General features: G+C 40.0%; 2 protein-coding genes across 2 annotated transcripts; both read right to left on the reverse strand.

Moving 5' to 3' along the window:
• Positions 1–19453: 19453 nt before the first annotated feature.
• On the reverse strand, positions 19454–20919 carry LOC148024849 (uncharacterized). Its single transcript, XM_087693782.1, has one exon. It carries the CDS (start codon positions 20847–20849, stop codon positions 20151–20153), a length of 699 nt encoding a protein of 232 aa, XP_087549908.1. The 5' UTR covers positions 20850–20919; the 3' UTR covers positions 19454–20150.
• A 9197-nt stretch (positions 20920–30116) lies between these two features.
• LOC148024850 (DNA polymerase epsilon subunit B-like) lies at positions 30117–34385 on the reverse strand. The gene is made up of 13 exons (XM_087693783.1): positions 34086–34385; positions 33753–33906; positions 33489–33642; positions 33260–33392; positions 33013–33089; positions 32800–32904; positions 32606–32686; positions 32335–32465; positions 32155–32249; positions 31949–32048; positions 31753–31867; positions 31542–31652; positions 30117–31174 (listed from the first exon to the last, which is right to left on the reverse strand). Exons 1-13 carry the CDS (start codon positions 34270–34272, stop codon positions 31034–31036), a joined length of 1584 nt encoding a protein of 527 aa, XP_087549909.1. The 5' UTR covers positions 34273–34385; the 3' UTR covers positions 30117–31033.
• Positions 34386–72089: the final 37704 nt, after the last annotated feature.

Here is a 72089-nt window from a genome sequence, read left to right on the forward strand (position 1 = left end):
ATGCATTAGTATCATCTCGAATCTGAAGTCGAAAAGCGTAATACTGCATTTGAGTGACACAATCTTTATTTGCAAGATTATTGGCATTAATATGAGCTTCCATAAATGCATATGGAACTTTAGTATGCCATCCATCCTCTCCATTTGGAAAAAGAAGAACATATAGCAGTGGCATATATGCCTTGTGTAAGTTAGAAATATAAATCAAATGGCCTTGTCGTGTGCGAACTTGAATGCTACGATGATCAAGTGTATGATCATCACCTTGTCCAGGCATGATCGCAGCAATCTCACTTGCAGTGGGAACTGAATATTGTCTAAAGGTGGATCGATTTTGAAAAATGGACATTCTTATTCCTACTGATGGATTGCATTGCAAGCTTGCACCAACTGCTATAAAGGCTTGTGCATAAGCATTGTGATCATGCATCATTTGTTGAAGCTCTTGTAGTAAGTCTAGCAAAATCCCAGGTAAAATCCCCATGCGATTCAATAACTCATGATCAGTGTCATAAATATAAAGTTGTGCAAACTTTGGTATTTGTTGTCCATCCTCACTTGGCAATAGGGAACCTATTCGGTGATATATTGATCCATGAACTCGAAAAGTATAACCATTTCCATTTTGAGGCAAAAGCTCATCAATTTTTGCACCCATTGAAACAAAAGCCAATGCGCTATTATAAGCACATTTTTTCTTTTTGAACTCTCTACTTTGTGGATGTGTGCCATCAAGAAAATTACATAGAGGTTGTGGTGGCTGCTGTAGAGGTGGTAAAACTACTTTCCCTTCTCTATAGCAATGCTTTCCAATCGAAGTTGTACGCATTGTTTTAGTTTCAACGTGCCACAACTTAGCCATGCAATGGTGACAAACCTTGCAAAGCGTACCAATTGCATGCAAATTTGGTTTTTGGAAGAGCAAAATTGTTACTGATGGATGAATATCCAAATTAGGTGGCATGTCATGGAGAATTGAACAAAATCCACCATTTTGAGGTCGAAATATAGGAGCTTGAATCCTGTACTGGTCATGTACTATCTCAGTACTTGCACCTGCATTATGGATAGCTTCATTCTCTTCTTGAATAATGCAAGGCAATTGAGCATCTAAGGACAGTAATGGTGCACCATGCATTTGAGAACTTATATCAATTGTATTTGTTGTAGTGCAATGCAATTGTTGTAATTGAGTTATTGCTCTTGCCCTGTGTCTATGTTCAGCTCTAGTAGCATCAAGCATTTGCGTACAATTTCTTAATCCACCATCTAGATTATTTGTGTTTCCATTTCTTTGTCGACTTGTGCTACATACCCCCACTCCGAAGGGTAGCAATTCATGGTTATCCAACATCTCAACATCTATATTGTGGATAGTTGCATTGTCTTCTTGACGAATAGGAGGTGGTTGAACTTCCAACAGCAACAATGGTGCAACTGGCATTTGGACACTTGTAGCTTGGATGCCATTGTATCTATCTCTATCTATGGTAGCATGATGCAGTTGTTGTAATTCTGTTCTAACTCTTGCCATGTGCCTATGTTCAACTCTCGTAACATTAAGCATTTGCCTACGCACACTCAAGCCACCATTAGGATTGTATTGTCGAGTTGTGGTAGACATCTGAACGTGAAAGGATACCAAATCATGAGCAGCAGAGCAAGATGCAGCACGAAATTGATTGGTTTGATATAGCTGATTTGGGATTTGAACATCCATATTGTTTCCATTTGCATGATGTTGTTCGTGCATATCTCTTGCATGGTCATGAGCATGTAATTCAATCCTAACTCTTCCAACGTGCCTACGTTTATGTTTAGTAAGTTGTAATTCTGTTCTAACTCTTGCCATGTGCCTACGTTCAGCTCTCGTAACATTAAGCATTTGCCTATGCACACTCAAGCCATCATTAGGATTGTATTGTCGAGTTGTGGTAGACATCTGAACCTGAAAGGATACCAAATCATGAGCAGCAAAGCAAGATGCAGCGCGAAATCGATTGGTTTGATATAGCTGATTTGGGATTTGAACATCCATATTGTTTCCATTTGCATGATGTTGTTCATGCATATCTCTTGCATGGTCACGAACATGTAATTTAGTCCTAACTCTTGCAACGTGCCTACGTTTATGTCTAGTAATTTTGAGCATTTCCCTACGTGCACGTAATACACGATCTCTAGGCACAGAATGTGTTGGAAGTACCATTGTCGAGAAAAACCTGAGATAAAAAGAAAAATGTACTTTGATATTAGTATTTACAAATGCGAAGTTTTTTGAAACGTTATTATAGTCTATACTATGATAAAGATTATAATTTCACATAGGGAACAATGTAATCTCACATAGGCAAGAATATAAATTGAAATAGCATATTACGTCATTGTCGTGAGGGATAAATAAGTCCAAATCACATGAAATTTCTCAAACCTAGCAATAGAATGACATATCTATTGGAGGATTTGTCCAAAAAGTCTTGAAGGAATTAGATATGTTAAGAGAACTATGCATTGGACGATGAACTCGTATGACAATTCACACCAAAGTTCTGGCAGAAGGAGATTGAAGCTCTTTGAAGTTTGATTAAACTCTTCATTTGCTTCTTAATTGTATCCAACCGATGCATGAGCTTTAGGGATACAACACAATTGTTGTGTCATTTTACATTTTTGAGGGCACATCAAACTGTCTTCGTCCTTGGTATGTCTTAGATTTTACGGACATTCATCCATGCGTTGAGAACGCACAAAACGATGTTTGTACAGGAACATTGTTTCTTACATCAGATGTTTCAGCACACTCCATATGGTCATCATTATACAACGTATTTTTAGAGAGAGAGAGAACATTTTTTAAAAGTAATTGCATAATTTTATAACCTAGGCGTACTAAAATTTCTTTGTATCTCTTAGGGAAGACTTTGGCAAAGATATACCTCAAGATAAATTTGTTCTAAACACTATTTCAATATAAAATTTGAAGATTATAACATCAGATAAGCAACAATACAATCTTACATATGCAAGAATATAAATTGAAAGAGCATATTATGTCATTATCATGGGGGCTACAAAAGTCCAAATCACATGAAAATTCTCAAACCCAACAATAGAATGACATATCTATCGGAGGATCTAACAAAAAGTTATTGAAATCCTTAGATATGCTAAGAGAACTATGCATTGAATGATGAACTCATGCAACAATTCAATAGGTTTAACATTGCAGAGAACCTATTGAGGCAAACTTTTAGAGATGTGACATGCACATCGAGGCAAATGCTCTTAGGTGCAATCACGCTTGCATTCTTTTGAGCCAGTAATTCATACACTCCATCCTCTATACAATCATTGCTCTTAGCAAGGTCTCACAGCTTTTCTGCATGGGCTTCCAAAGCACACCGTGGCCAGTGCTTGTGAACCAACTCATAGATTTCTCCTATATAGCCCTTTATTTCATTTATCTCATCTTGCAAAATTATCCCATCAGCCAAGCCTCCTTCATATTTTTCTGCCGGGATTTCTTCGATCCTTTGAAGGCGATCACCAAAGTATTGATAGAAGGAGTTCGAAGCTCTTTGACGTTTGTTTAAACTCTTGATTTGCTTCTCAATTGCATCTAACCGATGCATGAGCTTTAGGGATACGACGGAAGTGTTATGTCCTTTGACATGTTTGAGGGCACGCCGTACTGACTTTCTCCTAGCCATGTCTTTGACTTTACGCACATTCATTCGTGCACTAGGAGTACACAAAACAATGTCTGGTACATGGACATTGTTTCTTGCATCAGATGTTTCAGCATGCTCCATACTGCCATGGTTACACAAAGTATTAAGAGATCACACACACACACACACACACACACACACACACACACACAGAGAAAGAGAGAGAACATTTTTAAAAAGTAATTGAATACTTTCATGACCTAGGCGCACCAAAGTATTACAATATTTATGCATATATGAGAGAGACACAATGACTATGTCGAGAAAATATTTGACACATCTTTTTCTCCACATCAAAGCATGAATATCCATACACACATAAGGGACATCATAAAAGCATTAAACTATTAAAGTATTCAATCATTAATTAAAACTTAAATGAACAAAATATTAAGTTTTTTAAGTTTTAATAAACAATCTAATTACTTTATTCATCAACATTAACACATCTTTAACTCTATATTAAACCATGAATATCCACATGTATTTGAGAAAGACAAAGTGTGTATCGATAAAGAAAAACATTTTACATTAAATAAATTACAATATTTAAATTTCAACTTTGTAACTTTTAGACAACACATAATACACATTAATTAATAGCACACATACACATATCAATACATAACATTAACACAAACATAATAATATTATCACACATCCTCTCCATAACACACTTAACACACATTCATATTAAATGCATAATACACCTTAATTAATAGCACATATATACATATGAATACATACTATTAACACAAACATAATAATGTTATCACACATTTATACTAGAACACATACACACATTAATTAATAACACACTTAAAACACGTAATACACCTTAACAATGTAATGACACACATAACACATTAATTAATAACACGCATAAACACATTAAGAAATAATATTAACACACTTTCATATCAAAAGACATGACATGCATACATTAATAACACGCATAATACACATTATTTAATAACACACATTCATATTTAAATGCATAATACACATTAATTATTAGCACATATATACATATGAATACATACTATTAACACAAACATAATAATGTTATCACACATTTATACTAAAACACATAACACACATTAATTAATAACACACTTAAAACACGTAATACACCTTAACAATGTAATGACACACATAACACATTAATTAATAACATGCATAAACACATTAAGAAATAATATTAACACACTTTCATATCAAAAGACATGACATGCATACATTAAAAAATTAAACATGCAATAAATTAAAATATTTAAATTTTAACTTTTATAACTTTTAGAGAGAGAGAGAGAGATGCCTACATGAATACTTAAATGATCATTGTGCATACATGAGACACATGATCAAAGTGCTACAATTTCAACTTTCTAATTAACTTTATGTGTGTGTAAGAGAGAGAGAGAGAGAGAGAGAGAGAGAGAGAGAGAGAAAGAGAGTCTAGAGAGAGAGAGATGCACCTGAGAAGTATTGATGATGACGAAAGAGTAGAGTTGATGATGAAAGCAAAAGTACAAAAATTGCATGGAAAAATGGAAATGAGAGTAACGTCAAAGATATTTAAGTGCATCATACACATTGGCAATGTAATAATGCACATTAATTATTAACATGTGTACACACATTAATACATAATATTAAAACACACTGATATATTAAAACGCATAGCATACAAACATTAACATGCATACTACACACATTATCTAATAATACACTTAACATACATTCATATTAATATATATAATATACATAAATCAATAACACACATTCATATTAAAAACATAATACACATTAAATAATACCACACATACACATATTAATACATAATATCAACACAAACATAATAATATTATCACATCCTTACTAAGACACATAATACACATTAATAAATAACACACTTAAAACACATTATACACTTTAACAATGTAATAAAACACTTAACACACATTAATTAATCACATAACAGAAGAAGAACGTACCTTCCTCTCCCACTGGCCATGCGTGCAAAGGAGGACCGTCCTTATATAGAGCTTTGACGAGCCAGGGAGTCGGCATGCTGGAGCGGCAATGCGTAGTTCGAAGGTGGGGTGACGAGGTCGAAGGCGAAGGCGAGCTCGTCGAGACACCGGCCGCAAGGCGACGTGCTTGTCGATGCATTTCAAAATGCGGGCGGGGGCGTAAAGATCGCGGTCGCAGGTCGCGGGCGGGTCGTAGGTCGCGGGCAAGTTGCAGGCGTGGGTAGGTCACGGGTAGGTCACAGGGCGCGAGCAGGTCGCAGATCGCGGGCGCGGGCAGGTCACGAGCAAGTCCCGTTTTTTGCGGGCGGCACAGGCACAATCTTCGGGAGCGAGGGCGGGTGCTGGATGCGTGGCACCCACCCCCACGTTCTTCTTTTTATTGTGGGGAGGTGGGGGGCTACCACGTGGCACCTGCCCCCCACCTCCCCTTAACTAATAGTAAAGATGGGTTTTATGGAACTTATCTAATTGTTGTTGGCTCTCTAGCATATCTAGTAAGAAGATAGATGGGTTGTCTTGTATATAGGAAAATTCAAGATGCATATAGAGGAACAAGTAGCTAAGCATAATCTATTATATTAGTTTACTAAGCCAACATTATTACCTAGGATTGAAATATAGAAAACCTAAAGAGATAACACAATTTTACTAGGAATACTTCCCAAACACAGATAAATAATGAACCAGACATGACAAGTGTAGGAGGACAAAAACCTTAGTAAATGATAGTGGGTTATTATGTCATGGGATTTATGAAGCTCAATAAGTAGATCTTGTTCAACCTAGGAGAACCTAGCTTTTGACGTGAAGACATAGGTGAATCAAGTGGATTCATAGTAGAAAAGCTTGGGCATACTAGAGAACAACAAAGAAATCAAAACATGTTATAGTCACTAGCTACTTTTTGAAAAGAAAAGGTTTTCTTCTAGAAAAGTTTAGTAACTTGCTACAAAACCTATTAGGATATTAAGTAAATACTACTTTTAAAATATTGATTGATAGTTGTTTTTAGCAAGAGCTAATTGTGATTTACATTCACAATTAAACTAAGACTAGTCCAAGCCTAGGTGGTGGGTGGAATTGATCAATGTTGCACCTCCCAAAGGGAAATAGTTGGGGCTCTTACACTTGAGCCAAAACTTTTACCTACCTATGCACACTTGAGTTGCGTCGAGGCAAAATGTAGTGTATGGAAGGTTCCCTCTTACAATAGCATGGAAACCAAGGGAATCTAGTTAATTTTTTGTAAATATTCATAGATGATTCTAGTATAGAGAGGAGAAATCCATATGAATATGATGTGTTGAGCATCAAGAACTCAAGACTACAGGCAAGGTGAATGCCCTTCAACAAGCAAATCTTTTGTATCTATAGCTTATGAGCAAATCTAGCAATATAAATATCTCAGTTATAAAAAATGAATGTCATCTTAATTTCATGTATATGCATCTAGCAAAAATGTAAAAGGAACCCAGTGTTAAGGGATACCTAATGAATCTTTTTTAATAAGACAAACAATGTGCATAGTATGCTATGCCTAGAAAGCTAAAGAACTTTAGTTGGGGCTTTTCGATTTTATGGAAACTAGGTCAGGGTTGAACATTGACTTCCTAGGGTATGATCTTAGAGCGCAACTAAGTGCCATTTTATGGGGCCAAAGTTGAGATTTCACCTTATGGGTAGAGGGGTTGAGTTAGAAATCCCTTATCTCTCACTCACTTTGAACCAAGTGCAATGAGTAGTCCACTCCTAGCCATGTTTGATTACAATGTGATCATCTTGGTTAGGCACTAAAATGCTACTAGTGACTATTAGGTCTGTAGAACCCTTCAAATCAATCCTCATGCAACAGGGCAAGGTGCTTCATTGTGAGGCAGACCTAGGGATATCCAGTGAAGTCAAAATTCAGCAATTCCTATGAAGTACTGACAATAACAGCTGGGACAAGACCCCACCCTGTCACATGGATATAGCCTACCATTCTCATATCAATAAATATGTGATTGAAGATCTTCCCAACCTAGTGAATATTTAGGACTGGACACCATGAATGATCTTGTGTCTATATTTACTATCTCAATGTAATTAATCCATGGCTAGTACCATGTGTTAAGCAAGAAACCTCTCTATATCATGGATGTTATGAAGAATCTTTTTGAGTTGTATATAGAAACCCTTACAAAGGCCTTTTGTACAATTTATAGCACAACAACATTATATAGAAAGCTCCTTTGTTTGGGTAAATATTGTGTCAAGAAGAGCAAAGAAATAATGTAACTTTTGAACTTACTATATCTCACATAACAAGCTTAAGCTAGAAAATTATTGGCAACATGTTAAATACTAGGATAATGTGGAAACATTTTGAGTAGATAATCTTAACAATATAATCAATAGATCAATTTTTTTTCTATCTTGGCAACATTTCACTTCAACAGGTATATCAAAAAAAGGCTTTTCAATTATAAATAACCAAGAAATTGTATGAATATTATAAAATATATAAATATCTTTCAGGTACTCTCAATTATTGTACCTTCAACTATTGTTACTATTGATTTGACTAAAGAGAAGGAGAAAAAGTTTCTTCTCAAATAGATAAAACCACATGAATTTAATGGTGAAGGAACAAAGCTAGAAATTAAATACCAAAACTTGGGTTGAGCAAATTGAAGATTACTTCTCTATCACAAAAACTAGCACGACCAAGTAGGCAATGATTGTACACCTCAGGCTTATAGGAGAAGCATGGTTGTGGTGGAAACAATGGCGTCGTGACAAAGTTGATTCTAAAGCCACCATGACTTAGAGTTAACTCAAGGTTACCATCCAAGGCCGATATATATTGCCTCAAACCCTAAAGATGTGTGAGTTCTTCAACCTAAAGTAGTAAGGATTGTCTCGAAAGGATATTATCCCTACTTTGTGATGCTATAAAAGTATTCTCCTCATATATCCATGAATTAGCAAGGGGCACTCTTCCATCAAGGATTAAATTTTCTTCTCAATGGCTAGCTTGAGGCAATGAGGGCCACTAATTTTAAAGATGCTTTGATGAGAGCATAACCATTGATGGATACCTTTCTCAAGTAGAATAACATGTTAAACAATAGATTTCCTATCCTGGGAATGCTCGAGTGAGCTATCAACAAGGCAATGATAATTAAGGCCATGTTAATCTTACCAATACTCCCTTAAATACCAACAACAACAACAATAATAGGAACATGGGCAATGTGCATGCTCCTCATAATCCTCCAAGGGGGAAAAACTTTGATAATTGAGGGTGTGGACATAGGGTAAGGCATGGAGCTAGACAAGGAGTAGGACACACAACTAGAGCCCATGTATGCACTATTACAATGGATAAAATAGATCCTTCTTGAGAAGAAGCAATTGAAAGAAGTGCCATCCATGCAGCCATTAACAACCATGCATTGGGTGGCAATTCTTTGTCATCCGAATACCAATAGAACACCAAGGTATTCCTTTCCAAATCCTCATTGATTATGGAGCTACCCATACATTTATTTTCCTAACTATGCAAGAAAGTTGAAGTTAAATCCGAAGCCTACTAGGAAATTATTGGTAAAACTAGCAAACATATGGGAAACAGTGTCAACTCAAGTAATCAATAATACCCACTTTCAACTAGGCAAGGAAACTACAATGACAAATTGTGAGGTCGTGCCTTTAGAGGTCTGTGGTAGTTTATTCAATATGGATAGGTTAGTACCAGATCATGCAAATATACACTTACAGAAAGGGTAAGTCACATTAAAAGTATTTTTAGAAATATGGTCCAATCATATGGAGAACCAAACAGACCTAGAATTCAATTAGCCAAACACACAAATCCTCAAGAGGGAATGAGAAAAATACTTTCTATTTATCTAATTGAACTTAATAAGGTTGAAAATACTAATGACAAATATGAATCTTCATGATTGAGTAAATACATAGATATTTTCCTTGAGGAATTTTTGGAATCATCTCTTGAGGCATGAGGTAGATCATGAGATCGACTTGATGCTTTGAGCAAAAGTGGTCACAAAAAGACCATATAAAATGTCTATTCCTAAAGTAATTGAGCTGAAGGAGCAATTAAGCCAGTTACTGGATCAAGGATTCATACACCCTAATAAGTCTCCTTGGAGTGCTCCTATTCTATTCCAAAAGAAGAAGGACAATACCCTTAGGCTATGTATCAATTACAAGGGATTGAATTAGGTTACTATTAAAAATAGTATCTGATTCCTTGAATCAATGAGTTGTTGGATAAGATGCAAGGAGTTGTGATCTTTTCAAAGATTAATTTGAGTTCAAGATATTACCAAATCCGGATTAAGGAAGAAGTTATCCTAAAAATAACTTTTAACACTAAATATAGCCACTATGAATTCACTATAATTTTCTTTGGGCTAATCAATGCTCCTACTACTTTGTAATTGCTCTATCAACGAATAAGCCATATGCAACTAGGTGCAATTAACTTCCCTTGATACATGCACTTTCCAAACTCCATCCTTCGAATATTTATGATGAATTTATCCTTTTCAATAACCCATTCTCGTGCGGCATAGTACGGGCCTGATGTGTCTCATGCGAAACTAAAACCAGTAGCTTAACAACTTCAAAATGTATTATTTATACATGGTACTGTAGTTGTATTGGCAGTCAAATGGGAAGTGCATGATTGTGTAGTAGCTAGTCATCTCAACTATGTAAAGATAGCAAGTGCTACAACAAAGAGCTATCATTGGCTAGGAATGAAAGCTGTTGTGCTGAGATATGTAACTCAATGTTTGAGTTGCCAAGGGATCAAAGCTACAAGGATGAATTTTCCATGAGAACTACATCTACTTAACATATCAAATATGAAGTGGGAGTACATCAATATGAATTTCATGGTTGACCTTCCTACAATGTAAGGGAATATGACTCAATTTTAGTGATTGTAGATATGTTAACAAAGACGGCACATGTTATTCATGTAGAAATCACCTTCAAAGCATTTGACATCAGTAGATTGTTTGTCAAAGAGATCTTCCAATTGCACAAGTTACCAAAGAGGATTGTTAGTACAAAGATTCATTGTTCACCTCCAAATATTGAACAAGTCTCTTTCAAGCTATTGGTACTCAACTTTCTTTTAGTACAACTATCATCCTCAAATTGATAGATAGACTAAAAGAGGTAACTAATTCTTAGAGAATATTTTGAGAGCTTATTGCAATAGAGAGTTGAAGAAATGGATTGAGCACATATCACTAGTTGAGTTCACCTACAACACTTCATACTAAAAAACAAAGTATTGGTATGACTTATTTTCTAGTGTTGTATAGGCAAAAATGCCTCTGAATTTCTCCAATCTAACCTTCAGGGTTAAAGCATCCAAGAAAATATTGAAAGAGATAGAAAAGTAGACCAAGGTGATTCATCGGGACATTAAAGCAGCCTAAGATAGACAAAATGCCTATGCAAATCCTAAGTAGACTTATCAGACTTTCAAGGAAGGAGACATGGTTTTCTTGATAGCCCAACCAAAGAAGAGTTCCTTATCCCTAGGTAGATTCAAGAAACTCAGTCCAAGGTACTATGGACCTTATAAGGTTATCAAATATATTGGTAGAAATGCTTACAAGCTAGAACTTCCACCTCATCTCAAAGTACGCAATGTGTTTTATGTAAGCCTTTTGAAGTCATGCATCTCTAACCATGAACATGCCCTAGATGATGGACAATTTGTAATTCCAAGTCAACGAATCCTTGAAGTACAACCTAATAGGATTCTAGAAACTAGGGAGAAACCTCTTAGAAGCCATACTCTTTATGAATACCTTGTTCAATGGATGGACTTCCCCAAAGAAGATGCTACAGGGATCAAGGAGTCCATTCTTAAGAGAGACCATCATGAGTTTCTCTCAACAAGAGTACATCTCAATTTTTCTAAGGAGGAGAGGATGTAATATGTGAGCTTCTTATTATGAAGCACATAGTTTATGTTTTATTTTTTTATTAAATCTCTTACTATATGCACATTAGGATGCGAAGTGAAATATACAAGAGATTGAGAAAAAATTAATGTGAAATCCGTAAGTTTGGAATTCGTACCAAAAATACAAAAAACGCATCACACTTAAACCATGGGTGGTGAGCTAAATGAATAATTTGCTTAAAACTTAGTGGGGAAAGGGGGTATGTAATATTACATTTAAATAAGGGAGAAAAAAGAGGAGGGTAGCCATTTCATGCCACCATGATGACCCTTTCAAAAAAAAAAAGTTAATCATGTTTTAAAAATGTATCCCCTCCTAATCATTGGGAGGGGATCATTTGGCAAATGTGGTCTACTCTCTCTCTCTCTCTCTCTCTCTCTCTCTCTCTCTCTCTCTCTCTCTCTCTCTCTCTCTCTCTCTCTCTCTCTCTCTCTCTCTCTCTCTCTCTCTCTCTCTCTCTCTCTCTCTCTCTCTCTCTCTCTCTCTCTCTCTCTCTCTCTCTCTCTGTGTGTGTGCGTGTGCGTGTGCGTGTGCGCGTGCGCGTGCGCGTGGGCGTGTGCGTGTGCGTGTGCGGGTGCGCGTGCGCGTGTGCGTGTGCGTGTGCGTGTGTGTGTCTTCTTTTCCCTCCCTTTTATGAATTAAAGAAATTGATAAATTCTCTTTTTTCTTAAAGAATAAGAAAAATAAAACCCAAACTCTTCCTATAAAATTACAAGCAGGTCTCCCTCCATGCTAGGCAAGAAGATCTCTCTCCCCCTCATGCCACCACAATTGACACGTTAGATACCAAGTGGCTTTGTGGCATCTCCCCTCTCTTCTTTTCCCACTCCTATCAATACAAATCAATTGGAAAGAAGAGGGCAATTGATTCCAAGCAAAAGGGCTACTTGAAGTAGAATGAAAGCTTGAAAGTAGATAGTATATGAGAGAGAGAGAGAGAGAGAGCAATACTCTTCAAAGGCAAAGAGAAGTCGATTAAAGGTGAATGCTTGATCGACAAATCTCTCTTCTTAAAATTCTAACCCTTCACTTCCCTTCTTGATGCCACCTCACAATGAGTCAATGCAATAGGACCTTCAAGCATGATAGGGTCCTCATCAACCGCAAATAATGCAATCACACATCTAACACTTCTAATAATAATGAAATCTAATTGCTATTCTTCATATAACACAAATGGTTATATTATAATAAATTAACATATATATATTTAATTAACATAGCAAACTTTTCCTTTAATGAATACATATATGAGATCATCTTAAAAGAACTTGGAGTGAGATGAAATTATGTTATAATACGATTCGTTATCTTTGTCAATAAAAGTCATGGTATTCATTAAGTGATGAATGAATTGATTCAATCAATTGTCTATTGCCAAAAAGAGAAAATATTTAAATGAACCTTGTAGACCACATTTTTAATCATCTACAAATTAAATACATTCCTAATAGTCTTTGATGATCTACAGCCTCTTGTAGAATATGGGATGTATAAAACATAACTTATAGCATAAATACTTCTATAAAATATGTATGCCCATAAGCATAAATACTTGTAGCACTACTTTTATACATATATCAACCAACATGATATATGTCAATTGACCATGCACCATTTTCATACAAACTGCAAACCATTACATTAATCTAAGAATCATGATCAAGCAAAGTAATGCATAAAGTCTCATGCTTCCCAACCTTAACCATAGTTTATATTATAGCCCATGTCCAATGGTGCCATATATAATGCCTTCTAAGGATAAATCCCAAAGCTTCATCATCAATATGATGCATTTACCTAGCTCCCATATGAGTTTTGCTATGAATAACTGAATTTTCAATCACTATGTCATCATTTTTACCCCTAACCCATTGATTTACAACATCATCCCTCTCATAGCATATGCATTTTGCTAATAATCAACTTGTATGCCTTGCATTCGAACGCTTCTTCTACTTGCATCAAAGCATTAATTGGATCACCAAGAAACTATCTCTTCCTCATTATGTCAATGATTATGTCGTAAAATTCACACCTAGCAATACCAAGAACCTAACTAAGTGTGAATTCCACCCTATTGTTAAGAATATATTCTTCAAGCACTTTCTCGAGATCCATTGTAGTCTTTATGTCAGGCTATAACTTATAGCATGGCTTCTTACCCTTCTACTTCCTAGCCTATTTTCCATTTTGCTTTCTTTTTTACACACTACAAATCTTGCTTTATAAGAGAAGTTAGATGATCTATTGTGAGATCAATCTACTAAAATAAGGCTTAAAATAGAATGATGACATGTTAAAGATGATGTAAATGCAATGTTCAAGAAGCACAAAAGAAGGGAAAGATTGCATGTTGGGGCCGTGTGTACTACTTTTAGTAAGACTATTGAAACTATAGTTAAGCCATATGTATCTATGGTTGAACCCACAGTTCCGATAGTAAAAGAGGATGCTATAGATGAGTTGGTGAAGGGAATGCATGATCTACAGGTGAAGGTTGTGCAATTGGATGAGAAAGGACAACCATCAGGCCCTAAGCCTTCACATGAGGGCTTTGTGTGTAGATGTATGTAGTGTGGCTGCCCTTAGCACGAGAGGTGTGACTGTATTGTATCATGATGCATTAGAAAGGTAGATTGACTTTTGGAAGGATTGTAAAATCCATGGACAACATATAGGTTTAGCTCTTACTTTAAACTTTGGGAAAAGGAGCATGCAAAAATTGTTGGAAGAATGCTGCCTAGAATGCATATGCAATAGTGCATGCTGCTACCTTTGGTTGTAGATAGAAAAAGTACCTAAAAAGGTTATTGTTGTCTCGAAAGCTAAAATGTAGTCTCATGTGATGCATGCAACTGAGAAGATAAAAGTTCTAAAGAATGAATTGAATCACACAAGGAGAAGCATCCATGACATGACTAGTTGGGACTCACTGGTTGACTCATTTAGTGTATGTGTATGTGTCTAAGGTGCATAATACATATGTGATTGTGGAAGATAAGGGAAAGAGGGATGAAGACACTGTAGAGGGATCAAAGAGGGTGACATGAAGAAGTTCTGATGTAGCTAAAGGCTTTAGAGTAGCCTATTCCTGAGCATGTAATGGAGGATGTAGCATAGATGGACTTCATGATGATACCACTTGTACGCACCAATTCAATGAAATAAGAATCCTGAAAATTCAATCTTCTCTCTCCTTGCAAAAATTTAATCTCTCTCTCTCATCCTCCTGTTGAGGTAAAACATGCTTTTCAACTGACTAGCATTCTTAAACAACCCCAAAACACACTTAATTAATGAAAAACCCTGAAAAAGGGAACGGGTGGTCCAAGAGAGTTTCAATGGTCTCCCAAACCCTAATTTTTGGGGCACCCTTCTACATCTATAAATAGGCAGGCTATCCCCATTCAGCCTAATTCCGTATGTGCAAATTTCACACTCTCTAGTGTAGATTGCAGCCATCAGTCTACCTCCACATGGTTGTCCAGCCTCCTTCACGACTACTGCCACCTCTCCCTCCAGCCTCGCAGTGCCCTGGCGCCTTCTTCCAACTGTCGCCCACTGTCTGGCATCATCTCCAAGGCTGTGTTTCGCCTCTAGCTGCCATCGCCAACACCTCCAACATCACACGACATCCTATGGCTTGCGTTTACACCCTTCTAGAGCCACTGGCATCATCTCTCCCTTCTGCAACAGTCGCCTCTATCTCTATGGCAGCCCCTCGTATCAACGTTTTGTAGTTTCCTCTCTCTTCACACTCTGATTGGTGATTACAACCTTGGGATCCATCGCTGATGGACGTCACACTCCGACATCGCTCTGCCCTTAAGCACACTATACACTCTTACATTCATTTACAACATTCATTCTCTTTAGAGTTGTGTTCTCTCTCTCCCTTCTTCTATTTGTGTTTGAATTTTGAATTTTTCGTTTAGGATTTGAGTTTTGCTCTTTGTGTCTGTGTCTGTCTCTTTGTGTTTCTATCATGGTCGTACACTCTGTGTTTCCTCAATGAAAGCCCTAGCATTTTTCTTCACATGGTATCAGAGTTGGTGCTCTTGTAAAGAGTATCCTGTGGATATTGTGGAGAGCTAGTTTTTTTGTGTGAGGCATACAATACGACTCGTAATCAAATCATAATGTCCCAAACACACCTTCTCCAATTCCTATGATGTCCTATCAGGCTTATCCATCACTAAAGGCCCTGAGACGGCATTATGGACTCAATGAGGAGGATGACACTCCACTTTCACCTTCACCATCTTTTTCTACTCCTATTCCAAATTTCACTCACATGATAGAGGAGAACTTTAAGGAGTACTATCGCAACAAGTACAATAATGTTTACACCTCTCCTACAAGCTTTGCTACCACATTTGGACCGGTTGTTGAGGCTGGCCACCTCTCCGATCGTGGAGGACATACGACATTCGGAACGTCTAGCAATCCATCTTCATCATCTCAACCTGGTCCAATGTTAGGTTTGTACAATCCTTTTGAGTTGCATAAATCAAAACCCTCGCATGTTTCTTCTTTTGAGGTACAAGATCTAGATAACTTTGCATATATGAACTTTAATAGAGGGGGCTCATGAAGCAGATGAAATTCAGGTACATCTACAACTTATGTTTCATTTGAGCATGTCACACACACTTCTCACTTTCCTCCCATCCCACCCTCTTCTATATCACACCTTGATCACCTCTCATCATATTTCCAAAACCTTGGATTACACTCCACATCTGCATCACACACCCTAGGGGTTGGATCTTCCATCTTCGCTCCTAGCACCTTCTCCTTCTCTACCCCATTCTCTACCTCTTTGCACCATGATACTTCGTTTGGGGGAATGCTACCCTTTAACACAGTGCTTCTCACCTTTCAGCAAATGAGCACACCCATAGCACCTAGGACGACTGTGATGGGCATCCCCCTCACTATCCCCAGCTTCACATCTCACATGACCACTCAAACATAGGGGTTTCCATCCTCAACTTATGGTGTGTCTTCACACTCTCCTTGGGTTACACCTATGCAGGGATTCTCATCTGCTGCCCATGTTCCCATCCCACCTCCTTGGGTTACTCATGTGGCTACCATGCCCATACCTAGTCAGCCCATCCCTACCTATGGATCCACCTTTTGCACACTACCTGTGGGCACTCTGGGGCCCATTCCCAAGTGTACTCCATTCCCCCATCCTACCTACACTACACTTTTTCACACTATTCATCTCTGAGCACTACCACTCCTGTTGCAACGGCCAAGAATGCCTTCACGGATAAGACACGTTTTAATGGTTCAAATTTCATCATTTGGTCGAATTTCATGCAACAAGTGCTTGAGTCTCAAGGTCTTTGGGGCCTCTTCATTGGTCTAAAGCCTATCCCCCCTCGACTAACTCACCCTGACTACATCCGTCAATGGAGAGCCCACAATGCCACAGCCAATGTTGAGTTGATGCAGGGATTGCTTCTTGAGTTTCACTCTCAATTACAGCACTTCTCACTCGTGTCAAAGCGTTGGAGTCACCTTCTTGACCGCTATGTGGCTCGAGATCGTACTCCGCGCATAAATCTCGACTTTGAGCTTCAAGAGTTCTCTATTAAGGAAGGGGATGATCTGAGAGTCAAGCTGGCTAAATATCGGCGGTCTATCACCAAGTTCGCCACTACTAGCTCTCCAAAGTCAAATGACAATCAAGCTACATTCTTCTTGAATAAGTTGCCTAAAAAGTACTTCAATTTCATTCAACACATCATCTCACAACCTCAATTTCCAACCTTCTACGAGTTTGAGTGCCAATTCTTGCGTTATGTGAGGCTAGATGATCAAGTCCGCAAGAAATCCTCATTGCAGCATTATTCAGAGCAGAGGGAGTTGGTTGCCTCTTCTTCAGGGGGGGGGGGGGAACGGAAACCAACAGTGGCAAGAACTCGCAAGATACGAAAGCAGGCCAATCAAAGGGTGACTCCTCTTTCTCAAATGGAACCAAAGAATCTAGACCTATCTGGTAGCAACTCCCTAAGAAAAACCAGTTTTGCACGCACTGCCAGAGAGCGGGACATGTGGACGAGGAGTGTCGCTCCAAGGCCCAAGGTCTTCCACCTAAAAAGCCTCAACAGACTGATGCAACTCTACAGCAGGGCTCAAAGTCACTACTACTTCCTATATATGTGTTTCTTAGCAACGTCATGGTATAGCTACAAAGCCCTTACAGTGGGGGGAGGGGAAGGGTATCCCTAGCTAGTGGGTATTCTCAAAACAAAGGGCGATGATGATGCATGCAAAGGCTATGCTAAATAGTGTCCTAATGATCCTCATTAACACTGAACCAAAGCTAAGAACTTTCAAGGTTTCCATAATGAAAGATCCACCAACCATGTCACATGCCTTATCTAAGTCCATGTTGACGAATACAAAATTAGATTGCATGCTTAATGAATAACCCATGGAGAAGATCAGATTGAAAATGGCATCATTTATTCCCACCCAAACATAACTTCATATTGATGTGGATGGATTATTTTTGCAAAGAGGTGCTTAATCCTTAAGCCAAGAGCCTTGGCTAACACTCTTATATAAGAAGTAGAGTATTGTTAATGGTTTTCAATGAGAGGGTTTGCTTTAAGCCAATGTCTTAGAGATTGGCTTGATTGATTATCTATTATATTCCTTAAGTAAGTACCCAACTTCTTTACCAAGTCAAGCATCTCGATAAGGTTCTATGGGCAAATATCTCCAAGGTACGATAACACTTTCATAGGCAAGCCATCCAATCTTAGATACTTTCCATACTTATGTCCACTACCATCTTATTCATAGGAGCATTGCCCTTTTCTTATTAGCATTCTTTCCTAAAAGTAAGCTACTTAAGCTAGCTAGGGATGATTTTTCAAAGATGAATTACCTTATCATGTTACCATTTCTTTATTAGCATACTTTCCTAGAAGTTAAGTGCTTAACTAAAGTTGACTAGCGACAATTTTTCGAAGAATAATAATATTATCATGATGCTATTGTAATAGTATATGCCCTAATAGGCAATACTAACAAAGGGTCTATGACTTGCATCACAATTGTCCCTTTATTCTCTAGTAAGGTTGTGAAATAGTCCCATGTCCTTGGGAGGGCAAGGTCAAAAACACAATAGCCTAACCCTAGGGCAAATCCTCAAGCCCCTTCTTTAGGCATCATCATCCAACACCACCTCCAAATGCCAAAGGACAACCTTTGCAACCATTGATGGTCTAAACATCTCCAACAACAATATTGATAGTCTAAGTATCTCCAACAATATTGATAGTCTATACCTTTGCAATCATTGATAGTCTAAACAATATTGATAGTCTAAACAACAACAGTATCTCCAACAATATTGATAGTCTAAACAACAACAATATTGATTGCCATGTATATTACATGCAAACTATCAAAGCTTTCTACATGTGAAACTTTTAGTTCATGAAGTGTTCTCCCCAATGTTTGGTCCTCACATTATGATCAAATCCCCTCAAATCAATTCAAAACTAGCATGGTCACCATGATATCTTCTTGTTAATTGCATATGGTTTTGATCTATATGGGTTATAGATTAATCTTCATTGGACTTGACATCTTGAACGTGTAAAAGCTACAACAATAAAAACGGTATGTAATAAACAAAAACAAGGAACGTTAGGGCCAAAAATAACTCTTTAAAGGGCAATGCTCACGAGCAATGGTGCATGCTTGTTATGTAGTTGTTCCAATATGTAAAGGAGAAATGAACATATAATCTTTGTACCAGTTTACATTATGCAAGACTCTTCCTTCAAACGTGGCTCACTACGACTGGTTTCACTCCTGCGAAATCGTCACACACTTCCAAGCTCCTCTCCTTTGATAGACGTGCGGCAGGTTCTCTGAGCTACTGGCTTTGTCCTCCATGCAAGCCGAGATGCTTTTCGGAGCATTGGCTTGTCACAAAGAGCCATCACACGAGTAGACACAAGGATGATGCTACACTTGAGAGCAAGCATACCTACATTGCTTGATGCGAAATTCTTGTATGGACACATTATGAATGCAAATTACGGGTTTGACTTCTGGCACTTGCCGTCAATGATCACATGGACAAAATCTGCCACCATGGATCATGGCAGGAGCTCCCACCAGCCATGCCAGAGTTGCAATGCCACTCTGAAATTGTCAGAAGAGAAAGAGGTTCGGGTATCACCATCAGGATACTGATGTAGTGTTTGGTGAGAGATCCAGAAATCCACATTATAATTGTGTTTGTATCAATCTATGCAGCCTGTTGGAGGTTGCATCAATTGCTTGTAGGCCTGCAAGCCGTTTTAATGGTGACTCGCTGGGCAAGTACATCTCATCAGAGTTTCTCATGGGTATGCACCAAAGCCTACAGAGCCTGCATCAAAGTGCTCCCAAAGGCTGGGGCTGTCGAATAGCACCGGTCGCGGCACGGCTTCTGCTGTATCTGGAGAGCCGCAGCGGGACCACGGCGCCGCACAGCTATGTCTTGGAGAGGTCTGTTTCCATTTGCCATCATCATCCTTACCATCGCATGGGCAAGTACTTCTCCTGCGCAGGCATTTCTTCAGCCTGAGTAATGTCCTCCAAGCCAGCACACATGGGAGCTTGATGAAGGCCAATCCTGCCAGATGAAGCAAAGCAACAGGGCAGCAGCACACAGCGGCGCAGTCGGCGACGAGCCCCGCGGCGCATTCGGAGCATGTAGCAGGGGCATTGCGGCCATTGAGGGAGCCTTCATTGTCCTCATGGCATGTAATCGGTCTCTGGGGGGAGGGAAATGCGCCCCCAAGCTTTGGCTGCGCATGATCACCGTCTCGTCTGTCACAGGTGGGAGGCTCCACATGAGGCCTAGAAGTCCTCTTGTGTCTCTTGCGCTTCCATGATCTCTTGGAGGGACCTGCTTCTGGGTGGGCATCAGAGGAGGAAATGGTGGACGACGATGATGATGATGATGATGATGATGGAAGAGAGGAGGAGGATGTGAGGATGCGAGAGGAAGAGTCAGGGGAGTGTGATGTGAGAGGTAGGGGGCGTCCCATAGGCATGAAGACCCTTGTCTGCGCTCTCCCCCTCTCTCTCTCTGTCTGTCTGTGTGTCTCACTCTCTCAAAAATAACCCAAGTATAAGGCCCTCCAGTTAAGAATGGAGTACTGTGACACGTCGGCCTACACACACAGGCACACGCAGAGCTAGCTGTTACACGTCGGCCGCCAGGTCGCATCCAAGGAAAAACAGACGAGATTTTATTATTAATTAATCTAATCACGTAAAGCCTGCTCAAGAGCGATTGTTAGTCACGGCTTGTCGTCCTTAATTTTTAATCAACCTCAACCGCCGGCCGTCACGCGCCTCTTTAGTCTTGCTTTAGCTTTACAGAGACAGCACATGACCTTGATTTTTGGGCACATGGTGGTACCTGTACCTTCCTGTTGATTGAGGCTCACATGTATGTACCCCATCATTGTAGCCTTAAAAATGCCTTTATCTTTGCTTGCGGTGTTTGACATCTTTCACCTTAAGTAAGATACCGGCCTTAACCCTTTTGCTTGAAATGTGTGGCACATCTTCCACCTCAAGTAAGATAAGGGCCTTGGCCTTCCAATTCTTTACCTAGCTTGCAGGAAAAGTAAAAATATTTCTCCAACCTCGTTTCTACGGAGCGAGTTCGCAGTAGCGGTAAGCCGCTTCAAGAGGACTACTCATTCCTTTAAGGACTTAGTGCTCTTACAACCTTTTTCCTATGGAAGATGTAAATCTTTTGATTAACATATGCATTTCTAATCTCGCTTTCTTTCTTTTTTTAAGTTACAAGGCAAAGCATCATAAATTAAATGAAGAGGAGAAGGCATGAACCAAATCCTTTTTGGCCTAACTTGCCAACTAGGGCAAGCTAATCCAAGTGCCAAACATTTTGATTAGTCATCTCTACACCTCTAAGAACTACCTAATAAGCATCCCAAAAACCCTTAAATGACAATTGAGCTTGAAACATTGTATTTCCAACTTAAGAAGACTAAGAATCTAGCTAATGTGTTCACCTCTAGCATCAAAACTAATATCAATGGGCTTCTCACACCTCAAGTAATTGCATGCTTTCTAAAAAGATTGGATGCATGTGTTTGAATTCTCCACGATTGCAAGCCCAATTAGTCTTATTGTGCAAACAATCTTTGCCCAAGTCAAAAGCTTGAGTCCCATCCCTACTAAACACGACACCATTTTCATCTAGGCCTAAATTTGATCAATTTCCTCAACCACTTCCCAATGATGAAGAAGCTTGTTATAGAACCTATTCCCACCAAGCCTTGGGTGCTCAACCTGGTTCAACACCCCAAAAAGCATTTAGTGTATTGATGTGACAGGGTGGCCCAATTTAAAATTCAAAATTTTTACAACATGAAAAGGTTGATGAGATTGGTTGGTTTGCTTAGTGGAAGCCAAGTGTCCAAAAAGTGGCACTTTTTGACATTTAATATGTTAATTTGATTGGAAATCACTTCGGGCCATGCCTCCCCCATTACCCATTGTGGTTGCAAACCCAAAAGCCATGGGAACCTATGAGTTTCACAATAAGTTCCCAACCTAGTTGCACACCTGGGCTTGGTGGAAACACATCCATAAAAGATAACATATCAGACCTATAAGAACATTGATATTCTTTAGCATCCACTACTTCAGCCTTTAGTTATTAACAAATTTGATTTTCATATGTTTGAAAATGTCTACATCTACAATTTATATCCAAGCCACTTAAGAATACAAAAGGCATTCATTAAACTCCTTCATAATCTCATCTTAAATATGAGTGTACCATATCTACACCTATTTTAATGTCAAAACTTCTCTACTTAGAATGTATATCAAACATCTCGGAGTCATTATAGACCATAAAATGTTTTCCTTACAAGTAGGGTAACAACCTTAACATTTTCACTTAAGACATAAGCTAAGCTATAGGGCTAAGAAGGGCATGAAAGAAAACAAGTTTCTAACAAAGACATGATAAGACTCTAAGTGTTGAATCACAGCATGAAAAAGAGGAGATCAACCCCTAAGCTAACTTTGTTTTCTCCACATGTACACTACTTTCAATCAATGTTAGTCCTAAGTCCATATGCCATGGCCACCACTTCATCTAGAACTTTACACATTTCTTAAAAGCTAATATACAATATACTTGATACCATCCTTTAGTTTCTGAACAAACTTGTCTCCTAGTGCCCTCCTAGCCTAGGTCTTAGAATTTTATATTTATGACACCTTATCCAATTAGAATCTTCTAATTGATCTCATAATATGCCAAAGCCTTAGTAATATTGTCCCCACTTGATCTAGGCATCATTAGTAACTTCTCATCAGGCCCTATTCAACCAACTAATTATTCATATGTAATTTTCAAAATGCTCCCCCATATGAATGAAGCCCTGCAACATGCAAAAGATAGGATGGGTGCCAATAACAAATAAAAGAGATCAATGCACACCCTTGCCTCAAAGAATGGTAGATTTGACTAGGATGTAACAAGTGGTTCATTATAGATCATGTATCCTTGTTTAACTAATCGAAGAACGACATATTGAATTAAACACATGAAAAAACTAACAATGTCAAATTAATAGGGAAATAGCATCGTGTCACACATGCATTACATTGTTGAATCCTTACCAAGGTTAAATGGTGCAAGGGTTCAAAACCAAAACCTTAGCCCCAAACTAGATATCTAGTCAACCATAGAAGATTTTCTTGAAATTATCCAACTTAATTCAAAGTCTCCACTCGAAAGAAGAAAGAGAAGTTGGGTTATTATGAGTGTTGAAGAAGCTAACAAGAATCTCCATCAATAATAAATTACCATCTAATGTATCAACTCTCTTTCTCAATGGAGGCTTGTTCACCACCATTCTTTGATATTCATGCTTGTAATCACCCATTGAGTCCAATATCCTTAAGGAGGATAACATTTATTGGAGCTATCAAGGTAAGGGATTGAACATGTGATCTCGAGCTACTAATACACCCACCTACCTAATAGCTCATTGATGAAAAGGATAAAAAAGCTAGAAAGGTCTCTTGATTTATTGACAAGTGAGTAAGTGTTTTAGCTTCTCAAATACAATGCGTTAAGATTATTTGAAAAGATTGAGTGACATTTTCATATTTTCTCACATAGAAGTGATTATTAATTAGACTTGGTGAACTTAGGGCTCCTTACTTGGATCAATGTCTCTCTTCCTCTCTCACAAAAAGAATAAAGTCTAATCATGTTCTAAAGTGTGACCAATGGATGTTCTCCTTTTTGAAACATCATTTTCAAAGATTTTAGGTAGTGAAAGCACAACTAATTCTGCAGACTAAAGACTTTGGCTACATCCTAAAGCACTGGTGCTTACCCTTGAAGGCTTTAAATAACCCTTGTGGCCTCATTTACGCACTTAACAAGCAAGTCATCTATGCCATTTCTACAAAACCTTTTGGTCCCTTTTGGTCTTCAAGACTGATCCATCTCGATGCTATAACTACGCTTTTTTACTTCAATTAACACGTATTTATTTGTCCGCATTTTTTTTTAAGTATTAAAGGGTCTAGTCTTGAAATGCATTGCATACCTTATAGTTGGTCATGGGGATTAAAGCATCTTCATTCAAATGCCTATATGGTATAAACCCTAAATGAGTATAGGACCTTGGGCAAGTGTTTGGTTTACTACTTGATTTAAAAAATATTAAGCTAGTTCTAAGTAGTAAGATACCAAAATTTTCTATCATATTCTATTGGTGTTAATATGAATGCATTCTATCTATGATCATGTGGGTGAATAAGTATATAAAGACTTAGACATAGACATGTTGGCTAAAGAACTTGTTGAAGGAATCATGAAAATATAAAAAAAGGTAAAACCATGCATTACACACACACACACACATGTAAATAATCGTATGTCAAATAAATAAACACAAACACCCCCCATCACCATTTACATGATGTGCTTTACCTCCATATTATAGTATTCAAACAAACATGTACAAGTTGCTCTCCTTATATATTCCAAAAGAACAATATTCTCTTATTTCCTTATTTTCATCAAAGAGCATATATCACCTCATTTTAGTAAGGGTTTCCTTGAGTTTGTCTTGTTTTTTAAAATCAAGACTTTCCTAATTTTCTAAGGTTATAAATATTTTAAGATCCAAAATCAAATGAGTAAAAGAGGATGCACTAGTGGGATGCATATGCAATGGAGAGAGAGAGAGAGAGAGAGAGAGAGAGAGAGAGAGAGAGAGAGAGAGAGAGAGAGAGAGAGAGAGAGAGCAAGAAGATTTTTGGTGGATACATAACATCATCAATGAACATAGCAATATAAGATGCTCCTCCCAATGAGGTTGTAAGCATATGCCCACATACATCATTGTACCAATTTTGATTGTTCCATTTCCTCATGCCAAGACCCTTCTTATGTGACATTTTAGTTTGTTTTCCACACATGCAGTGCTCACACATTTCAAATTCAAAGAAACTAAAAGATGGAAGATACTACAAATGAGAAAGAGCTTTCATTCTATTCATTAATATATGGCCCAAACACTAATGCCAAAGAGATACATATGGCTATTCAATGACAACTACAATGTGATGCCTCACACTAAATACATGCCAAGGGTACAAAGTGTCAAATTTTGGCCCTCTGGCAATGAGTGGCCCTTTACATATCTTTCAAGAGTGACTATGAAATATAATACGATAACCATAATCATCTAGTTATCCAATGCTAGTCGAGCTCTTCTTTAAGTCTAGTACATGGTGGACATTCTTAAGCACAAAAAGGGGACCGTTGACAAGTGATAAATATACATCTTACACTACATAATGCTACATGAAATGAAAAGTCGTTTCCCAATCAAGCATATCCTTTCTACATGCATCATATGTAGCAAACCACTCCCTATGAGGAGTAACATGAAATGTCACCCCTTAATCAAGGATCTAGTATTGAGACTTGTCAATATTTATAGCAACAAGAAATGCATCCCCAATATTGGAGGCATACAATATATCACCATCATCACTATTACTACATCTAGTGTTTAGCTCTTCAATTTTAACCTTCAATATTTCCTTTTTCTTGCCATTGTCATCACTCTTTTACTTACCTCTATTCTTGTTCTTCCACTTTTAGTCATTCTTAATATGACCCTTCTTGTTGCAATAAAAGTATTCCCCATCTTTCCTAGTGCATGACTTATTTCTTGAGTTCTCTCTATCACAAGATTTTCCCCTTGCATTTGGGCTCCCTCTAATTGTGTGTACTAGAGCCCTTAATACCTACATTATTCTTTTTGTTCACCTATCATGTAAAAGCAAGCTATTTTTTACATTAGCACTAGTCAATCCACCAACAAGTACTGAGTTACCTACATTATTCTTTTTGTTCACCTATCATGTAAAAGCAAGCTATTTTTTACATTAGCACTAGTCAATCCACCAACAAGTATTGAGTTACTCATTGTAGTCCTAAAATATTCAACTTTCAAGTAAGGTCACAAGTAAAAACATGACCCCAACTAAATCTTCAAAAGCTAGATTTTGAGCAAACAATTGACTAAAGATCATGATGGTTAGAGGTGGATATCCTCTCTTCCATGTGAAGATCAATGAGTTTTTTAAACTAATAATAAGGCAGCAATTTACTTCTTATAGAGGTTGCATAGTTTCTTCAATTCCAAATGTGCCACCATTTGTATCGTTTACATTAAGGTAAACTAATTTTGAGAGAGAGTCAACATAATTGTAAAGGATACAAGCTCATCCATCTCATCCCATACATCTCTTATCATGTCTCCAAGCTTTGCACCTTTGCATTTGATCGATTTAATCTGTCTTTTTTGTACCAACACAATGTAAGTTTATTCTTTCCAATATAAAAAGTTTGTGCCATCCAACTTCTCAATATTAAAAGCGCATTTTTTGAAGCAAAAGGCGAAGCCATAATCACTACAATATATGCAAACTAACAAGCAACAAAGACGGTATCAACTATGTAACCAAGAAGACCAAACAAACTACAAAACTGACTACTCACCATGATGGCCAACCAATGGCAAAAGAAATACCAAAACAACCCAAGCACTCTTCAATGCATACAAAAGTTAGTTCCAACTTGTCTGACCTTAATTCAAAGGTTAAAAAAGAGGGTTCTTAATCACATTAATAGCATGTAGCTTTCTTAAACAGCAAAAACATGGATAAAAATTGTGTCGAACAACCCATCTCTTGGAAATGCATCAAATTAGGTTGTTTTTATCAAGAATAGTCTCCTGCAATACTCAAATGAGAAATAAAGCCCATAAGCAATCCCAATCTTTACAAAACATCAACTGTATCTCTCTTTCTTCTTCTCTGATACACAAACACACATGTATGAGCTTGAAAACAATAAGAAAGCCCCCTACTTTTCCAATTTAGCTAACCCATTGCTTCTAAAAACAAGTCATCTCTTTGTTTAAGCAACCCCATATTTACATACATCATACATTTACCTAAATCTCTTGCCGAACAATCCCAAAGACCAATCAAACTGCCTTGAATCTATCCATTATAGGCTATGTAAACACTTCAAAATCGAGCTATAGAAGCCCCTAAACTAAGCCTCGATGGCTCCCTAAATTGAAGCATCTATTTACTTAAATCAAAGAGCCCAATGATAGGATTTGCATCTCTTTCTCCTTTCAAAATTTAATATAATCATCATACTCACCCCGCCTATTGCTCCCTCAAACATGAGCAAAAAAGAAAAACCAATAAATGTATGGAGTCATTACATGTGTGATCTTATGAAGACATTTTGCATCTTTGGATTTTTGGAATCATAAAACAAAAATCTATGGCATGATAATTTCATTTAATTGTTTGATGTTCTAGGTTCGAAATTTTCCATTCAAGAGAGAGTGGTTTTGATTGCATTAAGAATGAGAGCTACAGTTTGAGATGCCCTATAACAAATGTCACAACGAAGCTTAACTCTTGAACATGCAACAAAGCTTGCCTCCTTATGCTTCTTACTCAAACCACAAGCTCCCATAGATATTGCTCTAATGCTAGTTGAGAGGAAGTATTGGTGGGATACAGAGTCAACAAAATGGAGCAAAGAGAGAGTTAGAAAGAAAGAAAGAAAGAAAGAAAGAAAGTGATATGAACATCCTTTAAGATGCCTAAAAGGCGCAGAGGACAGAATGACAAACTCAAGATCCATGTACAATTCACCTTGGGGTTACTAATGGCATGAAAAAACAAGCAATACTAAGGCTACAAGAGTTACTATATAATATAAGGTAATGACCCTAAAGTAGCCTAACACTTAGGCTTTTTTAACTCTTCTATGATGGCTTTACCACCTCAATAAATTGGCCATTTGCCCTATTTTCTAGATGCTTTCATCTCGGCAATCTCACCTAGTCATGCTTTTAGTTGTGCTAGTTTGAGCTGATCTGTGATATCCACTGCTTGGTTCCCTTGAGAGAGGAAACACATGAGAAGTTTTTTAGTGGATACTCAATTCTACCCTTATTCCTTATTTTCATTTATGTATGACCATACAAGTGTACAAGGGTACTCGCCATACCTTTGGTCATTAGCCTTTACCCCAACATTTATATTTTGTTGCAAAAAAGAAAATCAAAGCAATTCGCTAAAGCTATTTCCCTCAAAGAGCATGTATCAACCCTTTTACTAAGAGTTTCCTTCTTGAGTTTACCTTTGAATTTGTTTCACCCTTTTTTATTTTTCTAAGGTGATAAACCCCATCATCCTCAAACAAGATAATGCTTAGCTCAAGTGTGAAATAAAGTAAGCCACCACTTAGTGGTTGTTGAGCAAACCCTTAACCATGACATAGCCCAAGTGAATGTGCTTGAAGCATCCATGGAAGAATTAGTTGTTAAGAATACAATTAACATGGTGCCCAAGCACATTGTAAAATATGCATCCACTCCAATGGCATCAAATTCCATGGCATAGTTTAGGAAATAAGCTATGAAACAAAATATTCAAGCTAGTAAGCTTCCTAAAGAATGAGATTAAGATTTGTTAAGAGAAGCTCACAAATATTAAGCATCACAAGGAATACATGAAAATTGGTTGCCTCAAGGTTGAGATCGAGGAGGTCTTCAAAAAGTATCCTCTTCAAAAAGTATAACTTCTCATGCATCTTAAAGCCATGAGATCCATATTTGAGGGGAACATAAAGCTAGCTTTAGTTTTGGTGGGCTCTAAAGTAAAATTAATCTTTTGAAATTAGGTAAGTAAACACATTGTGGGTTGCATATAAGCTTGTACCAAATGAGCTCAAGGAGAAGCCATAAGAGACCACCAAGTAAGTGGCCTTAAAGGAAGGTAATTGGGCTATATCTCATGTAGGCAAGACTCTCATCTAAAAGTTTCAAGGATACCCTCAAACAAGGATCTCTTTTATTGAGGTCTATCTATTTTGATTTAAGTTTGGGGTTATTTTTGTGCATTTAGCCCCAAGAGTGTATTATGTCTAAGTATCTAGCTACACATGGTATTGGTCCTTACACATATGAGGCATCTTAAAAGACAGATAAAATTCTCTCTCAACCTATGGTGGTTTATGCTTGAGGAAAAGGAAGTGAAAATGTCAAAGAACCTCACTATAAACTAGCATACTCCAATAAGTTTAGATCTCAAAGTAGACAACAACACAACAATATGAAGTTAATGGAATTACCTTGGAGCATATGATGTGTGCATCACAAACAATGTGAAATCCTAATCTAGTAGATATTTAGATCAATCTATCAAGGGAGAGCCTTTGAGTAATTGAATTGACAAATACCATCTCCACCCAATTAAATTTTCAAACATAAACCATTCAAGGCATACCTCTAATCAATCAAGGAGAGTACTCTACCACACCAAGGTAAACTCACGAAAGCCTTGCAAAATACTTTGTGAACAATAAATATGAAATACCCAATAATGTTTAGAGCAACCATTAAGGTGTGTTTGGGTTGCATAAGAAGCTAAGTTCAATTCCCTAAACAAACTAGTGGATTCAACTATTTTGGCAAATAAAATTGTGTAATGGCATCTTATGATTAGGCCAAAAGAAAGTGGTTAAAACATGGTTGGAAAGTCCTTAGCATGGAGATGTAACAAACAAATTTCACAAAATGACGAGGAAACAAGTACATTTTCATAAGACTAGTTATTAAAAGTATGTTTAATTGATCATAAATTGGAGGATACATTCTTTCACTAGAAAGGCATCAGAAGATCTTTTCAAAGTTCAATGCATGAATCACAAACGCCTTGTATTAGGGGCTAAAATTGAGTTACCTTATTCTCAATTTTACAATCTGAAAAATAATTTGGAACTTTGCGACTTTACTTTTCCCACTAATGTAGGTGAGTACTAAAAAATAAGATCTAGGAGAAATATTAGGTTTACAAGATTGATCATATGTAAAACAGTTTTTTATTGCTCTTAGCACAGTAATCGCTTAAGCTCCTGATGAGATTAGTCACATAGGCCATCGTTACGAGAGATTGCATGCTTACGTTAGCAGTCCAACCTTGTACTTTCATCACTCGAAGAGAGATTGCTGATAGCATAGTTCCCCTCTGCCTTATGCATTGCAACCTTCTGTCCTTGGACACAGTGTACATTTACGATAGCTTTCAGCACTCCTGAGTTTTCTGACAGTTTTGTGCTTGCTACTTGCTGCCAGAGGTACTTACATATGCATTCATCTTACGCCTTCAAAAGACATTATGACTGATACATTCAAAAGGGCATGTTAAAGTTTATCAGATTGACACAACATTCCATTTTTCATTTGGGGATTCATGAAGGGCAGTAGGTACTGACTATGCAGCTAACTAGCCAGTCTTTCAGCCTCGCATAATCCATACATTATATATACATCCTGGCCGTTTTCCCCCAGATAACTTTATGACAAAGGTCAAGCATACAACCACCAGATATATTACACTATGATGATTTGGAGTGTAATGTGAGCATCTTACAATGGAGGCTGATCAGCTCAGTCTTCACAGACATACAAGCACAAAATGCACCAGTTATGCATGCATGCTGCATTGCACTGTGAACATTTCACGAGCTGGCAGCGGCGAAATGCAGTATGAATGTCTAGACGTATTCGGTGTCAGCAAAAAGAATTTCACCGCATTAGACTCTATGCCTTGACCCTGATCATATGGCTGAAAGCTCTGCTTCACATGTGGAAGGGCGATAGGCTATGAAAGTGCTGTCATTGGCAAATGAACCAGGGTTAATGCACGTTAGTCCAGTGTATTTGAAAACCTTTTGTTCTGCACAATCTGCTAGCACCACCTGTTACAAAGAAAACAAGTTAGAAGAGCATAGGTTTTGAACATTGAAGTTGTGAACAAAATTTGACATTTAACTGAGAGCCTACTAAGCAATGGTCTACATTCTACAAATGAAGATTGTAATATTCATGTGACATAAACCATACATTAAATTCTACCAGTAATCCAGGGAGAAAAGGCAGTGAGCAACTGATGTGGCACTACAATCACATGCAGTAAAATATCTGACGATTGGTAGTCATTCCTAGCCATCCAGTCAAGTGAATGAAAACTCGATAATCCATCTTTCAAAAGTCTATTGACAAGTAATGTTTAAACAGTCTATTGATAAGTAGGTTTGCCAATGGCTGAACAGAAAGCCAACTTACTGTGTGTGGTGTTGGGTACAAACGAAGAGCATGATCATGATTCCAGCTGATCGGCTGTGTTGTCAGAGGCAATGGACACAAATGACTTTGATGGGCAACTGTAGCCACGAGCTGATGGTAGGCCAAAAACCACTACCAAGTTAGATTTGTTGCCAAAACTAGATAATGTAATATCAACTTTCCAAGATGCTTACAGCAAAGAAAAACATACATGTTCAAAAGGGTCACTAGTTTCCTCTTCAGATGGTGGCAGCAGGCATAAGCGACGCATCTTATAGAGCAAATCTTGGCGAAGGAGTACTATCTCCTGTGTATAAAACCTTATTCTGGAAAGTTTGACCACCAAATTTTTGTTAATGGCTTCTATCAGCAGTCAAACTTAAGTGAGCAACTAAAAAATTAGTTACCTGCAAGGATTAGAGGAAAAAACTGCACTTGGGAGGTGCTTCACCACTTCTTTGGAGTAGTATTTAGGAAGAGCAGGCCTAGGCAAGACATTTGCAGGACCTTCATACATGTGGGCAAAATAAGTCAAATGACTGCTGAAAAACAAAGAAGGGGTTTACCCCAGCATCAGCAGTGTCGGAGTGAGTTGATGTCAAAGGGAGATTACCCATGTCCTCAGGACCAGGAATGAAAAGGAATTTGCTTTGCTCCTTGATTCGGGGATGGGAAGCAATCATCATCCCCAGCTTATCAAATTGCATGCTACATCATATATAAATGTCAGAGTGAAAAGTTTGCAGAAAAAAGACATTTATATCCAAGATGCAAATGCTCTTATTCACCTTACCGAAGACTGTTGAAGTCATGAAAAGCCAGATTGCAGGGATGAGAGCAAAAATTCCCCATTAGAATGAAGAGAGAGGGAACCACATCCACTGTCTCATAGCCATCAAATATGGTTGTGAGCTTGTCAAAGGTCTGCTCCAACAGAAGCATCCAATTCACAAAACAGCACGAGAAAGCTCCCAGTTAATTCTCCATTGCATACAGCATTGGGAAGCTAGCAACATTCACTTAAAATTTCTGCTTGAATGTATTCACTAATCTAGTCAGCAGACCTCAGCATGATCAAGCCACACATCAGATAGAATCACAAACATGTCATTCACAGCTTTCTTCTCCATACGCTCCAGTCGAACCTATATTCAAGTCAAGGGGCTATTGTTGCAGGTAAAAATTGATATTAAAACACTAGCAGCTATTGCCACTTTTCTGCATCAAACATTGCCTTACAGTTCATAAAGAAGGATACAAGCTCCTCAGCTGTCACAATACCACCTCCAAAAAAATCCAAGCCTGCTGTGACAGAGAGTGAAACGTTCCTACTTTCCATTGGAGGAAAACCACAGGTGTGCACCTGATAGAGAAAATAAGAATGAAGAAAAGATGATGTAGCTTATCAACAAATTTTCACTAGCTTGAAGGGCCAATCCTTGTCAAGAATAGACTTGAAAATTCTCCTGACCTGAAAGGTACCATTTGGCTGTAGCTCTCCTTCCGCAACAATGATAGTGTTTTCAACAAAAAGACCTGTGGTTATCTTGTATGGGATCACATTAAGGCAACCATGTATGACAGCTTCTGTATGACTACTACCGAACACAAAAATGACGCGATGATGACTCACTGAGGAGCAAAATCTAGTAAAAGGACAGCAAAAGGTAGAGCAGTAACAGCCTTCAGACATTAAACGAATGACCAGCTGAAGGATATTGCTTGTGACAAATCAATGGGAATAGAAGCAGTAAGATCTTCCAAGAAAAACCTCCCATCCTCCAACTGTGAAATTACACCCATGACCCATCTTCTTCCAGTACATCCTATCAAGGATTGCAATTGAGTCATCTGCATTGTAGCAGAAGCGAGAACATCAGAAGAATTTCAGATCCATAGGCAATTGAACATACACACCAACATGTTCATGAATAGACAAATTTTAACCTCACAGCTTCCCGATTTTGTGCCCTCAAAATTGAAGGCAGGCTTCGCAAAGTGTTTATCCCGAACAAGCCTCTGCTGAAGGACCTGGAGACGATCACGATACAGTAGCGCTTTTGACTGAGCATCCCCATGGATTGGCAGATTCCCTGGACACCTGCTGGAGGATTGCAATTAGGTTCCTGCACACAGACTACGGTGATGCAAGAGAATTAACTAGTAGCAAAAGAGCACTCAGCTCTCTATTTCCAGAAAGAAATGACTTACCGATAGAAAAGCTTGCGGATAGGGTCGTAGCGCAGTCTGGGGATGTCGAAAGCATCAATGATCTTTAATGCATGCTGATGAGTGTGGCAAGGGCTTCCTGCGAGCGAGGCAAGGACCTCTTGTATGGCATCCCTGTTCAAGACAGTGCTCTTGACTGGGCAACAAAAACGAAGGCCGAGTGAGGACATGATACACACATACTTGTACCGATGCAGCAAATTTCAGCACGAGGGAGAGAAATTAAGCTTTGAAACTCTGAGAGGAGACACAAAGAGAGAGAGAGAACTCTGAGAGGAGACACAAAGAGAGAGAGAGAGAGAGATTGTTAAGTACGCGGCAACTTATCGAGCTCCAGGGCGATCTGCTCTAAGGCGTCGTCATCATCGGAGGCTGCCGCGATTTGGTGGAGGGAAGAAGTGAGGGCCTTGAGGGCGTCGAGGGTAAGGGTGACGCCACGGAGTCGGAATTTCTGCTGTGCTTTGCGCATCAGCTGCTGCTGCTGCTGCTGTGGCGGCCCCATGGAAGCGACAGGATCGGATGGATCGCACCTACAGACACAGACACAGAGAGAGAGAGAGAGAGAGAGAGAGAGAAGGCGACTCAGACTCGCGGGATGGCGATGGCGGGCACCAGGATCACCGGTTTCCCGCCATTTTCTTTGTGTGTGTCCGGTTTTGTGTAAGGTAAGCCTACGAGCCCCACGCTGACCTCATTTTCTTATGAGACTTATGCTACTTTGCATTTGTCTCTATAACCAAAACACTATAGAGTTTTTGCAAATGGGGTTGTGGTCGTAGTGGATCATGAGTAGGTTGAGTTGATCATGAGTAGGTTGAGTTCCTGGCATTGGTCGTAGTGGATCATGAGTAGGTTGAGTTGATCATGAGTAGGTTGAGTTCCTGGCATGAGTGAGTTTGATCACTATGGCACTACCAATCTGGCACGCTTTTTCCACCACTTGTGTTGCTTGATCCAAAGGGGAAGGGATGTTTTGGGGATCAAGGGGGAAGGGATGTTTTGGAATCCCATGCTACTAGGGCTAAAAGGCTAATAGTCTCATTAATTGAGATAAATCATTCTTCCATTGTCAAATAATACATCTTACACCAACATGTGTGACACATACACTTGCAAATCTCTCACTTGCTCCATCAATTTGTTTATTGTTAAAGATACTATGGCTGTGAGCACTGCACATTTGCAATTCATGCACATTTTAGTATATATGTTTGATGCACAATGGACTCATCATACCTACTCAAAAGAGCTTCAAGGGTCAATGTGTGTTCTTGCAATATTGAAAGTTGAAGTCTTCCCAAGTAATCCTCAGCTCCTAAGGTTGTTGAACAAGGATTTCAAACTCTATGGTAACTTGTGCATAAATTGAAATTTTGTTATTTACATAACCTTCTTCTATTTCTAAGGTGAATCAATGTAGAGAGTCACCTATGAGCATTAAATCTACTTAGTTTCATGGTGGATGATATTGTGTTCAGCATATATTCTAAGAATTATAAACGTAATACAATAATTCTAAATCTTTGAGTCAAGGAGGCATGCATCATGTGCATGTGTAAGTGTGTTTTAAGGGGTGGCATGTCCTATCAGATTGGCATTATATACAAAAGGGCCCAAATAATGACCCTTTACATAATGTTGCATATATTATGCATGAAACCATACTTGTAGCTCCCCATGCAACCATACATTTCTTTTACCCATTACCACCTTGATTCTTTAGCTTAGCTTAGATATTGCAAAAATGATTCTGAAATCTTGTTTAGGAACACCTTAATTGTTGTTTTCCGCTTTATTGAGCCCAATGTAAAAAAATATAAGTGCTATGCAAACTTTCTATAAATAGCCAACATATTTGAAATAGAATCCTTGTTAGCATGCACTAGCACCACACTAAATAGCATAGTTAATGTTACCAATATCAAAGAGATACATGAGGATAATTGGTCACATCCAATACATGATTAACAGATCTAGATACAAGCAAATGATAGAGGCTACCAAACTTGGCACCTTGAGCGAAAATAAGACTACTACAAGTAATTTTCCATGAGAATCATGAAAAGAGACATGGAACGTATCATCATCCAATTGTCTAGCAGCAAAGATAAGGGTTTTAGTCAAAACTTGGATATGATGTACATCATGAAGTAAAAATAGAACACCAATACCAAACTGCAATCTCACATTACCTATGACAATAATATCCAATGTAGTGTCATATTTAAATGTAATAGAACCTGTGATAGTATGATTGGTATAAAACAAATGATAATGTGGGGGTAACATGGAATGAAGCTCTTGAATCAAAAGGCCAACAATAAGAGTAAGAAGATGGAGCATCGGTCTCAACTAAGTAGCATCAACTAATGAAGTAGCAAGTATGTAATCATATGAGCTATACTTCTAGGCATGTATCTCTTCTATCTTAACGTTGGACTTAGGAACAATTTTATTGCGGTCTCATGTGCAGACCCTACTACCCCATAATAATGACAAGTACGAGAGGACTTAAGACCACAGGAATTACTGTGTGATTGCCTACGAGACTTAGACTTGCCCCTATTGGGTTGTGAGTCTCTACCATGGTTATTATTTCCATTTCCATCATTTTTGCCTCTCGCCATAAGTGTATGATAAGTACGGGATGTATCAATATGCTTCACGTTCACTTCTTCTAAAAGTAAAGTGCTCTTTACATCACTGCATTCAAAGCATCTTTAGGGGGATTAGTACTCATAGCAATACGGAATGTATACCATGACTTTGATATTGTGACAAACAAGAACAAATAATTTATATCATCCTCAAATGAATGCCCTACAAGATAAACTGATTGAAAATAGAGTAGAACTCATTCAAATAGGCATACATAAGGGTGCTCTCCTTCATGCAAAGATCAACAAGATTCTTCAACTAAATACAATTGAGATGCAAGACTTTGCTTGCCATAAAGATCACATATCTTCTTCCATAATCATATACACCATCATTAGTCAAAATAGCATTGAACCACACTTGCTTAGACAAAGATAATATGATAGAAGACTTATATAACTCATCAAGCTCAACCTAATTATCTTTATAAAAAATTTTGGCTTTATATCCTCAGCTTTCAATGGCCTAATCTACTTCTTTTGCACCAATATCTACCATATTTATGTCTTCCAATGTTGGAAGTTGCAACCATCTAACTTCTTGATGTTGAAAATATCACTATCATTTGATGCATTGACAATACTTGCCATTATGTCTACAAATGACTATAATACAAGAGTATGGGCTGTTGTAATCACAATAGAATAAATCTAAAATTGAGCTAGAAGTGAGAGCAAGAAGTAGGAAACTAAAGAATATATAACTATCCACACAAGCAATAGGCACTAGAGTGCTATAAAAAAGGCATATGCTCTCAAGGAAATTGCTCATAAATAATTTTCAGTATTGATATCCATAAAATTACAATAAATCATCATATATGTATAGACAAATGATTAAATGATTAAGCTCCCATTGCTAGGAATATCCATGTAGCAACTGGAATATATAAAATGTAACTAACATTGTAGCAATCAAGTACCAAGAATTGTCAAAATATACGAGGTGTCAAATACATAGATACATACAACAATACATATTAAGCATGTATCTACCATTGACAACCCATTAAGAATGATAGGTATAAGGCATTTAAGCCCTCAAAAGCAAATCAGCCCACGAGGGTCAGTACCTGCAAGAACAATGTATGCATATATAAATGAGTATATACATAAGCAAGAGATTCCCATTGTCTCTAGTGAACTAAGCTCTACATTATAAATATAAATGGCTCCCATTGGAAGTGAATCTAGAATTCCCAAGAGCACAATAAAGCTCAATACATCAAGCACATAACATCTTGGAAGCCCAAGTGCATCAATGATACATCCGAAAAAAGCATATATACCTAATATGTATTTAACCCGCAAGTGAAGAATTACTGAAGTAAATGGCTAGCACCCAAATGCATCCAACGAACCTCAAATCCATGCTTCAAAGGTCTGTAAACATATCTGAGCATAAAAATCAATGCTGAGCATTAACATAAATATATGAAAGACCCAAATAGCATGCAAAGAACCAAAAAATACATAGAATGCTTAGATTTGTAGTTCTCGTTGCACTCTTTGTTTTAGCTATAGAACACCTCAATCCGATATCATATGCATGTCAAAATCTAAAAGTGCTATCAAGCTACTATAGCTATCCATGACTTCTATAACATGCTCTGTATCCACTCAAAATGGATAAAATGGCTGCTTCTAAACTAAATAAGTACTCAACAAGGCTTAGCTAAGATGTGGGAGGCTCCTTAACTAACCTCAAATGTGTACTAAAGGTAAGGAAGCCAATGCATACCTTAAATGGACTGAAATGGGGTTGCCATGAAATATGTAAGTCAATCTCTTTTCCTAGGCTAAATGCAATGTTAATGAAGCTCCTTAAATACCTACTCTAACACCGATTGAAAGGTGGAGCAAGAGTGGAAACATAAGTGGAAGAAAGAAAGAAGAAAGAGGTATGGAGGTTTAAGCAAGAGAGAGCGAGATGGTATGTGAGAATTCCAACAGTCACAATGTGTGACTTGCCTTTCCTTATTCTATTGTTATAGTAAGACTAAAGAATAAAGTGACAATAACAGGTAGCCACTGCCTACAATGTATAGGTGTGTGGACGATAAGTACAAGTAAATGTAGGTAGCTAGGCATAGACAACATTTAACCCCTAATAGCTTCAGTGGTATGTACATGGGTCAATGGAAGATGGGTTTTACAAGATGAAGAGTTAGTACTTGTCCAAGGCATAGTTTTAAGAAGATTTGGAGTGACATATAAGCATTTTATTGATGTTATAATACACAAAAAAAATAGAATTGAAGTATAAAAATTAGGTCAATACAAGGTTTTCTCCACTGTCAACCAATTCTATCGATTGGTATCGCTTCCAAATGAATAGGGGATGCTTTGTACTTGTCAAAAAATTAATCTTGAGAGGATTTGGAGCAACATATAAGCATTTAAGTGATGTTGTAATACACAATAAAAATAGGGTTGAAGTATGAAATTAAGGCCCATACATGGTTTTCTTTATTTTTATCTATTTTTATCAAAGTGATATTGCTTTTGGGTGATGAGATTGACCTTTACCCATCAAAATTTATGCACTTGTATAATGATTTAATATTTTGCCCATCACATAGACCTATGTATAGTAGGGTTCTAATCTCTTCTTATTTAGGGTCAAGGTTATGTTAAAGGACCATTGATTTTGAGTTAATCAATTGTCTCAACGAGGGTTGAATTGATCATGCACTATAGTATTAAATAGTAATACAAAGGCTCGGCTTCAAATTCATTTGATATATGATTTGTTTCTACTTTCTTTCTTCTTCTTCAACCTTTCTAAATAGATGTGCATTAGTTAGGTCATCCACAATGCCTTGTCCAGCTGCTTTTCCTTTGGTTATGTGAGACATATGGTCTGCCATGTAATGATATTTGTCCTTGCATACTACCACAAAGAAATCAAATTCTAATAGAAGAAGTAACCATTGAGCAATGCATCCTATTACACAGGGTTTGTTCATAAGATAAAGCAATGCTCGATGATCAACAAAGAAAGTAAAGGGTGTAGCTAGAAGTTAATGCCAAAATTTCTTAACTACAAACACCATAGCTAGCACTTCCCTCTCTGTTGTGGAGTAGTTTATTTTTGTGTCAGTGAGTTGTCTAATTTCAAAGCTCATTGGGTAATTCGAGTTATGCTCTCTAGGTTGGTACAAAAACTACTCCCACAGTAAACTTTGATGCATCACATTAGGGCCGAAAAATGTTTAAAACGGTATGGCACTTTTGTTAATCTGCAGATTAAGGAAAAGGCCAAAGAGATTTTTCCACGTGGATAAAAACATGGTATTCTTGTCTCCTCTGCTTTTGAGATAGTAGAGTTCATTTTGTGGTTTTCCCCTCCTATTTAGCTAAAATCTTCAAACCCTGACAATTTTTGGCAGTCCCAACAGTCCCTATTAGCTAATAAAAGCTAACAAAACCTTTGACAAAGACATGACAAAGTTAAGTTAATTAAGACCATTTTGAAAATCGGGAGAATTTTCAAAGTTCTTGGTGCTCATAGTATTTTTAATTTGTCTCCTTCACCTCTCTCTTTAGGTTTCTTTCTCTGCACATTGTCTGCATACTCGTTGTCTTTTACATGGCGTCGTTCTCATTCCATAAACTCTTGCACCATGTATAGCAAGAGCGCAAATGGAGAATGGGAGCCCAAAACATTTACTATAAATGATTGGGTTACAATGCTACCATCTTGCAGGGGATCTCACAAAGTGAAAAAAACAAAACAAGGGGATATCAAATATCATTGGAAGGAATGTATCTTTGCCTTCAAAACAACGCCTCAAGGCTAGTTTGCTTTGGTGTAACATGTTTACATGGCTAGAGATATGCACTTGGCTCCACGGGAATGTTTTTCCCAGTAAGCACACTCTAAGTTTGAGTCGTAAAATATACGTGAGTATATGGTTTTGTTTGAAGCATATGCTAAATAATGGATTGTTGGTTGTAGATATATTTCCATCGACAAGTTTTGAGTGGCAACCTGCAGAGAGCCTCAGCAGAACATTCCATGCCATACATAAAGAATTTGCATGCATTATTTATGCTGATTAGACCACGAGTTTTTTTCATGAAAGTGGATTTTTTGTGTATTATCCACAATGTATGGTTCCTTCAAGAGCAATGTGTATGGATACCTTGAAGATCTGCAGTTACTAAGCCTCTCATCTTTGGATTGGGAAATGCCTAATGAAGCAACAATGGAGAGTTTTAAACTCAAATTTGCTTAAGATATTCAAAAGGCTATGACTCCTTGAAGGATGTCGAGAAGAGTATGCTTATCATGGTTTTTACCCTTGCATGTTTTGGTAGCTTGCTTTAAAACAACATGTTTACAATGGACGAAGGTTTCATGGCTAAACAGAATATTTTCAGATGAAGATTTTGACAAAATTTTAGGCCTATGTTGGAAAGTCAAGGAATCTGACCACAAATGTGACTTTACAAGGTGCAATGTGTGCCCTCAATCATTGGGTTTATCCTATCATATATCTCAACAATCTCTTATCATAGGTTTTGATTTATAGAAGATACAAACTTAGATTAGGTGCTTAGGTTCCTTTTAAGGATTCAAATATTGATTGTAAGACATTGAAACTTACAGTGCAAGTTACTGCACAAGAAGTAAAGGAGGTGAATATTACTTCAAAGTGGAGACTTAAGGATGTAAGAGATACCTTGGAGTTTCTAGACAATGTTACTCCTATATATAAGTTCAAGGTAAATGGTGATGTAATTGGAAAAAGAGCTGAGAGCTCTGTATCATGTATGAGTTGTTTGCCTCCTAGTGTTGTGAGTTTCGGACCATAAATATGCATGTATAAATAATTTTGAATCTTTCTTTTGCTCACAAATATTGTTGCCAAAAACATGGAATTATACACATTGATAAGTACTATTTAAAAAATCTTGGTATAAGCTTTGCAGTGATTCTGTAAATAACAAATTGTCGTTTGTGGACCAAAATGATTTCATTATATCATGAGTTACAAAATTGCAGTACAATTTAATAGGAAAGACTTGGTACAAGCTTTATAATTCTCTATGATTCTATGAACAAAAAATCGTTTCTCTATGGGTAAGATCAAAATGACATATCATTACATTTTGGGTTAAAATTCTCCATCTTTAAGACTTCTCTCCTTCTTTGGAAAAGTTGCTTCATCTTCCATGCTTTCATCCGTCGTCACTAGTTTCCTCTCAATAGGTGTTTTCTTTAGTTGCTTGAAGAACTTAATTACCTTAAGCAATCTTTTCTCATTGGGCTTTAGAGGAGATGGACTAAATTTCAATGGAGAAAGCTTATGCATGCCCTTCATTTTAGGCCCCTTTTGTTTGGACCTTGGAGATTTCTTTTTCTTGGTGGTTGCCATTTTCTTGCCTTTGCCCTTCGTTGTTGCCTGTCCTTTGGAATTTTTAGCTGGGGGAATTTGGGTCCTCCTATGTAATTACCCTATCTAAAACTAGTTCAATACACCTCTCTCGTATATCCACCACATGTATGACTCAGGATAGTCTCTGCACTGTAACAAAGCACACAAGTTATTTGAAGTAGCAAGGGACTTTCACTATAAAAATTATAAAGCATAGAAGACTTACATTCACCCCCTCTACATTCAGTAACTTTGAATCTATTATCCTCGAAGCATTTGAAACCACTCTCCAGCCACAACTATGTATGTCTTTTTGCAATGGGACCTCTTGAAGCAGAAACTTGAAAGGTCTTTGAGGATCAGCAATGCTTTTAAAACTGGTGTCCAAGTGGGTAATAACAAGTCTAGCATCACTGCACATATTAACTTATTAGCGAATATTATAAACTTTATCCAATAAAAGATAAAATAAAGAGTGTTTATTGACAAGACATCTTTGATTGGCCATGGATTCCTAAAAGAGAATTCATAAAAATGACCTCTCTTGCAGGAATGTCGATATAGATTAGGCTACAGTGTCCTCTGCAAACCAAAACACAAGTGAGCAATAACCCTAAAGACAAATCATTAAGAGATAGAATGTTGAAGAAAGTACCTTTCAATATATGGAAAAAAATATGATGGTTTGTGACACTATTAAAGTGCTTAAAAAACCTTGCAATATTTGAATCGGATTTTGAAAACAAATCCATATAGAGAAGTGGATCAATATTAATGCTAAGAGAAGCAACATATGCCATGTATACAAAGTAAATAATGAATAAGAGAATGAGTGCAATATAAGGGCCTTGGAAAAATTCATTATAAATAAAGAGAAGCAAAAGACCTTACCTCAAACAACAATAAACTATTGAATCTATTAGTTGAGTATCATTTTTCTCAAATAGGATCTTATCACCTGAAGAAATGTTGAGGTAGTCTTCTTTCTCAGGACTAACAGAAACATTCGTGACCATTTGGCTGTACACTTTGCCCATCCTCTTGTAGTTCACTGGGCCAAGAGACAAAATCTTTCTCTACCAGATCAGATCCTCATTTTCTATTACCTCTTTCCTTTTCTCTTCCAAGACAACCTCCCGCTCACTTTCAACCCTTGTAGGATACAAATGGGTAACCTCTTTAATCTTGGGTACTGGTGGCTCTTTTTGCTTTCTCCTAGGTGGAACATTGAGGATTTCAAATGCCTTTTGATCAGTCGATGGAAGAGGCTTAAAAAACTTTGTCAAACTTATATCTAAATCTGCTAACCATACTAAAGTCTTTATTCATTAATGTAATTCGATGTGCATGGGAAGCTGCAATATAAGCATCATTCATAAAATCTATTGCAAAATCCTGTGCTCCCTCTTGCAAGCATAATAGAGCAGACAACTGCCATCTCTTATTGAGGCCATCCACAGAAGCAATAGAGGACAACCTATCAGATATCTCCTTGACATGTCTAAAAAATGCAACCTTAGGAATGAGGTGACTAGTTGACTTTTGAGCTTTCCTGATCTCTGCAAAACACCTCTGCATGTAAAACCATCTTGACTTTCTCTTTTTCCTCACAGGGGCTTCCTTGGCAAGCTAAAGTTGAGGGCTCGACCTTACCAGATGACTTGTTCTCTAAGGATTCACCTTCACATACTTTACCAGCTGGTGTAACAGGGACAACAATTTCTTCAATTATCTCCTCAATAGTTTGCTCAGCACCTTATTTAGAAGATTTATTTACCAAGACCTTCCTTGCAGTTTGTTTTGTCCTGGCCATTGAAACTAACACGGCATGATAGCGAAGCTAAATACGAAGACAACTGACTCCCATCGTGCCAAAAGAGAGACTATATGGAAGCTGAAACAATGCCTAGGCCTTGAACTCCTGCTCCTCGCTTTGCACTAAAGGTTGGCCCAATACAACGAGATAGCGCGAATTGGAGGTTCTTCTTTGCCCTTATCACTTCATATTGGGGGATTCCAACACAATGCGAATGCATGAGTTCCTTGTTTCTATTTGCATGCCCTCACTTGCTATTTGCCCCACTCACAGCGCAGCGCGAGAAGACAAGAAGAAGCTCCCTCCTCGCTCTACTTCGCTTCATATTCTTAACAACTCCAATACAACGTGATGAAGGCTGTTGCTAAAATTGGTGAAGTATGCTTTTGCGCTGTGTCAAATAACTCAGTAGCCTTCGACGTCGCCAACGTCGGATGTATGGCACCTCTATCAATTGAATACGTCAATACTAGCGAACGAACGACAATTGTGACATAAGGTGTGAACTCGTGTTTGCACCAATTGAGAAGTTATTATATACTCGCAAGTGCTGATGTCCATGTGACACGTTCTCATTGGCCGTTATATTAGGGTTTTAGGAACGTTCCTTCTTCCCCCCTTGCACCTATTTAAGGCCACCCAAATTTATTTGCGTACTTTGCTTTACCATTGCCTCGTGAGTGGAATGTCTCCCTCTCCACCCTGCGTCCATACAAACCCGTCTCCAAATTGTCGATCTCCATCTCCGTCTTCGTCTCCTTCTCCCCTCAGCTCTGACGAACCTGTCTCCTTCTTAATCATCAACACCCCCTCTGTCCATAATCCCGTTCCCAACCTCCACATTACCCCTTGTGTCCATACTCCATCACCCCCTCCATCCATACTCTGCCTCCAAATTGTCCATCTCCGTCTCTATCTCCTTCTCCCCTCGACGAACCCATCTCCTTCTTAATACCCGACACCCCCTCCATCCATAATCCCATTCCCAACCTCCACATCACCCCCTGCGTCCATACTTCGTCACCCCCTTTGTCCATACTTTGCGTTCCCAACCTGCACGTCAATATGGCCGCTATGCCATAGAAGTCAACATGGACCTACTGGCACTAAACCTAGCATCTCGGACCCCACAGCCTTTAAGTCAACTTCCACATCCTCCTCGTCAAAGTCGTCCTCCACTGCATGCCTCAACACATTCCCAAAGTCTAGCCGCAATGCAAAATACACCAAAACAACATGACAAGGTAAATAAAATGGTTTCGATTTTCTTCTTATCACGTCATATTCGCCAATCTTTCCACAGGGAGAAATAAAGGTATTTTCTCACATATATTTTCCTACCATCTCATCATATACTCCCAACTGACTTCCAAAGCCAAAACGGTGTGATGCTAGCATTTGGAGATTCCTAAATTTTTCTATTCACGTTGTATTACTTAGTCGTCCAACATGGGGCAAGGGCTGCACTTCAAGAGGCTTCAATGTTGATACTCGCATTGTATAAGCAAGCAGTCTAAAGCAGAGCTATTGCATTTCAAGATGTCTAGTACAAAGATGTCACACATGTCTACCTCCACATCTATGAAGAGGAGAAGAGTCCTTGAGCCCACAATGACAAAGGAGTCAGTTGCCTCAAATGTTTCAATAGCATCTCATATGTCAATGACAACTGAAGGTTCAAGCAAGGCTTCAAAGAAGGGAAAGGCTTCAAAGTATCCTGTGAGGATCCCAAGGCTATCTCAAATTACAAATGTCACAGGCTCTAAGAAGCTTTTGGATTTTCTCATAGAAAACAATATTGACATTGCTTTCTATCCAACAACTAGGGAGATTTTCAATCCAAAGTGGGATCTTGATCAAGTTCCTAATTTCTCAAAGGACTTTTGCAAGGAAGATTTGGCAGAGTTTGAAGAGTTGGCATATCCTATTGCTCAGTTGGATTCCAAGGAGTATGTTCACGCCCCTGCTGGAAGGTTAGGCATCGAGAAGTCGTTGTTTACCAAGAAATGTGGTTATCATTCTCTTGATAGATTTTATGCATTTGAGTTATGCTCTTTACACCCAAAAAAATGTAGGCTTATTCTTAAGTCTACTGCATTCATTGTATTTGCCATTGTGAAATACACTCCAAAATCTGATGAAAAGCATTAAGAAATCTCAAAATTATCTAGTTGTTGCCTTCTTAGAGATAGTAGATGAAGTTGATGTTGAGGAGCAACTAGACACCCATATGGAAACATTAGTTGCAAAGGACCTGGAGGTTGCTGAATTCAAAGCAGAGATAGTAATTGAAGAGACCACTATAGAAGTTGATGAGCCATCTGACACTCCTTCAAGCCTTATCGTTCCATCTTTCCCTACTTTTCTAATTAAAGACAAGGAGTACATATTATTGTCTGATCTCCAAATTCTTTTCAATTTGAGAGCAGATTATTGCTTGGTAGTTATTGCAGAGGCATAGATGCAAAAGGCATAGTGGATGTTGAAAATGAGTCCAAGGAGGACTTACTTAAATTAGATACTCAAATGTCTGATGATAAGTTTATAGATGCATCAAATGCTTTTTCCCTATGTTTAAGTAAGGTTAAAGATGCTGAGAGAGAGTTATAGGCTATTGATAAAGAGTTTGACCAATTTCAAGAGAAGCCTGAAATCTCCAATTTGGGAAGGGAGGAATCATAATATGTAAAGGAGCTCAAGGATATCAAGGAGACATCAATTAGCTTATGGAATCCAAGTAAACTTGAGAGTGATGAAAATCAAATGGTAATGCATTCTTTTATTTTTATGGAACTACACACATTTTTTCATTTTTTTCATTCTGACTGTTGCTTTTACAGTTGGAGATTGCAGATGAGGATAAATTCTTGGGAAGAGCCAAAGGATCGAGAGTTGGTGGTAGTTTCCTAAAGGATGTTACTCTTGGGCATTACATATCGAGGATTGATCCCAATATTCTGTTGGTTTTGCATGGCACTTTCTCAAAGGAGATCTCATCTATGTTAAAGCACTTACAAGGGTTCTTGGATACTCAAGTTTGCAGTACAATGCACACAAAGTTATGTTTTTGGAAAAGATAGTAGCCATTCGAATACTTGGTTATAGTCTCGGCTTCTTTGTCTCCAGGGTTGGATACTTCCTTTCATACTCATCTTATTTTAGCAACAAACAAAATAGATATCAAATCCATAGCTAGATACAAGAGAAGAACGTTTTTACATTGTAGAGGAAAAATGCCTAAGGAGGACGAGGATGTAAAGGCTCTTAAAAGGTAGCCATGTATATAATATTTCGAAAATAGTATCGGTATTTTAGATTCCACCGCATTTATTGTGTTCTCCATCTTTGAAGTTATCTTCGAAAAAACCAATTGAATAACTCCTGAAGGGCATTGGTTTTTGTTGTTCCTCCTCCGTGTCTAGTGCTCCAAAAGAAACACATACGTGCTTGGTAGTGAGATTTCTTCATACCTTGGCTATTGTAAATTGCTAGGGGTCCTTGCTCTTCCAGAAAATAAGGCCCATGAATAAGAAGAATATGCTATGACAACCCAACAAGCAATAATCAGTTTAAATCATTAAACCTTGTTTTTAAAGCAGAAAGGTTCTTTATGTCTATCTTACCAAGTAGAAAGTAATATCCTTTTCTCCCCAAGCTTCCTTAATTGCTTGAACAAGATTCACAATTGAACGTTTATACTCTTCCCAATAGTTAAATGTTATCTTTTGTTCCTTGAGCATTTTTAAAAATATTTCAAGGTGTCTCCAAACCTCCATTCGTATGAATGCAATTCGTGGTGTGCTAGCCACATTTGTTGTGATTGCACACAACTCTCTCCAGCACTCCCACAATGCATTCATTTGTTTACCAGTATGATTTCTTAGAAATCGTCTAGCTTTTGCACCCCCCATAGAGATATCTGCTAAGACCTCTCTTGTTTTCCCTGAGGCTATTGGATCCTTTCTCAAGTGGACTTGACCTCCTTAAAAACCCATTTTTGACAGTAAAGCCTCACATTTATCAATGTAGCCATCTGACAAAGATACTGGTTTTATTGAATATGCATAGTCGAGATGCAATCTAAGCAACTTATCAATTATTCTAATCTCTACATGTAATGTACAAATATGAACGTTCCTTAGAGAGATTGAGAAAATAGGATCCCATAAGCCATCCACGTTTTTGAACTTACTCAAATCTATAGAGTTCTGAGTCGGAGCTCTTTTGGCTGGCCACAAAGTACTCCATTCTTTGGATCCCAAACTCTCCATGCAATAAATACAAGGATATTTTGCATTGGCCGGATTACTTACTCCAAGCATACATTTGATAGTTTTTATGTCAGCACTCATATGCCATTCAATATTAAAACTACCAATGCCATTGTGTTGAGAATAGCAAATGATACTTAACATGAATGCCCGTAGAGGTTGGATGTGTGCCCAAAAGAGGCTTTCCCAAAATTGGCTTTGCATGAGAGAGAGACAATTATGAATGCTCTAGGAAGAGATGCCCAAAATCCCATAAGCATGGTGAGGAATAGTGGTACTATCCAAAAAGCTATATAAGCATGTACTTGATACTCATTTCAATGCAATGGAACTATCAGTTTGAGTTACTCAAGATTGTATTTATGAGTCCAAGCTAATCTATCTTGGAACCTAATTCACTCGAGTTACAATCTCTCATTCTAATAATGTATTGTGTGTTTGATTTGCATCCACCATAGCTAACTAGCTCTAGATCCGTTTTTTCTCAACATGGTATTAGAGCCATGGCCGAGCTAGTTGGTGTAAAAATTACACGGTGCAGTGAACAGAATCTGAGAAAGAGATAGAGATAGACAGTACACAACATATAAAAGGAGAATTAGAAAATTTCTTTTGCTCCAAACAACTAATACAGAGATGGCTCTGTCCACCCATGTGCTTCCACAATGAAGCTTAGATGGCGAAATAGACAAAAGATAGGTGAAGAGCTTAAGGCTAGCTGGAACAACTCTGATTGGGTGAAATATAGGGGATAGATGGCTGTGAAGGGGTTTAGCTTTTATAGCCCGTGAAGGCGGTTAGGTCGGCATGACTAACCCATACGAGCCTCCATAGTCGGCTAGGGAATATTCCCTTTACCGTTGAGCCGGGGGCACTACCCTCAGACCCCCGCCAAGGGGGCCACTGGCTCCCCTGGGACCCCCTACCAAGGGGCCGCTTCCGCGGCCCCCGGACCCCAAAATAGGAACCCCTTTTAACTCCCTTGCCCCGCAACTCTATGCAATGTGCCTCGAGTTGCTACCAGGTTAACTACTCAGTCAAACCCAAAGATTAGACCCACAATGGTCACCTTTTTGCCATCCGGTCACATAGACCTCATCTGATATACAAGTCAGGACTCAACCAATGTCCAGGCTCACATTTGGCTTCTCCTCATAATGGGTTCCTTACAACTTTGAGCACCATGGATCATTGGTGGCACCTTATGAGGGTGGGGCATTGAGCATATCTAACAGTTGGCTAGTGTGTGTGCACTTTCTCAATCTTCCTCTCTTCCATTCTCTCATTCTCTCCATCTCTCAAAGTCATCCAATGCATGTTCTTCATTTCAAGATTAGGAGGTTCAAGTATTGAGGCTTTGCCAAGTTTTTGGAAGTGCTGCAATTCAAGAAATGGTGGAGAAGAGATCAAAGTTTTTGGAAGCATAGCCCTTCAGTGTGATTGTTACCATTTTCAATCTCATTTCATTGAGCTCCTTGAGAATGTGTATTATCTGTAAATTGATTCAACAAACAACAAGAGAAAACTATTTGTCTTTAGAGGTGGACTATTAAGGATTGCAAGCCATTTCACAGTAAGGCAAGGCAGTAATTGACTAGTAGCTCAAAAGATTATTTCTAAGGAAGAAGGTTTAGACCACGTTTCAAGTGTATTCTTGTCTATTGGGGTCGTGAGCTGTTGCAAACACCATAGAAGTGCATTAGATGTATGCAGAAATGGAGGAACGTTACAACACACAGATCATGTACAATGTCAAGCCACAAGTCATGCCACTGTAGGGCTCTAGCAGATCACAGCAGGCTTCTTGATCTTGTTTAATGAGAAGCTTTGTGTCAAAGATCCGCCTTTGTGACAGCGCATTTTTCTTCTCATTGTCTATGTCCAAGCTCAGACATTGAAAATGCACTCAAGCTGGTCACAACATTGGGCTTTCTTAGAATTAAAGAGACAGAGAAGAAGTGATAGAACTTGAAGCTCTAAAGCTTGGCGATCCTGCCAAGGGTTGCTATTGCAAAAGTCGACTCAAGCAAATTAGTGCCGTTCTCTATACTGCTACCGAAATCAATGCTGAATGACCATTCGTGTTGTGATAAGCTTATTCATTAACCTTATCACTAAGGTTAAAAGCTAAGCTTAGTCAATAGAGTCTATTCACACACTCTACCTCTCCATTAAAATCCTTAACATTAAGTGATCTACCTTTTTTTTTCCCATCAAGTGCCTTTTGACACTAGCATTGTGTGCTTTCTCAATTTCTCTGAAGCATTTTGTAATCGGGATTAGACACTGCCATTAAGCAAAAAGCCAATTGGTAAGACCTTCCCACACTTTAAAATGATTTTTTTGCACCATGTGCAAATTATCAATGCCATGTATGTCATAGAAATCCTAAGACAAGACCATGTACCCATCAGTGTATCCATTGGTAAAAGCATGAAGCAGAAAGAATGTGTCAAGAAGACAGGAGTAAAAAGCATGTACCACACATCGACAAAAGGGATAAGGAGCACAACAAAAGCCAAGGAGCATGAAGATAAATAAGTCCAAGAAGACAAATAAGAAATTTGAAGAATGCCAAAGAAGCATGAAGAAGAAGATACTTTTTGCTGCTACAAACTAAATGTTTTGCAAAAATTTTCCATCATGGATCTTGTTTTCCCTTAGTGGATCTATTTCCCATAGTGGATGTAAAAGCCCTTACCAAAGATGTAAAGTTTGAAGCCTTAACTTGACTAGGCCGCCAAAGAGCTAGTCTCCCGAGCCATGTCATCATGTAGGGGGGCCAAAAGCCAGCAAGGGTAGAGACTCATCATTTGAGGGGGGGGGTGTTCAGAATAGCAAATGATACTTAACATGAATGTCCATATAGGTTGGGTGTGTGTCCAAAAAAGGCTTGCCCAAAAGTGGCTTTGTATGAGAGAGAGACAATGATGAATGCTCTAGGAAGAGATGTCCAAAATCCCATAAGCACGGTGAGGAACAGTGGTACTATCCAAAAATCTATATAAGCATGTACTTGACACTCATTTCAATGCAATGGAACAATCAGTTTGAGTTACTCAAGACTATCTTTATGGGTCCAAGCTAATTTGTCTTGGAACCTAATTCACTTGAGTTATGATATCTCATTTTGATAATGTATCATGTGTTTGATTTGCATCCATCATAACTAACTATCTCTAGATCCGTGTTTCTCAACACATCAACTATCAACATTTCACCATCACTTTGAGACTCTATAATATCAGGAATACCTATATGAGAGAATAACCATTTTAAGATTCCATGACTTTCAGTTTGTACTTGGGCCGCACCAATCTACCAAAGCTCCATCTCGGATTGTATCTTAAATTATTGTTCTTGCCCCCTATCAATACTATAATCCAATGCCCTATTCATGATACATATGCTGACTCTTTCTATCTTTTGTCCCTTTTGAATTTGTGCTTCATCCAATTTCAGTGCAAACTTCAAAATACCACCACATTCTTGGACAGTAAATTTATACATATGGACCATTGCAATTTGGACTCTTTTAAGATCAATCCAAATATTATTAAATATGTTGTATTAAAAAAAGGGCTTTGTTTTATGTTTTTCATAGGGCATAGATCCTTCTATATGAATATACTCCCCAAAAACATATGGAATCCTACGATTCATAACTATCCTAGCAATTGAAACTACAAGAGACCAAGGCAAACAAAATGTACTTATTCTATGACATTTAAGATTTGTAAACCACAATTTAGAGAGAGTACAATAACCTCTATGACTGATACCTATACTGTCACATGTCTCCACTATTTCATTTGGTTTAATTGTTCCTTGTAAATCTTTCACTAACTCTTTCGGAGTTTGGCTTCTCAAGTCTACATTTTTAGGTGATTTAAGAATCCTTATAGTGTCCTTCTTTGTCATGGTTTCTTCAATAAGCTTAATGCTCTCATTATTCTCTTGAATATTAATACCTGAAACATTAGAGACACATCTCTTTGCAAGATTTAGTCTCATTTTCTTCACCCGACTACACAAGTCCATTATATTTTTAAGTGGTCTTTTTCTCTGTCTAAATCCTATTGGAGTTTCTTTCAAGCACATTAATTTTTTTTGCAATGGTTGATTAGAGTTTTCTAGATTATCAACCTTATCTGTTAGCTCAAAAATAGTTTTTGTGCCAATGTTAATGCTTCCTTCATTTCACGCATTTGTTCTCTAAATGTAAAAGATGCAGAATATAACCTCATGCAATAGCCAAGCATTCCATCACACCCATCTCTAACATACCTTATGAAGTTGTGAGTATTGTAAAAAGGAGGATGTTTACATGTAGAAGGGTCCGAAGGATAAATATTTCCATCCATCCATAAGTTTACATGCTTCTTTCCTTGTAATCGCAACTTGTTAGCTTCATCCTTGTCCAACAATGCTCGATGGTGTATACTCCTCCAAGATGAATAGATAGGATCTAACTGAATAGTAAGTTTATACTTGTGTGGTGGGGTTGCGCTTGTATTGCTAGAAGAGGTATTGGTAAACATTTTGGTAGGAAACCTTAAACGGGGCAACAATATCACAGAGAAGGAAATAGAACCACAAGAAAGAGAGGTGTAGAAAATGAACATTGAGGAACAAACGAGCAGCGTCTTTTGGTGCGAAAATTCAAAAAATACAAGATTTTTCAAATTCTAAGAGAATAAGACTAAAAAGATGCCACTTAACGTCCATTAAAGATTGAATATATTTAATACCCAACCTCTTAAATGAATCATATATTCTCTCATTAATCACGTCCAGGCAACCAAATTTGGAGGTTTTTTTCTTCTAAACCTCTTCTAATTAGCAACTTAATCATTTTCTTACAAGTGCCATTTTAAAACATTTTTGGCCCTAATGATATACACATGGAAGGTAATTGACCAATGTGGAGCTCGTATAATAGGTGCAGTCATTAGAGCCTTTTTCAATTATTTGTAAGTGCATTGGCACTCCTCAATCCACTCAAATACAATCAATAGCTTGTAAAGTGGTTGTGCAATGAGTGTGTAATTCAACACAATCTGTTGATATAGTACCCTGCATGGTTGATGAACTCCCTTGTAGTTGGTTGATGGTGGTAAGTTGACAATCACTTTAACTTTAGAAAAGTCAATAGTAATGCCATTTTTTGAGACCACATATCCTAGGATACATCCATGCTTTACCCAAAACTTGCATTTTAAGGGGTTTAGTGAAAGACCATATTTTAAGGGGCTTAGTGAAAGACCATATTGTTTATACCATTTAAAGACTATACATAGTTTGTCTAGGTGCTTCTCCCAACTGGAACGAACACAAAGATCATCAACGAATACTTTCAGTCACTTTCTAAGCATGTCCTTGAAAATTGTGTACATAAGACACTGAAAGATAGCATGTATATTAGTCAGCCCAAATGGCATGACTTAGGCAAACACTCCCCATTCTATTGTGAATGCTGTTTTATATCTATCATTTGGGTGTACTTGCACTTGGTTATAATCAGAGAAGCCATCCAAAAAACTATAGGCCTCCTTTCCTACCTCTCTCTCAAGCACGTGCTTGATGTATGGTAATGGATAATTGTCTCTCTTTGTCACTACATTGACATTTTTGTAATTCATGCATACCCAAATCTTCCCATTCTTCTTGAGGACAATTACTATGGGTGATACCTTGCCCGAGTGTTTAATCCCATAAATGAATCCCAACATTCAACAACTTGTCTATTTCCTCCTTCATAGCATGAGCATGCTTTGGATTCATTGCATACGGTCTTTGTTTGACTAGTATTGCGTTGGGGGTCATAGGAATGTTGTGAGTCACAATACTTAGATCGATTTCTTTCAGCTCTTCTAAGAGCCAAGTGAATACATCTACATACTCTCATAAGAGATTAATGAGATTGGGGTCCTCTTGCTTAGTTAAGTCGTCGGCTATGTACGCGGGTCGAGGCTTGTCCCTTGCCTTGCCAAGTTGACCTTCTTAACTTTAGCGGGTATTTCAATGGGTTCACTAACTTGTCCTACTCATTTAGCACCTACCAACACCACTATGTGGTTGCCTTTCTTATACCTAGTGAAGTATTTGGGTAAGTCATGAGGTAACTTTTATCATTCAGCTTCAGAAGACTTGGATTGTTTCCTTCTCTTTTCCTTGAGCCTCTTGCGCCTCAAATGGACCGGAGGTCTCCTTTGGTGCATTTAGTCGTAAGTGGTCGTGGGTTTTCTAGATCACTCTTAGAGTAGACTTTTGACTCAAAGTTAAAGTCATAACCTTCAATGGAAGAAGGAGTTTCCCTGGGTGGTCATAACTCCAAGACTGATTTCATTCTAAGCAATAGTGTGGCACCTGATTAAACTAATCTAGCTCGCTCATAGTCCATAACATCTAGGTGCTCTAACGAGGTACGATCACAATTTACCTTGATGATTCCTCTTTCCATTCTAAAAGCATTGGCCTCTTGGGGTTTAGAGTCTGCTCTTATCTACTCAAACACTTGTCCATCCATGTCATACTCTATGGTCTTGGCTTCTTTCTCACTTTCCTCACCATTGGAACAATAATCTTCATACTCATCATCTGAATCCTTATACTTAGATTGTTCATTGTTTCCATGGCTCCATTTGTAGGACTTTTCTCATTCGCAACGAGGGCCCAATTGTATAGTAGATTTAGGCCATGCACTTTAGTCCATTGCCACTCTAGATTCTCTATGAGATCCTTAAGAGGCTTGTTTACCGCAGCACAGAAGATCACCACAACACAGAGGATCGGAAAATGGAGCAGAAATGCTGGAAAAATGGAAGAAGGAGATAACCAAAAAGGCATAGGACAAAGGAAGGAAAAGGCACCTCAGATGGAAGTCGACCCAAAAAATTTGAATGACGACATCTCTAGAAGGCTTCAATATAGCCTTGAGAAAAGAAAAGAGTAAAAGCGTGCCATTAAATATGAAGGCGCTCCCGAAGCCTTGTAAAAAGAGCACCGAGCTCACTCCTATGCAAATTGTATGCATTAGTGGGAATGGGATAAGTAGAACAGTGGAAAATAGGAAAAGAGGGCCTAGGCTAATGGCCGGCCATGTAAAAAGTGGGGATGACTGCCCAAAAAGTAGGGCATGCATATAAAGTTTAAAAGTGAATGAGAAGCCCATTCTTGTGTATGGCCAAAGCTTCTTCTTCTTCTTCTCTTGTTTCTTTCCTTCTTGCTTGTGCTTGAGTGAGGGATTGAGGGAGCGTGAGAGAGTAAGGGAGTGAGTGTGTGAGAGTGAGGGATCGTGGAGAAGAAGCTCCCTATCTTCTCTCTTCATCTTCTCTTCTTCTCTTCTCTTCTCTTCTCTTGCGCGGCTGTGGAGGATGGAGCTTGACAGAGGGGGCTTGAGGTTGCTTGAGCTTGCTACAAGGATCATGGAGCTACCGGAGTGTAAGAGAGAGGAGGGAACTAGATCAAGTATCGAGGTAAGCTCACTACACCCGTAAGGTAGGCATTGCACGTCGGCTATGTGAGAGGTAGCCATGGCCGCTCGGCTTGAAACGCTTGATCAATAAGCGGTCCATAGGTCTCGGGATAGAGCTCCGTAGCTCCCCTCCATTTTGGTTCCATTGCCAGGACCGACGGAATTGAGCCTTGAGCGCCACGCGCATCGAATCAAGCATAGAAGTAGGGTTTGCAGCATGAACCGGTGCTTGAGATAGTTAGGAGATTTAGGAGGTTTCGATCTTTGGAGCAAGTAAGTATTTTGATTTGTTATTGAATGTTAGAGTAGGACCATCCAGCTCCATCTCTATTTTTTATTTATGTTACATTAGGTTAAGTTTAGGATAGGAAAAAGAAGGAAAATAGAAGGGTTTTGCTGTTGTTGGGGATAGGGAAATAGGGGCACAGATTCACACTTCTGGCTAGAAGAGTGTGCGGGATTAATTTCTCTGAGTTTACAACAGGCTGGGATAGGGCAATAAGAGGCCCAAGGAACCAGGGAACACCACAATTGACATTCTGCCTTCTGAGAAGAGAGTGAGCTTGAGGGCCAAGGAGAGAGCAAGAGAGAGAGAGAGCTGCGGGGAGATTGCGAAGTGCTGATCGATTCGAGTGCCACATCGCTTCTAGGTATGCCAGGCAGTTCCCTCTATTACTTTGCATCTATTTGGAACACACGACACGATTCCGTGGAGCAGACCTTGAGGCATCGCGCGCAACCCGCGGGCCGTCGTCCGCGCCGTCAAACCAGTTAGAGTCCGAGTGCTAGAATATGACTGCCTGATTTTTAGAGTCGGACTGTCCGACTCCGAAAATCAGGCCACTTTTCCGATCCGATTCCCAGAATTGGACCAGCTCAAAAATCGGACCAGTTTTTCGATCTGATTCCCAGAATCGGACCAACCATCTGACTGTTATAATCGGACCCGGTGTCAAGGTCGGGGACCACGTATCCTAGTCCCGGACTTGGACCACTCGACCCATTGCAGTAGTTGGACCTCGCTCATCTAACTAGGGAAATCGGACCAAAGTAGAATTTGACCACCGTTCCTAGTGTGAAACTCGGACTAACCCCCGTCCAATTCCCAGGATCGGACCAGCCCGTTCAATTCCCAGAATCGGACCAATTCACCAGAACTTTAATAGAGGGTCTTTGAACCTGTCCCACAGTCCTGGCCACCTTGGTCACATCTCTGATCCCCTAGGGAACCCAGTTTAGTCTTAGAAGCCAGAGGCCAAACAGGATAATCGAGGATTCACCCCGAATGGCTAGACATTGATGAGCAGACCAAATTTAGAAATTGACCTGACGTTCGGCGGCCAGTCAACCAACCAACCTTGTAGCAGAATAGAGAATGCAACAGGGTTTTTCAGTAAAACTTTAGATCAGCCAGAACCTGCACTTAGAGCCACATCAGGCTACGAACGTGAGGGGTAGAGTGGAGTCTGTATTGAGCATTTCGTGCATCCGCACCTCACTTCTTGATTTCATCACCTAAGGTGCACTACAAGAAAAGGAAAAGCCTATTTTCGCACTGAGCACTAGAAAGCATGAAGAACAAGTTGTGAATAAGATTGACGATGACTGCTTCCAATAACAAGGAGCTCATCAGGAGACATAATAACATCAAGGAACCTATTACTAGGAGAAGATCCCAAAACACAGTTGGCTACCTGAGAGCCCCATCAATAGGACCCTAAGAGGACACAAAGATCCGGAAGGCAACAACATAGAGGATCGGACGCTACCGGAGTTACTCAAATTGATCGACAACCTTGTGGAGCTGGAAGTGGGAGCAATGTCAGGATCACAAAGTGGACAAGGAGAGGATTGACTGGACTTGGGAGAATTCCCAGGCCTAGTGCAGGAGTTAGTCAATGAGTATGACTTGTTGACTAGGATGGTAGTTCAGGGTAGGCCAGTAGAGGAAGCGGTAGCAAACCTAGAAGAGGAAAGAAAGGCGATCAGAAAGGCACTTGAGAGTGTAATTGCCTATAACCATGAGCAAAAGGCTAGGAAGCTTCAACAAGATGTAGATATGTACGAGGCCTGGCATGTGCTAGCCCTAGCTGGTGTAGCCAAAGTAGGACCAAATGCAGAGAGAGAGAGCGAGCAATAGAGGCTGACTTATCACTGAGTGAACTTGTAGCCAGGCTGCTCGTGGACAACACGTCCATGGAGCAGAGTGCAACAGCCTTAGCCACAACATTACTCTCGGGATTAGGGGTCACACAAGGGGCAATCTAGGATCCTTGTTGTAGCAAAGCAACTAGACAAGTATGAGCCTAGCAATGACCCATATAGCTTTGTGGAGCAGTTCGAACAAGTTTGCGAAGCAAACAATCTCACGGACCTTGTACAACACTCTCAAGCCTTCGAGCTGTGTTTAGGTGATAAGGGAAGAATTTGGTACATTAGTCTAGATGCAGTCGAGCGCACAAACTTTGCCCATCTTAAAGACCATTTTATCAAGAGATTCTTTGAGGCAGGATACTCTGACAACCTCATCGTCCAGTTGATGAATGTCGATCAAAGGGAAAAGGAAGATGTAAGAGACTACGTCACTCATATGCGTAGCCTCTTCAGGAGAATCCCGGCCAATGAGCAATGTAACGAGAAGGCTGTGTCTACTGTGTTTATAAATGGAATCCGAAGTGAGGAGCTCTACAAGGCCTTGGCTAGTAACTCCACCCTACACAGAGACGTGTTTGCTAGAGTTTTTGAAGAGGCAATAAGGGTGGATGATCAGCTTAGGGAGCAAAGCATGAGAAACTCCAGTTGGGACAGTATAAGCTAGAGAGCTCCAGAGTGGACAACGGCATTGGGAGAGAGAGAGAACTCTAGCGTACGGAATAAGGAAAAAGGTGTTAACCAAGGCCAGGAGCTGGCTGAGGTAAGAATGGAGCTTGCATGATTGCAAGAACAGATGAGGAAGCCTGTGCGGTCTCATGTGCAGTGCATACACTGTGGTAGAAACCACCTCCCAGCCGAGTGTCAAGATGTCAAGATCCTAGATCTAGGCCGTGCTCAAACTGTGGTAGGTTCGATCATGATGCGTTGCACTGCAGATTGCCCAGGAGATTCCCATATGTGCAGCAATACAACCCTCCATACTTAGGCAATAGGCCACCTAACCTCTTTGGTTGGGGAGCCCAGCTAGCACTTCCAGCACCAAATGATGCAAGACTAGCCATTCCTAGGCTAGAGATGAACCCAACAGGTATACCCAGACCACCAGGGCCCTATGTTACCCAACCACCGAGTGACACTTCTGTTCACAATGTGGAAGAACCTAGTGAAGAGGAAAGCTATGTGAACCCATACATCTCCTATGACAAGGAAGGCAATCCAGTCTTGATGGACTATCGACCAGTACCGGTAATGGCGCTGGGTAGAGGAAGAGGTAGAGGCTTTGGAGGACCAAGTCAAGATCCAATCTCATGCTGGACTTGCAGTTATCCAGGCCATATTTCATCATACTGCCCGAAAAGGGAACATGCAAACAAGGACAAAGCTGACCTTCGATGCACCGAGTGTGGGATCACACACCTATTTCCTAACTGTCCTAGACAGAAGCCATCAGCTAGTTCTGCCAACGTGCCCTCCGTACCCTTGGGACTATTCAGTGTAGAAACCGTTGGCAGTGAGGATACGCACTGCATGTCATGACGCGAGCATAGACAAAACGAATAGGCATCTCATTGCATGGGCCAAGTAACCTAGATGCACTCTCGTTGGGAAAGAAAAGCCAGAGGAGAAGGAGAAAGAGAAGAGATGCAAAGATTACCCTTAAGACTGAGGAAGGTACAACCTTAGTAGCGGGAAAGGGGGTCATTGACGTCGAGGCAGAGACCTCAGCTCCTAAGACATCAGAACTAGGGAGTGCCAAGGTAAGGGAGTACCCCCATCCCAGACGGGAACTTGAGGCTATAGCCAAAGTTAAGGAGTGGGTCAAGGACGCCCAGGAACACCTTAAAGATGTAGAACCCATACTAGAAGACCGAATGGAAGACCTCTCTACCGTGAGTACACCCGTTTTTCCGTCATGACCTCAATCGAGAAACACACCCACACCACGAGAGATGCCATAGAGGCAAGACCAATGAGAAGCTTGTCAACAGGCTAACCAAGACATATGGCCAAAGAATGGTGACCAAGGAGGAAGCCAACCACCCAGTAACCTCCTCACCACTTTAATAACCACCCCAGTAATCGTGAGCCTGGAAGATTTGCTTCAGCAGCACCCTCCCTTATGGCAAGAATTAAGGCACTGGGTGGAGGGAAAAGGGGAGCATGCTGCCGCTGACTTGCAAGAGCAGGACGCGATCACACAGATTCCAAGCCTAACGCTACACTCGGCTCCAAGGTCACTGCACATCAATGCTTTCTGGGAAGGCACAAAGATGCATGTAGTCCTACCTATCTTAGCCTTGGGGGCGCACACGAAAAGGAATCGTAGACACGGGTGCTGGGGTCAGTGTCTTGAGCCACACAGTTCTACAGGCCTGGGGAAACCCACCTGTGGAAGCAGCTAGGTTCAATGTCACATTGGCCAATGGAATGAAGGTTAGAACATTTGGGGTCCTAAAGAACTGGCCAGTGAAGGTTGCAGGAGTGCAGTTTTCTATAAACTTCATTGTCATGAAGGGAGTGGACTGCGACATACTGCTAGGCCGACCCTGGATGAGGAATGTGCGAGTTATTGGGAACAATCTCATCTTCTTGGGGAATAGGACAGAAGCGGTAAGGGTTGAGACGGACACCTGGAAGACTACCCCAGCCGACCTCAATGCTATCTCAACCATGCTAAAAGGTGATGCCCAGGCAAGCAAACCCTATGGGTCATTGACCAAGTACATCCCTTGCCCTAAGGACGAGCAGGATTGGATGCATGTCTTGGCAACCGTTGACCTACTATTCTCGGATGAAGAAGAGCTATATAGGCAAGCTGCTAAATCACCAGGCATGCCAGTAAAGGAGCCCACTGTGCCACTCTGCATGATGATAGGAAGCTCACATGACCCAGGGAAACTAGCCTTGTTTCATATCCCCACCAACAAGCTCGAGCTTTAGGAAATCATAGAGTGCCTGACTAGTAAACTGAAGGGCAACATGGCTGCTAATCTAAAACCCCTAAGTGATCTCTTAGCTGGGCCTGAGTGGAAATGGACCAAAATGCACGATCTTAACCTATTGTACAATTGGGCCTTAGTCACTGATGAAGAGGAGATTGGAGAGGAAAACCTAGGGGATGACGAGTAGTCAGAGGGGCAAGATTCGGATGAGGAGGGGTACGAGCACTGCGGCTCCACACGGGACGAGAGTGAAGAAGAGTTGGACACGATAGAATACAACACTGAAGGGAGAGCAATCGAACAGATCAAGGCAGACTCTAGGCCTGGAAGGGAAAGGGCAGGCTGGAAGGAAAAAGGAGTTGTGTTGATGAAGTGCGATAGGTCCTGGTTGGAGCACATGGGAGCCATGGATTACGAGCAGGCAGGGGTGGCGCAGCCACTGGGAGCTCCAGTACTGAAGAGACAGATTCACCTACTGAATTACGACCCCCTGGCAAAACTCCTTCTGTCAAGAATCGCGTGGTGGAGGGGGTTGCTCAAGATGCTGCGCCGAACACACACAGAATGCACAAGGAGAAGCTCACTCAAGAGACAAGAAGAGAGATGGAGGCCAAAACGTTTTCTTGCTGATTTCTTCTTCTTCTTCTACACTCTTTTCAATGTACACAAAGTATAGATAAGATACAACATAAAAGGAAAGTGGCCTACTAAGTCAAACAATGCATAACCGACTACACTAGTCGACTGGCGCTATAACTATGCCAGCTGTAAATAGGTGTAACAACCTGAATATAATAAGTAATGAGTCAGTGGCCATGTGAGAGTCATAATGACCACTGACGTGCTAAGTGTAGACGTGTGGACCCATCTAACCAGGCGGTCCATCATCAATGTCCGCATGTGTTGAGCTTGTCATCTCAACACTCCCCCTCAAGCTCAACTGCATCTCTGCAACTCCAAGTAAGCTTCGAAACTTTTGAAGCTTCTCTGTACCCAAGGCCTTCGTAAAGATGTCAGCTATCTGATCCTGTGTGCTGACATACACCAAGTCAATCTCACCTGCTAGTACCTTCTCTCTCACAAAGTGGTAGTGTACCTCAATATGTTTTGTCCTGGCATGGAACACAGGGTTCCTAGCCAACTGTATACTGCTCATGTTGTCACAATAAATGACAACTGGACCTTCCACCTAGACATCCAAATCAGCCAATAGCTTTTGCAGCCATACTACCTCACATGCTGCAACAGCAGCACCTCTATACTCAGCCTCTGTACTCGACAAAGCAACTGTAGATTGCTTTTTGCTGCTCCATGCAACTGCTGCACTACCAAGAGAGAACATGTATCCGCTGGTAGATCTTCTATCAGATATACTACCAGCCCAATCTGCATCTGTGTATCCAAACACCTGTACATCTATACCTGCCTCATAGAAAAGTCCATAATGTAATGTGGACTTCACATATCTCAATATGCATCTGACTGCATCCAAATGTGGCTTTCTAGGTACTTGCATAAACTGACTCACAAGACCAACATCATAACTCAAGTCTGGCCTTGTAATGGTCATGTAGATCAAAATCCCCACTATCCTCCTGAACATAGTAGGGCCTTCTATCTCATCCCCAACATCAGCACTCAGCTTTACATTCTGCTCCAACGGGACTGAAAGTGGTTTGCATGCAGTCATATCATACTTGGACAACATATCCAAGCCATACTGTCTTTGGAACAGCCATATACCATCATCACATCTGATCACCTCAATGCCAAGGAAGTACCTTAGCTCACCTAAATCCTTAATCTCAAACTTCATCTTCAAATAGCCCTTGACTTCAGCAATCCCACTATCACTATCACCTGTAATAATCAAGTCATCCACATAGATGACTATGATGACCAAACCTGCATCTCCCTTTGTCACATAAAGTGAGTGATCAGCATCAGAAACATAAAAGCCAATATTGACAAGATACTCTCTGATCTTGTCAGACCATGCTCTTGGTGCTTGCTTGAGCCCATAGAGTGCCTTCTTCAACCTGCACACATATGTGGGATGCTCTAAATCTTCATAACCTGCTGGCTGATCCATATACACTTCTTCCTGCAAATCACCATGCAAGAAGGCATTCTTTACATCCATTTGCTGCAACCTCCAACCTTTGGCTGCTGCCAAAGCAATCACACATCTGACAGTTGCCATCCTAGCAACTGGACTGAAGGTTTCATCATAATCTATGCCATATGTTTGGGCATAGCCTTTTGCAACTAGCCTAGCTTTGTACCTGCTAATAGAACCATCTGCATTGTGCTTAATCTTATAAACCCACTTACATCCAATAGCTTTCTTTCCCTTTGGCAATGATACTAGATCCCAAGTCTTATTGGCCTCTAATGTAGCCATCTCCTCATCCATTGCTGCATCCCAATGAGCATGACCAACAGCCTCCTCAAAACATGTGGGCTCAACATCCTCAACTAGTTTCACCATATAAGCATAATGGTGAGCTGCATAACCCTCAAAACCAAATCTTTTAACAGGGTATCTCACCCTGCTAGACCTGCGTACCACTGGATTACTCAATGGAGTCTTTGCATTAACACGTGCTCTCTGTACACCTGGAGTCCTCACTGAAGGAATGCCAAGCTCATCATCCAAGCTCTCTGAGCCACTGGAGTCTCCATCAAGAACTGCATCAATGCCTTCTGACACTTTATTCTTTCCTTTGTCTTTACCTGTAGTGCTACTAGATGCACTCGAAGATGTAAAGGTACTCCTTAGTCTCCCAGACCAAGGACTACCAGATGATGTCTCTGGTCCACTAAGAGTCCGTGATTCTTGCCTTTCAGCCTGCACATGAGTGTCATGATCATCATCAACATCCAATGCATCACCACTAGATGCATACCAACTGCTCATTTCATCAAAGATGACATCCCTGCTCACTCTGAACTTACATGTGACAGGGTTGTAACAGCGATATCCTTTTTGCTCTAAAGAGTATCCAATAAAGATACACTTTTCAGCCTTTGGATCCAATTTCTTCCGCAACTCATCTGGCACATGAACATACGCAATGCAGCCAAATACTTTCAAGTGTGAAACATCAGGCTTCTTACCTGTAAAACATTCTTCCAGGGTCATACCATGAATTGCAGCTGTGGGAGTTCTGTTCATAATATAAACAACAGTATGAACAGCCTCAGACCAAAAATGCTTAGGCATATTCTTTTCAGCCATCAAGGCGCGTGCAACTTCTGCAATATGCCTGTTTTTCCTTTCTGCAACCCCATTTTGCTGTGGGGTATACCTGCATGTGAACTGTCTCTTTATCCCATGAGACCTCAGAAAATCACTAAACTCATTTGAGAGGTACTCTCCCCCTCCATCTGACCTTAGGCACTTTACTTTCAAGCCTGTTTCTCTTTCAACTGCAGCCTTGAAAGTTCTAAAGTGCTCAAAAGCTTCACTCTTTTCCTTCATAAAATATACCCACAGCTTTCTAGAACAATCATCAATGAATGTGACAAAGTACGAACTGCCTCCAAGAGATACATTTTGTGTAGGCCCCCAAATGTCTGTATGCACAACATCAAGGATATTTCTGCTTACATCTCTGTCATGTGAAAAGGGTTGTCTTGCCTGCTTACCAAACTGACATGCTTCACATACCTTCTGAAATTCTGCAACTTTAAAAGTAGGCAAACCTGTAACCAACCCTTTGGACTGCATTAATTTCAGCCTTTGTACATTTGCATGTCCAATGCGTTTGTGCCAAATTTCAATGTCAGCAACAACACCTTTTCCTTTGGCATACATAGCAGCATTCATAGTAGGAATTCTAGCATCTAGAGTGAACATACGTCCAACTCTACTTCCCTTTGCTACCAACCTGCACTTGTTATTGAAGTCTTCTACAAAGCAGCTGTTTGCATTAAATTTGACTTGCAGCCCTTGCTCTACCATTTGACTGACTGACACCAAGTTCTTTGTAATAGATGGCACATGCAATACATCTGAAAGACTCTTTGTCTTACCATCATGCAAGGACAAGGGAACTTTTCCAATGTGTGAAATTGGGTGGCATGAGTCATCACCCGTCTGCACATAACCTGCATTCTGCAAATCCTGCATCTCCCCAAACCATTCTGCATGGCTGGTCATATGATTGGATGCACCTGAATCAACATACCAAACATCTTCATGTGTTCCCTTTCCTGTAACAGCATTCAGCATATATTGCATAACGAACAAACGTTCATTTTTATCTTCATTCTGTCGTGAAGACGATGCATAGTTTCCTTGCTGCAACTTACCACTGCGGATATCATCTCTCTTAGCATAACATTGGGCTGCAATATGACCTGTTTTGCCACAGTAGTGGCACACAATACCAGAGTTGTTAGAACCTCTGTTCTGCCATCCACCTCTTCCTCTAAAGCTCCCCCTGCCTCTAAAGTTACCACGACCTCCTGAAACCTGCATATCGCCAAATTGCTGATTCAATCTGTTTTGCTGGTTGTCACTACCACGTCCTATACCACGGCCTCTTGAAGAGAACCTGCCACGTCCCCTTCCTGAACTGGAGTAGAAAGCTTGGACCTGTTCACCACTTCTTTCAGGTGTTTCACTCTGCATGTTGATCTCTTCAATGATCATAAGGGAGACCAACTCATCGAAATCTGGAAATGGCTTTCTGACATATACAGAAGTTACAAAAGACTTCCAAGCCTTTTCATTGTTAAGTCCACCCAAGGTAGACGACACCAAATCATCATCATCGGGCATTGCATCAATCGCTGCCAATGCATCTGCAATGCTTCTTACCTTCAGTGCATACTCGTTGATAGACATCTTCCCTTTCTTCAATGTATTCAACTCTTGCTTGAGTTGAATCTTTCGTGCCTTTGTAATTACAGAAAACATACTTTCAAGTATGGTCCAAGCTGCATATGAATTCTCTGCATTTCTAATGTGTCCCAGCATATTATTGTCAATTACTGCAGACAACCAATACATGACCTTTTTATCCTTTGCATTCCATTCCTTCCGTGCCTTTGTCTCTTCTGCAGTTGGAGGATCACTCATCTCCGGTTCCTTTTCTTCACCTGAAACAAACTCGTAGAGGCCTTTTTTAATAAGGAAGTTCGTGACACGGAACTTCCATGAAGGGTAGTTGTTCTTGTCGAGCTTCTCAATGATAGGGCTTCCACTGTTCTCTGCCATTATCACAAAATTAATACCAACAGCAAGTAAATCTTCTGCAACCCTGGACCTGTAGTGCACAGCAATACACCAGACAGCCTTTTTAACTGTCTGCTCAACAATACATGCAATTTGCAACCTTTTTGCAGATAAACCTTGTGTTTACTCACTGGTAAACACCTTTGAACTTACAGATCTGAAATCTGTAACCTGCGTACCCACATTCGGTCAATACAGTCGAAGTCACAGTGTACCCCGAAACTGCTGTCCGCAACCTTGCGGCTCTAAAACGGGCCCTAAAACGGCCTCAAATGCCCAAAATCTCTGCGGGAAAGCCCTAAAGGGCGAATCTGCAGAATATATAGCGCTCTTCGCGCACACCAAATCTCACTGCAATCTGAGATTTTTACTCTGCCCTGCTTCCGGTGCCTCCACAGGCACTATCCAAGAGAAGGAGTGGAAGAATGGGAGAGATTCTTACCCGTAGCTTGCTTGCTCGAACCTTGCTTCTTCTCCTTCACATCAACCTTTGAAATCAGCCTCTCTCAATGGCGCGGCTCTGATACGATGTCAAGAATCGCGTGGTGGAGGGGGTTGCTCAAGATGCTGCGCCGAACACACACAGAATGCACAAGGAGAAGCTCACCTAAGAGACAAGAAGAGAGATGGAGGCCAAAACGTTTTCTTGCTAATTTCTTCTTCTTCTTCTACACTCTTTTCAATTTACACAAAGTATAGATAAGATACAACATAAAAGGAAAGTGGCCTACTAAGTCAAACAATGCATAACCGACTACACTAGTCGACTGGCGCTATAACTATGCCAGCTGTAAATAGGTGTAACAACCTGAATATAATAAGTAATGAGTCAGTGGCCATGTGAGAGTCATAATGACCACCAACGTGCTAAGTGTAGACATGTGGACCCATCTAACCAGGCGGTCCATCATCAATGTCCGCATGTGTTGAGCTTGTCATCTCAACACCTTCCTCAAGCGAGAGATGTGAGTTTAACTTGGAGTCTGAAGTCTATATAGAGAGTGATCCTGAAATACCCCAACCCTCTAAGGTCAGACGTACCAAAGGGGACTTGTCAGTCCACCTAAGGTGCAGATGGTTAAGGGAGGAGGCCATGAAGCAAACTAAAGACTCAGAAGTAGAGAGGCAAAAGAAGCCACAGGATCTCCCCAAACGCTTCACGAAGTTTAAGAAGGGTGATAGAGTGGTGGTTTTGCTAGGAGCAAAGAGACAAGGGCAAGCGAGTGAACCAATTGAGGGACCCGCTAGGTTCAAGGAAGTCGACCTCGCAGGGGAAGGTGAGAGGCCTCGACCTGTGTTCATCGTTGACGACCTGACCAAGGATGAGGAGGCTAGACTTGTTGCTCTCCTGCGAGAGTATGTCGATGTGTTTGCTTGGTTCTTGGCGGAACTTAGAGGAGTCGATCCTAGGGTTGTGACCCATAATATTACAATGGTTCCAGATGTGGTGCCAACAAAGCATCGACCTTACCCTATGAATCCCAAACACGGCCATGCAGTGAAGGAAGAAATCAATAAGCTCATGAAGGCGGGATTTATATATGAGATTGAGCACACGGATTGGGTATCACCCATAGTGATCTTTATGAAAAAAAATGGTAAAATTCGGGTGTGTGTGAATTACAAGAAAGTTAATGCCGCTATGAAGAGGGTAACTACCCCTTACCGTATACCAAGCACATGTTGGAGAGGGTGGCAGGCAAAGAAGCTTACAGCTTCCTGGATGGTTTCTCTAGCTATAATCAAGTGCAAGTGCACCCTGACGACAAGCACAAGACTACCTTCGCCATGGAGTGGGGTGTATTTGCCTACATCATTATGCCCTTTGGGCTAATGAATGAGCCTGCAACCTTCCAATGATTAATGTGCACCATCTTCAAGGATATGCTGAGACGCGAGTTAGAGGTGTTCGTAGACAAATTATGCATACACTCTAGTTGGGCTGACACTTAGAGAGGTTGAGAGCTATCTTTGAACTGTGTCAATTATACAACCTCTCGTTGAACCCCTTGAAGTGCCAATTATTCTAGGTAAAGCACGGATGTATTCTAGGACACATAGTGTCAAGGAATGGCATTGCCACCAACTTCTCAAAAGTCAGGGTCATTGTCGACCTACCACCACCCATTAACTACAAGGGTGTTTAGTGTTTCTTAGGCCATACGGGATACTACTAATGCTTTATACTAAACTACGCGCTGATTGCTAAACCATTGTACAAGCTGCTGATCGTATTCGAGTGGACGGAGGAATCCCAGCATGTGTATGAATAGTTGAAGAAGGCTCTCACCACTGCACCAATCTTACGAGCCCCAGACTGGAGTATGACATTCCATGTACACATAGATGCCTCTAAGTTTGCTATTGGAGATGTTCTATGCCAGCCTAGTGAACATAATCTTGATTACCCAGTGAGCTTTGCTAGCAACAGCTCACCGAAATGGAGATGAACTATTCCACTACAGAAAGGGAAGGGTTAGCCATGGTATTTGCTGTAAAGAAATTTAGGCATTATCTATTGACCACACCCTTCGTCTTTTTCGTTGACCATCAAGCCTTGCTGTATCTTGTGAACGAGCTGTGCGCTACAGGTCGCATAGCGAGATGGTTACTTCTCTTGTTGGAGTTTGATTTCTCTATGGTTATACGTAAGGGAAAGTAGCACTACATGGCAGATCACATGTCCCGCATACCCATAAGAGAAGCTGCTGAACAAGGCATACCTGATGGCTTACCGGACGCTCATCTCTTCGGCCTGTCTAGTAAAGGAGACTTGTTTAGGGCTGATTTGACACCATATTGGGTCGATGATGTAGTCCAAGTGCTAGAGAACAGTCTGCCTGAGAGATCTATTGAGAAAGCCAGGCTAAGGAGACTTATCTTAAAAATCCAGCCATACCAACTGATCCCTAGCCAACTCTATAGGTTGGGATAAGATGGTTTGTTGCATAAATGTGTGTGCGAGCACGAGATGCATGATATATTGAGAGAAGCACATGGCAGGATAGCTAGCAGACACTTTAGTGAGGATACGACCGCCCGTAAGGTGTTACAGTCCCAACTATGGTGGCCCACCCTATTCCGTGATGCTGCTAAGTTTGTCAAACACTGCGATGAGTGCCAGAGGACTAAGGTGCCCATGCGCAAGGACAAGATGGAGTTGACCCCCGTAATAGCTCGACAGCCCTTCGAAAAATGGGGCATTGACTTCATTGGACCTATCAGTCCTGTGGCGCAGTACTCCCAGCCACACTACATCATTGTGGCAATGGATTACCTGACGAAGTGGGCGGAGGCAAGAGCCACTAGAAAGAACGATGCTAGAACCACTGCGAAGTTCTTGTGGGAGCAGGTCTTTTCACGATTTGGTTATCCAATCGAACTAATGAGTGGTCAGGGCACACACTTTATCAATGAAGTGATATCCCACCTGCTCTCAACCTTCCTAATCATTCATAGAAGGTCCTCGCCCTACTACCCTCAAGCAAATGGCCAAGTAGAGTCCATGAATAAAATCCTATTCAACATGCTTACTAAGATAGTATCCACATCATGATGAGACTGGGATAATAAATTGATGGCGGCCTTGTGAGCCTATCGTACAGCTTATAAGACAGCTATCGGATAGTCACCCTTTAGGCTGACTTATGGAATGAAGGCCATTCTACCCTTAGAGTTCTTTGTCCCTAGCTTAAGGATAGCAGCTCCTCAGGAGGTTGGGAGGGAAGAGAAGCTTGGATCAACCGCTTAATGGAGTTAGAGTGTCTCACGAAAACTCGACTCTTAGCCACCCACCCTCTGATTTGTGAGAAGGCAGGATGAAAGATGTGGTTTGACAAGCATGTCAACCAGCGCAACTTTGATCAAGGAGACCTTGTCCTACTATACTTGGTGAAAGGTCATAAACAGAAAATGAAATTTTGAGGACTGGGACCTTTCCAGGTGCGTGCAATTAGTAGAACGGGCAATGTCGAGTTGGAGACGCTCGAAGGGGAAGGAATAGGCTTCTTCAATGGCAGCCGCATGAAAAAGTACTATCCTCCTTCCCATCCATTGCACGAGCCACTTATGCGTGAAGCCCCTATCAACGTCTATGTAGCCACAATTACCGAACTAATAGATCAAGATGAGGAAGTAGTAGCACCCACGTACCTATGAATCACAGTCACCGCAGAACTGATGTACTCTTTTGATGCCCTGCTTGACGAAGGCACCGACTGTAATATCTTGATGCATGACCATTGGACACGCATCAATTAGCCTAAATTACAGCCCACCAATGCTAAATTCAGCCCATTTGGGGGCAACACTTACTCTCTCTTGGGAAAATGCAAAGTGGCTGTCTCCGTCAAGTCTAAAAGTATCCCAGTCATCTTTTATGTGTTACCAAACACTAAAGGGGCTGGTGATAAGTCACTACTAGGCTGCACTTTCAAAAAGCAGACAAATTGCAATGTGGACTACAACCTGGATCGCATCCATCTTGCTATAGGCAATGTGCACATTGTAACTACTTTCAACAAGGGTCATCTTATGCCTCCTACAATTGCAGAGCCATCAATAGAGACTCCCACAACCAAGCCTAAGGAGAATGGCATGGATATCTCACCCCATGCTCCAACTGCTAGAATCAAACCCACCCAAGCCATTCACATGGCCAAAGAGCCCATGCTCATATGGGTGCTAAAATAGCGAGGGCCACCTCTTGGTAAACCGCAAAAACATGCTTCTAAATGCAAAAACTATCAGTCATAGCCTAAGAGGCAGCTAAGATGTTATCGACATAGGTGCACTACCATGCCACGATGGATTTCAAAAGATCTCCTGTGAGCACAAGGATACTATGAGGGCAATCCTTGGATATGGGTGCCTAAGTGTGGATATTTAAGAAGCTCAACTCTGAGCAACCCCACTCCAACTGGACAGGCTGGCACATGTAAAGCACAAACCACAAAGAACGCTAAACCAACACCAGTGATGATTAATGACTCCCAACACATCCATGGTCCCAAGCTGGATGCCCTAGCACCATCCAGATCAGAGGAGTTGCGCACCCCCATGCCGGCTCGAATAGAATGCAGCACGCCTCCTATGCCACTGAAGCCCACTGCAGCATCTCCAAGTGCCCTAGAGTGCAAAGTCCCCTTTGTGAACCCAGCAATGGAGTCACCGCTGTCCAACCCAATTGCGCCATCACCACCAGCAAGTCTCAAGCCTTTGTACAAAAGACGATCTTTCCTTTCAGCGGCCAAGGATCTTGTTGAGACCTCGGGAAATGACATGGTGACATGCATCAAGGAGTTGGATGACACCTTCACCACATTCGCTAGGAGCTATGAGAGGCTGGACCTAGCACTTCTTGACGAAACCCTTGCTTTTGATGTTCATGCGTTTCCATGCACTTGGGAAGACTATGAGTTTACGACCATCAAATTTCCCAAAATTGCGGCTGAATTAATCGCTAATGGAGAAATCTCAAAGGAGCAAGCTATTCTTAGAAGACTAGTCCCCTCTTACCGCAAGCCTGCTCGCTCTACACCTGAACGAGAACTGGAGGAGCTCACGCAGCTTGCTAGCTCTGCTTCTTCGTTCTTACAACTCTGGTATGCCTTACGACTCCAATGGGAGAAAAAAGGCTGTCGTATCATGACCAATGCTGAGCAAAGGAGGGCACTCAAAACAATTGAATGCGACCTTTCTTATGTGGCACCTCTTTCATTTAGAGTTTTGTCCATTGCATGCAACATGCACTTAGATTATCAGGTATTGGCCCACCCTTACATTGACCAGTTCCTCATGGAAGAGGAGTTGCATGTTGCTAGTCGCCTCAACTCCGAGGACATCTTTCATGATGCCTTGATCTACATCACTCAAGCTTCCATACAACCATGCGAACTTGATTGTCATGCCCAGCTTGAATATAACCCTAACCTTTATGCTTGGCTGTTGGCCAAGTAGCTCACCCCACACAGCCCGTGCGAGCCTTCCTCCTAAACACTTGGGAAAAGGGGGGGGAGGAGCGAATGAGAACCAACTGACAAACCAAGTGATGTAGTAAGAGGTATAAAGGATAAAAATGATCAACTGAATTCAAATAGGAAAGAATGCAAGTAGGAAATAGATGTTGGTTGTGAATTATTTCTAAGTTTCATTCCTCTGAATCAACACGACAAACTGTCACACGCATTCTTTCTTGGGTTTTGCTAGGAATAAATCAAGTTATAATGCTAATGTTGACTTGGGTGATGACAGGCACCTACCATGGCAGGACAGGGTAGACTCCCATTCACGGAAGTGAAGCTGACGAAGTATGGAATCAGCATCGAGACGCACAGATTTAGCCAATTCACATTCAAGCACACCATGAATTTGG

The sequence above is a fragment of the Lygodium microphyllum genome, chromosome 15 (genome assembly GCF_053477565.2).
Source record: "Lygodium microphyllum isolate KBCC chromosome 15, Lygodium_microphyllum_v1.1.10, whole genome shotgun sequence".
Taxonomy (NCBI): Eukaryota; Viridiplantae; Streptophyta; class Polypodiopsida; order Schizaeales; family Lygodiaceae; genus Lygodium; species Lygodium microphyllum.

Excerpts from the sequence above, each read along its gene's own strand:
- LOC148024850 (XM_087693783.1), bottom strand. The coding sequence starts at position 34,272 with ATGGGGCCGCCACAGCAGCAGCAGCAGCAGCTGATGCGCAAAGCACAG. Across the intron at positions 33,090-33,259 it reads CATTGATTTGTCACAAGCAA|AGATAACCACAGGTCTTTTT; the intron begins TATCCTTCAGCT and ends TGATCCCATACA. Across the intron at positions 32,687-32,799 it reads TTGTGACAGCTGAGGAGCTT|GTTCGACTGGAGCGTATGGA; the intron begins GTATCCTTCTTT and ends ACTTGAATATAG.
- LOC148024849 (XM_087693782.1), bottom strand. The coding sequence starts at position 20,849 with ATGCCTATGGGACGCCCCCTACCTCTCACATCACACTCCCCTGACTCT.